Source organism: Schistocerca serialis, chromosome 4 (genome assembly GCF_023864345.2).
Source record: "Schistocerca serialis cubense isolate TAMUIC-IGC-003099 chromosome 4, iqSchSeri2.2, whole genome shotgun sequence".
In the NCBI taxonomy this organism is placed as follows: domain Eukaryota; kingdom Metazoa; phylum Arthropoda; class Insecta; order Orthoptera; family Acrididae; genus Schistocerca; species Schistocerca serialis.
Window position 1 is genome coordinate 177,483,434 of NC_064641.1, and position 72,089 is coordinate 177,555,522.

A 72,089-nucleotide genomic window follows, 5' to 3' on the forward strand; every position below is an offset into this window, starting at 1 on the left:
CAGAGATGTCATATCTCCAGGTAACAAAATAAGGAAAAAAATTTATAGTACAATAGATGGAAACAGGAGGATATGCATTTCCGGCGTTACACGTGCCCCACATTGTCTGAGGATATTCGTGTAACTTAAACAGACTCAGAAAATGTCCCAAAAAGGAAAAAAACACCGCGGAAATGCATATGCTCAAAACATCAACAAAATTTAGCATTAGGCTTATTTACCATAAACCAATTTTAACACAATAATAATTGAGTGGAGACACTCCTAACCTTATTCCACTCTGTCAACTTACACAAAAGAAAACAGGTTGACAATATATTAAAATTCATAGAAAACAGAAAATGGTTTAGCTATTCTAAATCAGCAAAATTCCTAACGGTATCAAGAAATGGAATACTATTTACAAAATTAACCAGAGTACATGGTCACAAAATACAGGCATATCAAAATATGCAAAGTAATAATTAATTACGTATAATACACATTTTATATAACCTTTTCATAATTAATATTCTCGTCATGAGAGTTCACTTAACGCTAAACAAGAAAATAGTATACAGCAGATCGAAAAAAAGTATTGACAGCAGAATTCTTTCACATCATCTGTCCGGGAAGAAAAACAATTCCGCCTTCCGTACTCGCAAGTACAAAGAATGCCGACAGCGGCACAAGAGCCGACAGCGGCACCGCCTCGCCAGTATTGTTGCGCCCGCATGTTCGGCACGCTTGATCTCACTCGCCTGTGTAGCGGTATTTCCAGAACGTCCGTTCCACTGAAATCTTCCGTAAAAACTCACTCCCGAGTAATCTCAAGCAGTCCATTAACACTATCACAGTGGATAACTCAACACTGTCCATCATCACACGCATGTACTAGCCTGAAACTTAAAACAGCGTCTGAGTACATCGGCAATGACTAGTAAATTACACATTCATGAAATCTTACAGCTAGTTACAAAATCATATTAACATTCCTTAATCTACCGTGACTCAGTTGAAAACTTAAACTAGCAGCTTGGATTTTTCAATCGATTAATAATCAGTTACTCTTAAATCATTTAATCAAAATTAATTACTTACTAATTACAACTTCTTTAATGACCTCTTGGTCAGGCAAAAGCATGGCAACCTAGCAAATCCTTAAATCTTACACTCTGTATTTATATAATTTACAAATTACCCATTCTGTGGTATTAATCAATCCTTGGTTGGTACAATTTCAAGTCTACAATGTTCCGTATACCTAATAGTTTTCCAGAGCTTGGATACTCTAAGCAATAAGCATTTGTCTGAGGTACACCAATCACTTTATGTGGTCCACTATAAAGAAACTTAAATTTAGAGATTTCATTGTCTATCTCGCTCGGTTTCTAATGAGCTTTTACAAGTACTAAGTCTCCGATTGCAAACTTAGCAAAACGCGCTTTAGCGTCATGACGACGTTTGCGAGTACCGTCTTTTAGCTTCATTTTTTCTCGAAAACAATCTTTTATGACACCAATACTAACGTCAGTCCGTGGAGGGAATTTGATTATCTCTTCCACTAAACTTTTACTTCTGTTATCTAACAGGATTTTTTCACGTTACAGTAGTACAAATTCATACCTACGTCAGTGGCATCCGCTCAGGTAACAATGTGTATAGACTGGTATTGCCTGTGCTCACCGTCTCCTCCCTCGTAAAAACTAACTACTATTGTTTTAGCTTGTGACGTACAAGTCAAAGTTTTGCTTTCGCAATTAATCACTGCATGGTACTTTAATAGCCAATCTAACCCGATAATTACTTCCGTAGTTAAGTCTGGCACGACGACAAACCCTTGTTCAAATCGTGCCCCACATATCTCGAAGTTGACAAAAATCTGTTTTGTGACCGGTTTACTGGCCTTCCCAGTAGCACCGATAATTTTCACCCCTGTTACTAGCATAACTACGATACCAGGTCTGTCTTTAAGTAACTGAAATATTTTCCCAGATACAGCACTCAATTCTGCACCGATGTGAATCAACACGTTTAGTTGTAGGCCGTGCATATTAACAGACACTACTATCTGTCTACCCTTATCGTCGACTGTTTCTTTATTTTCCCACAATAAATCCTCGTCTATATTCAGGTCATTCCAGAAAAAACCATCCAGCTTTGATCCTAAATCTGGCTTATCTGGTGGCTTTTTCAGCCTCTGTTCACATACAGTTTTACTTTCAACACATTTGTCCTGAGGCTTAGTCTGTAGCTTCGCCTCCAATATCGAAACCGTTTCCTGTAACTCGTCAGCTAGTGAGTGTTGCTTTGCTATCAATCCACCATTGTCACCTTCGTTGATTCCTCTTTGGTCAGATTGATCTCATCTGCCAATCTAACTGGAGGTATGTGCCCAGTAGTATCTGCAATTACTTCCTCTGGATCTGCACAATCCACACTGCTACCGTCCGACCGTATAACGTCAGCTCTAACCTCATACACGCTGTAATCTACGTGCTTTTCTACCAGTTGTGTCCGGCTATCACTAAAATTATCGTAATCTCTCTCCTTAATACTCTCGCAATGATTAAAGTGGAGTTTTGCGTCGGATGGGTTGGCTACTTCTACCACTATAATGTTCGGTAATATCTGCCGGTTAGGGCCAGAACTTTCCGTTACTACTTCAACATACAACTCCTGCGGGACGAAACAAAAAGAATCTTGCTCGTGCTCCCCATTAACATCAGCTATTTCTGGTAAAGTCTACTGGTTAGAGCCAGAACTTTCTATCACTTCGCAAATACTATCTTCCTGCGGGACGAGACGCGGCAAATCCTGCCCGCCCTCCCCATAAACACTTCTCCCGTACAGGCCCCTATAATCTCTTAATTCGTCGTATAAGCGTCCGAACTGTCTTAACCAGACTTCATCCCTCTCTGCATCCCCTCGCTCGATGACGGACGTTTTATCCGACATCTGATCTTCTTTCAACACTTGCGAATCATTCATAAACTCAATCTGCAGTTCCGCTATTAGTGTTACAGCTGCCACTTTACAATCGATTTCCGGGACACTGCTTAAATTGTTCTCACTGACAGTGAATGTATTTTCTACTGCCGTGTCTACAACTGATCTACTACTTGTGGACGCACTCCTTTCTCCTAACACTGGCACACTCTCCCGCCGTTGATTATCCCATACGGAATTTTCATAACGGCGACACCTCGGTTTACTACTGTATTTGGACCGCCAAAATTTCTCCACGCCCGGTCGGCCGCTCACAGGCGCGGCTAATGGGTTCCCTGTCTCGTCCCAGCAGATATGTTCACCGGATGCTGCTGAGGCGGCTGATCACACCCTCTGGCGTTATTACTATTCTGCGAAGCCCGTAACACGCTAGTATGATACTGGTTTGCGTCATTCCTATTATTATTTGCATTGTACCAATTGTCATTACGGTCCGAACCACAATTGTTATTGCTACCAAGGTTGCCGTATGCATTATTCCCATGGTTACCGTTGTTGTGGTTGTTGTGGTACCCGTTGTTGTTACCACGGCCTCTACCACTATCGCGATTATTGCGCCAATTGTCCTCGTCCTCAACTCTTTCCAGGAAATTATTGATTGTCTTGTAATTGTTTCCTACGTATCGTTTTGTATCATCTGGAAGCTTCTTGTAGAGTTCTCAGACTATTTCGGATTCTGTGCGGCGATCACGCAAATAATCCAACTTGCGGATCCAGCACTCACAAAATTCCTTCATCGAGCCGCGCGAATTCGCATCGAAAGGCCTCGATACAACAAATTCGCGCCAGACTCTTTGTTGTTTTTGCTCTGACTAGTATTCAGCCTGAAACAAATTTTTAAACTCGTCGAAATTCAGGTTCGTGATGTTGAGATTTAAGCCCAAACGCTTGGCATCACCAGCCAACACGTCAATAACGGCATTAATTTTTCTCTCATTAGTCCATGATCTGGGGAAAACTCTTTCACAATTTTTAATGAAATCCGTCGTGCGTATACCGCCTTTTTTCAAGGGGTCGAACCGCTCCTCTTTCGTTAACAATTCCGAACTATGTGCACAGACAGCACATAGCTCTGTTTTTCAAGTTTCTTTTCTAATTCCGACACTCTCGTAATTACTTCGCAAGTGGTTGTCGCAAGCGTTTCCACTTCCCTCTTTTTCTCTTCGCGGGTATTAGCCTGCTCCCTCACTTTGGTATCTACTTCGGACACTAAAGCCTCTGAAGTTTCCACCTTCTGTTGGTCCTCTTTTTTCACTAATTGAATTTGTTCCGTCACCTTATTCTCGATGATCGGAGCAACTGCTTCTCCTACATTTTTCTCGATTCTGATAATTTCGTAATCAAAACGAGTATTTATGCTCGCAATTTCCGCCTGAACGCCTATTATTTCCTGTTTAAGATTACCTATTTCGTTATTAATTACAAAAATATCTTCTTTGATTTTATCAACTTTTGTGCTAACAACTTCAACATTGTTGTTAACAACATTAATAGCTTTGTTCTGATTGTCTAGCTTCCTGTCGATTTTTTCATTCTTGCTTGGCAGACTGAGCTTCTTCCTTGCCAGACTGAGACTTGATTTCGGTAAACAAAACATTCAATAAATCAGTTAAATTCCCGGAAACTACCGGTTTTACTTCCATAGCGGGTTCGTCTTTATTTGTACCCCCGTATTCGTCATCAGTGGGTTCAGATTTGATTTTCGCTTCCGATTCCGAAACATTTTCTTAAGTTTGGAATTCCATTTCTGCTCTTTGTGGCGTCTCGGCGGTCGCGTCTTTCATGCTAGCCGCCCGCTTCTGAACAATGGGTTCGGCGGTGCACGTCTCCCACTGTTCGACCAATTGTGCCGTATCCAAGTCTACCAAATTCTGGTAATTGTTGCCTTCACTCATTTTAATAATTTCCAATATAAATGCCAAATCTCAAATCTAATTCGGATTAATCGCACTACTTGTTATCGCTGACGTAACGGCCTGTTCGTAACCAGTACTTTGTTGCGAGATTTGCACCATGCAAAATTCATGTCCAGAACAATCTCAGATACGAAGATTGTCCCGTCACCAAGTCGCCACATGTAACTTCCCCCTCAGTTATCGACCTTAATGACAGTAAAAATTAAACTGCGTGCACCTAATTGAAATTTGGGAAAAGCAGTCGTCACCAAAGCTAATTTGTCGGTAAAGAGGGAGGAAAGGAATACATCTAAATGAAAGGAAAAATGCAAATGAAATTGGCGGAAATTAATTTTGTGAAAAGAGTAAAATTAATAAAAAAAGTAAATGTGCGGTCGCTACGTTTACAAATAATTAGCGTTAATTGGATAGTTGAGATGTGGGGAAAATTACGGTCGCCAGTCCTACGGACAAGTACTATAATAACTGAAAATGAGAGATTAATCCACATGTAATTAGCACTAAAAGTGTGGCTACTGAAGGTTGACACGTGTTGTGTGAAAACTGAATGTTTGTCACAAGTAATAAATTTCGCTACACTCTAACTTAATTTAGCAAAAGAATTAATAAAACCGGAAAATTGAAATATAATTTAGTGACTGAAATTAATAGTGAGCTTTCTTTCTGAAGCACTACGAAAATCAGTAAAATAAGGTTATTCTTGGGCTACCTCAACAATCATTTCAAAAGCTACTTGAATCTACGCAATTTAGAAATAAGAAATTTAACTTTGAACCTGAATGAAATGATTCTGAACAATTAACAATAGTAAAATTTAGTACGTACCAAGCTGAGCTGCAGTCACAGGTAAGCTAAAATAAGGTAACAAAACCCGCACTCTCAATTTGTGCTTGTGTAATCGAAATATTGCGGCCAGCTATGAATACTTTAACTGAAATTTGAAATTAAAGCAGTGAAATGGAATGATATTACTTTAATTCTGGCGTTTGAATTTCAACGACACTCGGGTTCATTCTGGAAAAGGAAGGGACCCAGCTTGGCAATGCAATTGGGACAGTGACCAACAAAGGTTCATGATACGTTGCTGTAATTCAAAGAGGCAAATTGAGCAATTTGAAAAGCTGAGGGCTGCCATACAGTTCTAAAACTTTACGTGCTTTTAGTCTTCCATGTTGGTTGATTGAAGATTTGCAGTCGTCGATCGGGGAGGTGGCGACAGTCACTCAATGTCAGCCGTCGCTGTTGCAGAACGTGGATGTTGGCGCGCCTTCTTCTCGACACGGTCAACTGGCGAAACGGGCTCTTGATGTGCGCCAGATAATGCTTCCCGTCCGCGACAAGGTGTCAGAAACTATCATAGCAAGTCGAGCGCAATTACATGCTGCAAAACACCGAAAGCGCGGCAACTCGCGTCAGCATCACACAACACACCTGCTCCACCGCCCTACTCTAGACAAACTCTCCTTTGCCCGCGCTCCACGTGGCAGACTGAACACTACCAAAGATCGTAAACACTAAGGTTCTCCATACGACCTATCGATTTAATCCTTCGATAGCATAGTTTTCCCTATGCAAGACCCAGCGTAAAATTACAAATAGTATTTACAAAACAAACCAATTACAGTCGACACACACACACACACACACACACACACACACACACACACATATATATATATATATATATATATATATATATATATATATATATATATACAAATAGTAAAACAATTAAAATATACAAAGACACAGAAATGTCATATCTTCAGGTAAGAAAATAAGGAAAGTGTTTATAGTACAATGGATGGAAATAGGAGGATATGCATTTCCAGTATACAAAACTCTAGCCGTACGTCGGGTGTCATTATGTTACAGAAATGTAAGCCTAGGATGGCGTATCATGAGGGGCAACTAAACAAATGGTACGATATCGTCGACATACTACAGAAACATCATGGCGCGTGGATGACAACTAAAGGGAGCCTTTATGAAAATATGTGGTATCATGGGAGTAGGACTTGTTATGACTAGGGAGATAGGGCAGAGACTGAGTTACTATTATCAGTTCTCATCAGAATCGACAGCAAATCAACAGCGACAGCAAGAATTCAGGTTTAAATGCCAACGTTGCAACCAGAAGATGAAGAGATAGAGAATACGTAAAACGATTCTGAATGGGTATATCTACATCGGCATCTACATCCATACTCCGCAAGCCACCTGACGATGTGTCGTGGAGGGTACCTTGAGTACCTCTATCGCTTCTCCCTTGTATTCTAGTCTCGTATTGTTCGTGGAAAGAAGGATGGTCGCTATGCCTCTGTGTGGGCTCTAATCTCTCTGATTTTATCCTCATGGTCTCTTCGCGAGATATACGTAGGAGGGAGCAATATACTGCTTGACTCCTCGGTGAAGGTATGTTCTCGAAACTTCAACAAAAGCTAGTACCGAGCTACTGAGCGCCTCTCCTGCAAAGTCCTCAAATGGAGTTTATCTATCATTTCCGTAACGCTTTCGCGATTACTAAATGATCCTGTAACGAAGTGCGCTGCTCTCCGTTGCATCTTCTCTATCTCTTCTATCAACCCTATCTGGTATGGATCCTACACTGCTGAGTAGTATTCGAGGAGTGGGAGAACAAGCGTACAGTAACCTACTTCCTTTGTTTTCGGATTGCATTTCCTTAGGATTCTTCCAATGAATCTCAGTCTGGCATCTGCTTTACCGACGGTGAACTTTATATGATCATTCCATTTTAAATCACTCATATTGCGTACCCCCAAACAATTTATGGAATTAACTGCTTACAGTTGCTGACCTGCTATATTGTAGCTAAATGATAAGGGACCTTTCTTTCTATGTATTCGTAGCACATTACACTTGTCTACATAGAGATTCAATTGCCGTTCCCTGCAACATGCGTCAATTCGCTGCAGATCCTCCAGCATTTCAGTACAATTTCCCATTGTTACAACCTCTCGATATACCACAGCATCATCCGCAAAACCCCTCAGCGAACTTCCGATGTCATCCACAAGGTCATTAATGTATATTGTGAATAGCAACGGTCCTACGACACTCCCCTGCGGCACACCTGAAAGCACTCTTACTTCGGAAGACTTCTGTCCATTGAAAATGACATGCTGCTTTCTGTTATCAAGGAACTCTTCAATCCAATCCCCTGATAGTTCATATGCTCTTACTTTGTTTATTAAACGACTCTGGGGAACTGTATCGAACGCCTTGCGGAAGACAAGAAACACGGCATTTACCTGGGAACCCGTGTCTGTGGCCCCCTGAGTCTCATGGACGAATAGCATGAGCTGGGTTTCACACGATCGTCTTTTCCGAAACCCATGCTGATTCCAACAGAGTAGATTTCTAGTCTCTAGAAAAGTCATTATACTCGAACACAATACGTGTTCCAAAATTCTACAACTGATCGACTTTAGAGATATAGGTCTATAGTTCTGCACATCTGTTCGACGTCCATTCTTGAAAACGAGGATGACCTGCGCTTTTTCCAATCCTTTGGAACGCTACGCTCTTCTAGAGACGTACGCTACACCGCTGCGAGAAGGGGGGCAAGTTTCTTTGCGTACTCTGTGTAAAATCGAACTGATATCCCATCAGGTACAGCGGCCTTTCTTCTTTTGAGCGATTTTAATCGTTTCTCTATCCCTCTGTCGTCTATTTCTATATCTACCATTTTGTCACCTGTGCGACAATCTAGAGAAGGAACTACACTGCAGTCTTCCTCTGTGAAACAGCTTTGGAAAAAGACATTTAGTATTTCGGCCTTTAGTTTGTCATCCTCTGTGTCAGTACCATTTTGGTCACAGAGTGTTTGGACATTTTGTTTTGATCGACCTGCCACTTTGACGTAAGTCCAAAATTCCTTAGGATTTTCTACCAAGTCAGTACACAGAACTTTACTTTCGAATTCATTGAACGCCTCTCGCATAGCCCTCCTCACACATCATATCGCTTCAGGTAATTTTTGTTTCTCTGCAAGGCTTTGGCTATGTTTATGTTTGCTGTGAAGTTCCCTTTGCCTCCGCAGCAGTTTTCTAACTCGGTTGTTGTGTCACGGTGGCTCTTTTCCATCTCTTACGATCTTGCTTGGCACCTACTCATCTAACGCATATTGTACGATGGGTTTGAACTTTGTCCACTGATCCTCAACACTATCTGTAATTGAGACAAAACTTTTGTGTTGAGCCGTCAGGTACTCTGTAATCTGCTTTTTGTCACTTTTGCTTAACAGAAAATCTTCCCACCTTTTTTAATATTTCTATTTACGGCTGAAATCATCGATGCAGTAATTGAATACCAAAGACAAACGAAAATCTAATAGTCTCGGGGGACTGGATTTCTGGTTGTAGGTGAAGGAATAGAAGAAATGGTTGCCGCACTATAAGGGATTGGTACTAGGAATGAGAGGGGAGAAAGACTAATTGAATTCTGCAATATATATCTTGTTAGTTATAGGGAATAGTTTGTTCCAGAAAAATAAGAGGAGGAGGTATACTTGCAAAATGCGGAGAGAGACGGGGAGATTTCAGTAAGATTACATCATGGTCAGGGAGATATTGCGAAATCTGATACTAGATTGTAAGGCGCACTCAGGAGCAAATATTTATTCACGTCAGATCACAGTTACTTGTGATGACGAGTAGGCTGAAGTTTAAGTGACTAGTTAGGAAATTCAGTCCCCAAGTAAGTGCGGTATGGAAGTGCTAAGGAATGAGGAGATAAGCGTGAAGTTCTCTGAGGCTATAAATACCGTGATAAGGAATAGCTTAGTAAGCAGTTAGTTGAAGAGGAATGGACATCTCCAAAAATGACAATCACAGAACATGAAAAGAAAAGTATAGGAACAACTGCGAAGAAACCATAGCAAAAACAAGAAATACCTCAGGTGATCGATGAAAGAAGGAAGTACAAAAATGTTTAGAGAAATTCAGGAATATAGAAATAAAAGTCACTTTTGAATGAAATAAACGAGAAGCACAGGGAAACTATGGCGAAATGAGTGCAGGAAAAATATAAAGAAATCGAAAACGTCGGAACGACTGACTCAGCATATCGAAAAGTCAAAACAACCTTCAGTGATATTACAAGCAAGGGTGGTAACGTTAAGAGTGCAATGGGAACTCTGCAGTCAAATGAAGGGGAGGGAGCGGATAACTAGAAGGAGTACATTAATGGATTGTATGAGGAGGAAGACTTGTCTGATGACGTGACAGGAAAAGAAATGGTAGTAGATATAAAAGAGATAGGTAATCCATTATTTGCCTCAGAATTCAAAAAGCTTTGAAATACATACGATTGAATAAGATGGAATGGGTAAATAACATTCCATCAGAATTTCTGAAGTCACTGGGGAGCGGCAACGAAACGACAATTCACGTATGTGAGATATACCATCAGACTTTCGGAAAATTGTCCACACAATTCCGGAGAATGCAAGAGCCGACAAGTGCGAGAATTATAGCATATTCAGCTTAACAGCTCATACATCCATTTTGCTGGCAACAGTAATAAATAGAAAAACGCAAAAGAAAATTGAGAATGTGTTACAAGTCGTTTGGTTTTAGATATGGTAAAGCCAAAAGAGATTCAATTCTGAAGTTACGGTTTATAAAGGAAGCAAGACTGAAGAAAGATCAAGACACGTTCATAAATTTATCAACCTGGAAAAAATCATGCAAGACGTCTGAAAATTTAAGAAAAATAGTGGTGAGCTGTAGGGAAAGACGGATGATGCACAATCTTTGCAAGAACCAAGAGGTAGCAACAAGAGAGATAGTAGAAGAACGAAGTACTGTGACTAAAAATGTGCAATACAAGGATATAGTCTTTCGCAACTGCTGTTCAATCTACACATTGCAGAAGCAATGACGGAAACAAGAGAAAGGTTCGAAAGTGGAATTAAATTCGAAGATGAAATTATATCGACGATAAGGTTCGCTGACGACATTGTTATCCTCACTGAAAGAGAAGAAGAATTACTGGACCTACTGAGTGGAACGAACACTCTAATGAGTACAGAATAAGGAAGAGAAGTAGCAGAAAAGAGAATACAAAAAAGATGAAATTAGAGGGAAGTGGCAGAAATGACAACACCGAGAAACTTAACGCAAGAGTTCGTGATCAGGAAGTAGACGAAGTTAAGGAATTCTGCTGCCTAGGCAACAAAATACCCATGACAGTCGGAGCAAGGACATCAAAACCACACTAGCACTTTCAAAAAGGGCGGTCCTGGTCATGTAAACTCTACTAGTACCAGACATGTGCCTCAGTTTGAGGAAATAATTTCTGAGAATGTACGATACTAATGAAACAAGGTCTGTTGGAAAACCAGAAAAGAAGAGACTGAAACATTTAAGATGTGGTGTTTCAGAATAACGTTTAAAATTATGTGGACTGATAAGGTAAGGAATGAGGAGGTTCTTCAGAGAATCAATGAGGAAAGCAGTATATGGATAACTCGGACAGATATGAGGGACTGTCAGGAATTTACCATATGCGGTAAGACATCACAGAATAAATTCCGTGGCACTATAGATAACTGTAGAGGGCAAAAACTGTAGAGGAAAACAGAAATTGTAACACACACCCAGCAAAGAACTGGGAACGTAGGTTGGCTCTGGCCAGGAATTCGTGGCGGACCGCATTGAACCAATCAGAAGACTGATGACTGATGAACCTCCTAACCCCCCCCCCCCCCAGCAAAAAAGAATGCTCCCCCAGGCCATCACACCTGCGTGTCAGACCGTATTGTGGGAGACAGTAGAGTTGGTATCGCACCATTGTTTCGGGCGTCTCCAAACACGTCTTCGCTGGTCGTTTTGGTTCAGTTCCAAGTAGTACTCGTCACAGATGACAACTTTCCTCCACCTCCAATCGATGAGATTACAAGCCGCCTTTGTGAGACGGTATAATGAGCTTATGTTGTGATGGGGAGCGGAGTGACGTTGATATCCATAACACGCTGCTTAAAGTGTAACATTCCGAGAAGAGACGCCTGGATATTCAGTCCGAAGATAGTCATAACCAATGCCAAGTGCTTCAAATCAAAACTGGATCTTACGTGCTCAGGGATGAAAAGAAATTCGGGGACACAAAAGAGCTTACAGTGCTGCTTCCTAGTACGGTAAATGTTCATCGGTATGAGTAACCATTAGCTCTCCAGTGTCTGATAACAATATTACTTCTCGCCTTCCTCTTCTATCACTTATCTGCAGTGCAGTCCGGTGACTGTATTTACCGAAGTACATCCCAGGGTTCGCTTCTCAGAGGAAATAGAGCAGCAGACGGGGAACCTCTATTCAACAGGGAGGGAAACCATTCCCTAAAATGGGAATCAGCAATTACTAACGGCATGACGATGCAGAAGGAAATGTCAAACATTGCATCAAGGACACATAATGTGTATCCAAAGGGTATGTGGCCGGAAATTGAAGAAAAGTGTCATAATGATCTATGCTCGCTAATACTCCTAAGTAGCTCCCCGATGCACATCTCCGGGAGTGCTACGAGAAAAAGAAGTGAGGATTAATGGTCGGTGGCATAAAGGGTAATAGATCGCTGTAATAGCGACAGGAATAGAGGGAAGAGTAACGGGGGAATATGGGCTTAGTAGTAGAAATGAAAGAGTAATTATCTGCAACAAATTTCAACTAGTAACAGCAACCATGCTGTTAAAAAATCAGAAGTTATACAGCTGTAGAAAATGAAGTTCCAGGAACTGCGTTCTTTGTTTATAGGAAAGTAGAGCACAGAGTGAGTTACTGTGAACAATTCTGTGGTAGGGTTGCTCTCAGCCGAAATGACAGCAGACCAACTCTTAACATCATTAATAGAAAAACATACAAATGTCACAAGAATATAATGAATAGGTGGAGATAGAGTTTGAGGATATTGATCGGACAATTCCGCATGTAAAGGACGATGATAATCTAAAATAGTGGGCAATTAAAACTCTGTAATAGGATACGGAACAGAGGAAGGAGTAACTGAAGAATATGGGATTGATAGTAGAAATGAGAAAATAATAATCTGCAATCAATTTCAACTAGTATTAGCAAATACGGTTTTAAAAAAAATCACAATAACAGCATGTACAGTTGAAAAACGCCTGGAGAGACGGGAGGATTTCTACTAGATTCCATCATGGGAAGACAGAGATTCCGAAGTTAGGTACTAGATGGCAAGTAATACCCAGGAGCAGATATAGACACCGATGAAGAGCAGGTTGAAGTTTAAGAGACTCGTCCGGAATTACGGAATGCGTTTTAACATCTATAAGGCGATAGATACTGCGACAATGAGTACCACAACTTGCATCTTACTTGTGGAGGAATGGACATCGCTAAACATGGCAATCACGGAGGCGGGACGAACATAGTTTCAGGCATGGTAGATGGGAAAAATTGTGGGGACAAAATAAATATTTTAGTAGAACAACAAATGGACGAAGTACAAAAATGTTAAGGAAAGATAGAAACACATATAAGAGTCACTTAGGAATGAAAGAAGTAAGAAGTCCTGATGAGCCAATAGGGAATTGCAACAGAAAAAGAAACAGGAACCGTAAGGGGGAAAAGGGCAGCGAAGAACAGATTCAGAATATTTTAAAATCAAAACAGTGTTCAGTGAAACTGAAAGAGAGAGTGGCCACATTAAGTGTGCAACGGTAATTCCACAATTAAACTTAGAGGAGAGAGATGAGGTAGGTTGTAAAAGTACTGTGTGTGACGTGTTTGAAGATAAGAGTGCCAGTACGGAAGACATATGGGATCCAGTATGGCGGACCGGATTTACTAGAGATTTATTAATCTTGCGATGAAATAGGGCAGGAGGGATTTAGAACATTCTTTCGAAACACGTAAAATGATTGAAAGTGACAACCATACGACTATAAATACGGTATGTCGAATGTTAGAAACAGAATACATACCATCGAACGTTCCGCAAAATATCCTCCAAAAACTCTCGAGTACAGCGGGGCAGGTAAGTGCGACAACAGTAAACATTGTACCGTGAAGGACACGGCACGATTCCGCGGCTGTCACCTGCACAACTTTTTATTTCACGGCGGCGGCGCTTAGCGGTACTGGACATTAGAGGGCGCGAACGAGGGCACGTATGGAGCAGCGGGGACCCGCGAAGAGAACGGTTATTGGCACTGAGTTGATATGGTCACCTTTGCTTCGAAGGCTGTGTGTGATCGCTCCTGGCAGAGGGCAACGACTTCATCTCCGCTGAGAGTTGGAAGTCGTATCGACGGTAGCGGGGTCCTTCTGCGTGGCATGTAGACACGGGTCCTAAGGCAATCGTCAGCAAAGCGGGAGCAACCTGATCATGATTACATTTTTCTCTTTCATATCAGGTGTAGAATGCTTCCTCCATGTTTACATACACGTAAATAAAAATCCAGTTTGATAATATTGCTCTTATCGGGGTCAAACTTTGTACTTGTTGTTTTTGTAGGTGGCCTTTAGGCCTGAGATCTAAAATGTCGTCTACTACGGTTCCGATTATCAGGACTACCCACTGTACTTGTTGTTTTCTTGTAACTGTTGTGCTCAATCATTTAAACTCAAATAGGTAACATTATAATACTCGGGGGATAACTACTTGTGCCACTCTTCTTGTTAAAGTGGCAGTTGCATCTAATCAGTTCACTTAAGTTTTTAAATTTTTTTAGTAAATATTCGGTTAGCATTGAGCTTGCTCTTGCTTCTATTTGGACGTTGCGGATAATTACTGAATTATAAATAATTGTAATTGTAATCATCGGGGGTATAAAACATTGCCTTGCTGTTATGGTTGAAGTGACCATCGTGCCTGGCCAGTTAAATTCAAATTTTGACTTTTTTTAGCAAATAGGTGGTCAGCCCTGAGCTTGTTGTTGCTTCTAGGGGGACCGTTGCGTCTAACCATATTATTTTAAATAAGTGAAATTTTAATAATCGGGAGATAACCCATTGTGTTGCTATTCTTGTTGTAGTGGCCATCATGTTGACCACTTAAATTCATTTTTTAATTTTTTTTTTTTTTTGGTGTATAGGTGGTCAACCATGAGCTTATTGTTGCTTCATGTGGCCGTAGCGGCTAATCCTTCAACTTTAAATATTAGAAATTTTAATACTCAAGGGATAACCCCTTGTGTTGCTACTCTCCTTATATTGGTTGTAGTGGCTGGTACATTAAATTAAATTTTTATTGTTTTTAGTAAGTAGGCGATCATCCCCGAGCATGTTGTTGCTTCAAGCTAACCGTCGCGCCTAATCATTTGCTTTTAAATAATTGAAGTTTTACTTTTCGAGGGTAATTCGCTTTTGCTACTTTTCTTGTTAAAGTGGCTGATGTGCTTGGTAAGTTAAAATAAATTTTTAATTCTTTTTAATTAAATAGGTGGACAGCCCTGAGGTTGCTGTTGTGTTAAGGTCGACGCTGCATCTAATCACTTAATATGGAAGACTAAAATTTTAATAATCAGGGTACAGTCCCCTTTTGTTAGTTTCTTTTTATAGTGACTGTTGTGCCTAGTCATTTAAATTCTGTTTTAAATTTTTTGGTAAATAGGTGGCAGTTCTTGAGCTTCCTGTTGTTTTAAAGAGGCCGCTGCACGTAATTAATTAAACTTAAACTTTTGTTTTTATCTAAGGCACTGCTCCTGAGAATTATTGTGTTAGTTTATTTGATTTTAATAATAGTTGGTAATAATGTTACACATATTTAACCATGCCTTTGATTCTCACTACTCTCTGCTACAAACCTAACAGGCCATGTATCAAAGTACATGCCAAGAATAATATAAGAAGAACGAAAAAGTCAATTTAATTTCTGTATGTAACCAGACTTAAGAAAACTCAAGGCACTTTCACAGTATCTTTGGACGTACAAAAAGCGTTAGACAGTGTAAAATAGAGCAAATGTTCGAAGTACTTAGAAAAATACGAGTAAGTTACATGGAAAGGTTGGTAATATGCAATGTGAACAAGGAGCAGGAGAAAACAAGAAGCATGGAAGAAAAATAAATAACGTACATTCCTGGTCTCATGATGGCTATTGCTATCGAAAATTGATGTCAATGTGAAGAGGAATTTTCTGAGCAAGTAAGAACAACCGTTAACACATTATAAAATAACTTCCACTCTAATTTAGGGAGCTGTAGCGGACAGCAGATACTGCGATACATCAAACAAGTAATTGACGGCGTTTTGAGTAAGTGCTACTCCGAGTGATTTATTCCTGGCATGGTGAATGCGTTTTAAAAAAATCGAGTGTATGAACGCGTCAAATAAACTTGCCTTGATGAATTCTACCTGCAGTAACAACCAAAACCTTCCTACGTACATAATACATGAGTCGCTCAAACACCCAGAAACATTTCATTGGAATTTATTGTGGCAGCTAATAACCGACCACACGTGTCATACCAGAGTTCATCGCTCTCAGACACAGGGCTATATCAATGTACTTGTTTTCAAAGCCACTCATGTCAGTGACTTTTTCCATTCACATTCTTTAATGTTCGATCAATTTTTGCAATCAAGACGTTCATTTGCATTGCATTTCCTCATATGCCTTTGTGATGCAGTTTCATTCGAGCTTGCGACGGAAATACTGCGTGATGTTAGGTTAGGTTTTATGAATGTCTTGTAACAAATGGCTCTGAGCACTATGGGACTTAACACTGAGGTCATAAGTCCCCTAGAACTTAGAACTAATTAAACCTAACTAACCTAAGGACATCACACACATCCATGCCCGAGGCAGGACTCGAATCTGCGACCGTAGCGGTCACGCGGTTCCAGACTGAAGCGCGTAGCACCGCACGGCCACACCGGCCGGCTGTCTTGTAACAGGTAGATCTAAATACATTCTGCCGGCCGCTGTGGCCGAGCGGTTCTATGCGCGTCATTCCGGAACAGCGCTGCTGCTACAGCCGCTGGTTCGAATCCTGCCTCGGTCATGGATGTGTGTTACGTCCTTAGGTTAGTTAGGTTTAATTAGTTCTGAGTGTAGGGGACTGATGACCTGAGATGTTAAGTCCCACAGTGTTTGGAGTCATTTTTTAAATGCGTTCTGACATGGAAACATCGCTATACCTCCAACGACAGAGATATTGTGTTGGCAATAGGAACAGTTATATAGAATACTAGCCACCCGGCCTGGCTACTGCCAGACTATTTGGGTGGAGTACCATGTTTTGTTTGCAGGCTGGTGCGTAGAGTAATGAATAAATTCCAGAAAACAAAGTGAAGGAAACGAATGCCATCACTTTCATACGACTTGGGCAATGTAAGCAGCGAATGGCAGTAAAGTTATCTGGAGCCGCGAATGTTACGTGCTCCATATTCAGCTCGTGTTTCACGTAACGTCCGATGACAATGATGAGATCACTTCATTGTGTAAAAAATAGTTTAACCAAGTACGTAAATATTTTATGTAAATTTTGGGCGTATGTGCGTGCTTGAGTCATTAATTATGTATCGGAGGCTGGCTGAAACGGGACAAATAAATAAATAAAAATTTAGGAAAAGCCACCCATGATGCACACTGATAAGGCAAAAAATGATGAACGCCGCCCACCTCGACATTGGATGCTGCCTATCGGCGTTGCGACGCTCCAACAAAAGTATGTAAGCGGAGCAGACACGGACGGGTGTTCACCCTACCGAAGATATGGGCTGCAAATGAGAAAATGCATTGAGATAAGCTTCTTTGACAAAGGGCATATTATTATTAGGCTGAGCCTTTGAACGGGTATCTCTAAACGGCGAAGCCGGTGTAATGTTCACGTGCTACTGTCATGAGAATCTACGGAAAGAGGTAGGAGAACAGTGAAACTACCACTAGGCCCTATATGGCTGGACGTCCAGCTTCAAAGAGCGTGGGCCTCAGAGGCTTCTCTGCTCTGTAAAGTAGGGTAAATGGTGACCTTTGGCTTTTCTGCCGAAAGAGCACAATGATGGTCCACGCACAAGTTTTTCGAAGCACACCGTTCATCGTACGTTCTTGGACATGGAGCTCCGCAGCAGACCACCCCTACGTGTTCACATACTCACCCAACGACGACGTCAGCTAAGATTGCAGTGGGCTCGGGACCATCGAGATTGGACCGTCGATCAGTGGAAATGTGTTGGCTTTTCGGGTGACTCACATGTTAGCTACATTAAGTCGAATGTCGTCTCCACAAACACCGTCATAGTGGTGGGCGCCAGCTCGAAACGTGCAGCGCGCAACGGACGCAGACTGATAGAAGCGGTATTATGCTACGGGAAACACTTTACTGCGCTTGCGTGGGATCTGTGGTAGTAACCTAAGACACGCTAATAGCTACGAACCACCTGCATCCCTTCATGCCTGGTGTCTTCCCACACTGACATGTAATCTCTCTGTAATATAATTGTCCGTCTCTCGGAGCCACAAACGTGCTACAGTGGTTTGACGGACATTACGGTCAACTCACGTCAATGTCTCAGCGACAAAATTCACCTGTTGTATATCCTATGGAACCGACTTGGGTCGCTATCGGGTGCCATCATCACGTATGCAAATTCGTGAGTCTTTGTTTACGCGAACTGCATCGCATTTGCGTAGACTTCTAATGCTACATACCTTCACAAACTTACCACCAAACTGTCGGATCCCTGATACGGCAGAATCAGTGATGTATTTCGTTCCAGAGCCAGGCAAACAAGCTATTAAGCAGATGATCATAACGTTTTGGCTCATCAGTGTCTATGGTTCAAATGGCTCTAAGCACTACGGGAATTAATATCCGAGGTCATCAGTCCCCGCCGGCCGCGGTGGTCTCGTGGTTCTAGGCGCGCCGTCCGGAACCGTGTGACTGCTACGGTCGCAGGTTCGAATCCTGCCTCGGGCATGGATGTGTGTGATGTCCTTAGGTTAGTTAGGTTTAAGTAGTTCTAAGTTCTATGGGACTGATGACCACAGCAGTTGAGTCCCATAGTGCTCAGAGCCATTTGAACCGTTTTTTCATCAGTCCCCTAGACTTAGAACTACTTAAACCTAACCTAAGGACATCATACACATCCATGCCCGAAGCTTGATTCGAACCTGCGACCGTAGCAGCAGCGCGGTTCTGGACTGAAGCGTCTAGAATCGCTCGGCCACATCGGCCGGTGATCAGTGATTATATTTAGTTCGTGTTACAGAACTTCTGTTGTGATGGATAGTAGAATCTGTGATGCATTTTGAGTATCATTGCTTCAGTTCATTGTAGTGGGCTCTTCATTGCAGACTTTTTCGCGATATCAGACAAAGTGTCTAGATCTGATACAAGGATGGCAGAAAATTGAAAGTTAATACAACCGATGTGCTGCTGAAAGAACGTCTTGTATTGAAAGGAAGCGGAGTGGTTGAAGTTGTTTTCGGGAAACGTTTTATTTCTAGCATAAGAAATAAAACAGCAAATATTTTAAATTCATACGTTTCCCGCCGTGGATTTGTTCTGAAACTGTTGCAGGTAAACAACTGGTTGGAAGAATATGATTATTTCAAACTGTGAGTCTAGATCACATTCTGCTGACGTGTTAGTTCTCTATTCATTATTGCTCATATCTATCACGGAAAGCTGAGTAATTCACTGTCATTTGTTTGAAGAATCTGCAACAATTTAAGCGTGAGAATTCCAGTTGCTAATGTGAGGAAAGCCGAAACGGCAGTCTCAGATTGTCAACATATTACAAAACATGTACTTCCTCATTAGTATACGAGGTCTAGGGACAGCGCTTTTGACTAGTAATGAAAACGTTTTCGATTCCGTATTAGAAGTGCGTCATTGCTCACATTAACAAAAAACTTCACCAGTGGGGGCCGAGGACATTGAATAAAACGTCACTGTCCTTCTGTCAACGGTCTTGTCACACAGGGCGGAGGAGCGGACAGAGGTTCAGGACACTCTCTTCCACTTGGGGTGGGAAACAGTCCCTGGAAACCACTGCATTAAAATACATCATATGGAGACTGCCTATAATTAAAAAATTATAGTCATAACCCCACATCGCCAGAAGATTCTGGACTAGATCCCGATTCGGATCAGCGGAGGGGACAGTCAACTGGGAAGTGATAATGAGAAAAGATTGAATAACCAGAGAAAGGACAACGTTCTACGAGTCGGGGCATGGAATGTCAGAAGTTTGAACTTCGCAGGGAAAACAGAAATGATGAGGCTTAGTGGAGGTCAGTAAAGTGAAACAGAAAGATGACAAGGCTTTATGGTCAGATGAGTATATGGTAACATTAACAACAGCAGAAAGTGTTATAACAGGAGTAGGATTCGTTATAAGGGAGGTACGGCAGAGAGTGAGTTACTGCGGATAGTTCTGTGATAGCGTTGTTGTTATCACAATCGGAAACCAACTCTGCAAACTGTAATAAGTCTGTTTGCGTGACCATTATGCACAGCAAGCACAGAAATAGTTGTTTTGTAAATAAAAAACGCCATTTCTTAGTTCAGTTATACATGTCGATGACGCAAGCAAAAGATGAAGAGATCGAGGAAGTATACGAGCATACTGAACGGCTATCTGTACGTAAAGGGGGAGGAATGCTAACAGTCTGGGGGGATTGGGATGTCGTTGTAGGGAAAGTAGTAGAAGTAAGAATTACGAGCGAATATGAGATCGGCACTAGGAATAAGAGAGGAGAAAGATTGAGTTTTACAATAAATTTAAGCAAGTAATAGCGAATACTCTACTCAAGATTCACAAAAGCAGAAGGTGTACTTCGGAAAAGCCGTGAGATACATGAAATTTCAGTTAGACTACATCATGTCCAGGCAGAGATTCTGAAATCAGATATTGGATAGTAAGGTGTACGGAGATGGAGATATAGACACAGAACATAATATTTAGTAATGTCTAATAGTGCCCTGAAGTTTAAGAGACTAGCCATGACGAATCAGTGCGCAAGAAGTGGTGTACGGAAGTACAAAGGAATACATAAATATGTTTGATGTTCTCTGAGGCTACAATAGTGCCGTAAGGGATAGCTCAATAGGTATTTAGGTCGATAAGGAATGCACATATCAAGAAGGGCAATCACAGAAATTGGAAAGAAAAATATAGGTGTTCGGGGTCATTCTGGATTACAGAAATACAACTCATTTAGGAATGAAATAAACAGGAAGTGCACGGAAGATAAGATGAAACAGCTGCTCGAGAAGTGTGATGAATCGAAAAAGAAATGCCTATAGGAAGCACAGACTCTGCACACAGAAAAGTCAAAATAACGTTCGACGAAATTAAAGGTATTGGCGGTAACATTAAGAGTGCAATGGAAATTCGAGTGTTATATGCAGAAGAGAGAGCTGTAGGTGGAAAGAATATACTGAAAGGGAGAACTTGTCTGCTGACGTGACAGAAGAAGAATCAGGAGTCGACAGGGAAGAGGGAGGGTATCCAGTATTAGAGTTAGAAATTAATAGTTCTTTCCACGACTTAAGAGCAAACAAGGCAGAATTGACAAATAACGTTCGATCAGAATTTATAAAATCACTGGGAGGAAGTGGTAACAAAACGACTTTTCATGTCGGTGTGTAGAATGTACGAGACTGGTTATATATCATCAGAGTTTCGGAAGAGCGTCATTCATGCCAGAGTTCAAGGTTCAAGACTGGAAATAAAATTTAAGGTAAAGGTACATCAGTGGTAAGCTGATGACATTGCTGCCCTCAGTCAAAGTAAAGAAGAATTACAGGATGTGTTGGATGCAATCACCAGCCAAATGATTACAGCATACAGCACGAAAGTAATGAGAAGGAGCTGAAATGAGGGAAGTGACTAACTTAACATCAGAAATACACTCCTGGAAATGGAAAAAAGAACACATTGACACCGGTGTGTCAGACCCACCATACTTGCACCGGACACTGCGAGAGGGCTGTACAAGAAACGATCACACGCACGGCACAGCGGACACACCAGGAACCGCGGTGTTGGCCGTCGAATGGCGCTAGCTGCGCAGCATTTGTGCACCGCCGCCGTCAGTGTCAGCCAGTTTGCCGTGGCATACGGAGCTCCATCGCAGTCTTTAACACTGGTAGCATGCCGCGATAGCGTGGACGTGAACCGTATGTGCAGTTGACGGACTTTGAGCGAGGGCGTATAGTGGGCATGCGGGAGGCCGCGTGGACATACCGCCGAATTGCTCAACACGTGGGGCGTGAGGTCTCCACAGTACATCGATGTTATCGCCAGTGGTCGGCGGAAGGTGCACGTGCCCGTCGACCTGGGACCGGACCGCAGCGACGCACGGATGCACGCCAAAACCGTAGGATCCTACGCAGTGCCGTAGGGGACCGCACCGCCACTTCCCAGCAAATTAGGGACACTGTTGCTCCTGGGGTATCGGCGAGGACCATTCGCAACCGTCTCCATGAAGCTGGGCTACGGTCCCGCACACCGTTAGGCCGTCTTCCGCTCACGCCCCAACATCGTGCAGCCCGCCTTCAGTGGTGTCGCGACAGGCGTGAATGGAGGGACGAATGGAGACGTGTCGTCTTCAGCGATGAGAGTCGCTTCTGCCTTGGTGCCAATGATGGTCGTATGCGTGTTTGGCGCCGTGCAGATGAGCGCCACAATCAGGACTGCATACGACCGAGGCACACAGGGCCAACACCCGGCATCATGGTGTGGGGATCGATCTCCTACACTGGCCGTACACCACTGGTGATCGTCGAGGGGACACTGAATAGTGCGTAGTACATCCAAACCGTCATCGAACCCATCGTTCTACCATTCCTAGACCGGCAAGGGAACTTGCTGTTCCAACAGGACAATGCACGTCCGCATGTATCCCGTGCCACCCAACGTGCTCTAGAAGGTGTAAGTCAACTACCCTGGCCAGCAAGATCTCCGGATCTGTCCCCCATTGAGCATGTTTGGGACTGGATGAAGCGTCGTCTCACGCGGTCTGCACGTCCAGCACGAACGCTGGTCCAACTGAGGCGCCAGGTGGAAATGGCATGGCAAGCCGTTCCACAGGACTACATCCAGCATCTCTATGATCGTCTCCATGGGAGAATAGCAGCCTGCATTGCTGCGATAGGTGGATATACACTGTACTAGTGCCGACATTGTGCATGCTCTGTTGCCTGTGTCTATGTGCCTGTGGTTCTGTCAGTGTGATCATGTGATGTATCTGACTCCTGGAATGTGTCAATAAAGTTTCCCCTTCCTGGGACAATGAATTCACGGTGTTCTTATTTCAATTTCCAGGAGTGTAGTGATCATAAACTAGATGAAGGCATTCTGCTACCAACTGATCAAACATAGGCCTTAATTTGAGGAAAAAATTCTGGTAATGTAGGTTTGGAGCACAGCATCGTATGGTAGAGAAACATAGATGTGGGAAACCGGAACACAAGAGATTCTGGTAATGTAGGTTTGGAGCAGAGCATCGTATGGTAGAGAAACATAGATGTGGGAAACCGGAACACAAGAGAATCGAGGGAATGAGGAGGTTCTACATAGAATCGGCACGGAAAGGAAAATATGGAAAACGCTTTCAAGAAGAAGGGCCGGAAGATAGCATATGTGTCAATACATTAGGGAATAATTTCCATGAGGAAGACAGAGATTGGAATACACCCAGCTAGTGAGTACTGAGCTGTGCAGCGGCTCGCATTGGTGCTGTTTGTAGGCTTCCGCCCTCTGTTGGAGGCCAGGCCGTATCTTTTAGTTCACATGGCTGCGGTTGTTTGTCTTCTTCTCGTCTTGACTGGTGCCACATGGATTCGCAAAAGTTGCGTGTCCGCTAGTGGCAGCAGCGGCGGTTATCGATATGTAGTAACTGTGTCCCTATCTTTGCGGCGACATCGTGTGTCTTCTGGGTCGAGTCAGTGTGCAGTTCGTTTCGGGACAGACGAGGAGCCAAGCCCGTGCAGTGCGGGAACACGCTGGGACCGCTGGCGGCGCGCATAGACTGCCAGATCGAAGGCCTGTGGTCATGGGGGTGCACGACCTCGTCGTAAACCGGATCCTGCAAGCTTTAAGTTGGGTGCATTCCGATTCAGTCAGAGAAAGTTCCACCATTATGAGATCTTCCGATTCTCCAGTGACCTGCGTTCATGTTGCTGCTCGTTGTGTTGCTGAGGCGAAGAGCAGCGAGTGGAGTGCTTGGGGAAGGGGCAGATCTGATTAGCTTTCCTGGACATCTAATTACTGTTGATTGCGTTTAGTTTGTTACTATTTGTTAAGTTCAACGAGCGGTGTTTTTCGGGCCTCGTGGCTGCTAACACTGCAGTTACCTGCCCTGGGGATTAGTGTACGTAACGGCAGTGTACGTCTCCTCGAATTTCTTGATTGTAGGTTGGTTGGTGATACTTCTATTCTGGTGGTAGTGATTCCTTTCTCCTTCCGGGCACTCTAAGTACAGTATTCTGCCGAGGGAGTCCACACTGCCGGTTCCCTCTGGCGTATTTTTACATCATGGATTTGGTTTATTGGACATCAGGCAGTCTCAGCAAGATTGTCATTAGTCATTCATTACACTGTCACTAGTCTTGTCTACCATCGTGTGAAGTGAATTAAACTCGTGGCTGCCTATCTCATCACTCGTGAAAGCATTTTTGCCGGACCTACTCAAAGGTCGATTGCTGGTGCACCGTCTACGACTGGCCCTTGCGTTTTATTATTGTATTTGCTGTTTTATTGTATGTTTGTCAATTTTTTTATTTAATTGCCATTCTTAGCGTTACAGCAGCTTTAAATGGTTGTGCTACCAAATTTACCATCATTTGGTCTCACCCACATGATGATCAGTTGCCTGTCTTTGTAAATTAACCTTTGCTAGTGCATTGCAGTTTTACAAAGTGTTTGTTAAATTTTTTATAATTTCCGCACTTGGCATTAAGGGCCTTCAGCCGTGACTGTGGTTACTTGCCTTAAAATTCTAATCGGGATCACATTGGCTTGTTTTTAAAACATTATTTGCTGCGTCTGTATTTTATGCCCCTTTGGTAAATTGGAATGCACTGAAAGCACTTAATTACACAGTTGTTATTTTCTGTCATTAATAACATGTGACCTATTTATTTATTGCTGAGTCTGGAATTACCGTTTAAAAACATAAATGTGTAATTGAAAAAGGGAACCAATAGTAACTTATGACGACCCCATCCACAATGGTAATCGAATCCTGCCTTCCCTGACTACCAGGTTTAAATTCGTAGCAGAGCGTGGTTATGATTGTAATATCGCCATTTCAGTTACTGTTGGTTTCATTTGTTTAACTCTTTTAGTGCAGTATGATTTCTGTCTTTGGTGTTGTGTTCTGTTTTAGGTGATCAAAACTATAATGGCGGTCAGGCTATGCCGTGGGTTCGGCCTACTGAGGAAGGACCACCTCACTTATGGGCTGGCGATAAGGCGCCAGCCTGTTGAGGGTAGTGTTCCGGACTTAGCAGCCCGCTTGCATGCTACCGTTCATCAGCTGGTTGATTTCACGCTGGACGTTGTTGGTGAGACAAAGGCAGCCATAGAGTTTTTGTTTGTAGCTGTTAGGAGTCTTGAGGATAACATTGGCTTTTTAGAGGGCACTCAACCTAGTGGCAGTCAGCGTCAAAACTGATTACATATAAGATATCACCGCATCATAGGTGAATGCTTGTTTAAAAGAGAGGGTGAATATAAAATTACTGGACCGAGATTCGATCCCACAACCTAGAAGCAAAGTGGATTCCAATTGTTTCGTCAAAAGGCACTGCTGCTCTCGAGTAAGACGACTTTAAACTAGGAGGCAATGACATCGTTTTTGCGACTTTAATTCGTCGTAATTGAGGCAGTTTATAGGAAATGTTGGTATATAAATCCTTCCTCGTTACTCAGTGTATCTATTAGTCAAAACCGGATTAAAATTCTTGAGATTAATCTGCACAGACAGACTCACGTTAGGAAGCGACTTAATTTTATATACAGAGAGACACCCCTACTTTTGTTGTGGCCTTCAGTCCGAAGACAGGCGTCATGCGGCTCTCCATGCTGCTCTACCCAGTGCAAGACTCTTCATCGTCGAACATCAACGACAACCTACATCATTTATAATGATCATGTCTCAGCCTTCCTCTACACACTCCCAAAATCTGCCTCCAGTAATGAACTAGTGATGTATTGATGTCTCAGAATGTGTCCTCTCAATAGTTTCCTTCTTTTAGTCAAGTTATGCCACACGATTGTTTCTCCCATGTTCTATTCAGTATCTCATAATTGGTTACATGATCACCCATTTAATCACCAGAACTCATCTGTAGCGACACATTTCAAAGTCTTCTATTCTTCTTTGTCCTGAACTGTTTATAATCCAAACACATACCTTCAGTAGAGACGTCCTAACACTTTATATACGATGTTAGCAAATTTCTCTTCTTCTGAACCACTTTTCGTGACATAACCAATCCACATTTTTTGCCTCCCTGCGTCGGCGCTCATCACTGCCCAAATAAGAAAACTCATTTACTGCTTTCGATGTATTGTTTTCTTATCTAGTCCCTTCTGCACCGCCTGATTTAATTCGACTACATTTCATTACCTTTGTTTTGTTGATGTTCATCTTATATCCGCATTTCAAGACGCTGTCCACTCCGTTCAACTGCTGTTAGAACTCCTCTGCTGTCTCTGAGAGCACTACAGTGTCATCGGCAAACCTCCAAGTTTTATCTCTTGTCTCTGAATAACACCTACGTTTTTCTTCGGTTATCTCTACTGCTTGCGTAATGTACAGACTGAATAACAATGAGCATAGGCTAGAACACTGTCTCACTCCTTTCTCAACCACTGCTCCTCTTTCATGCCTCTCGGCTCTTGTAACTGTCATCTGGTTTCTATAAAAGCTGCATATACGCTTTCGTCCCCTGTGTTTACTCCTTCTACCTTCAGAATTTCAAAGAATGTATTATAGTTTAAGTTGTAAGAGCTTTCTCTAAATCTTCAAAAGCTTTAAATGAGGATTGTCATTCTTTAACCCATCTTTTAAAATACATCGTAGCGTCAATATTGCTTCAGGTATTCCTTCTTTACTCCAGAAACCAAAGTAATCTTTGCCAAGATCGGTTTCTACCGGTTTTTCCATTTTTCTGTGAACAATTGGTGTTAACATTTTGCATAACTTATTAAACTGATAGTTCGGTAACTTTCACATCTGTCAGCACCTAATACCTTTAGAATTGGAATTATAAGTTCTTTGCATTCTAACGGTATTTCTCCTGTGTCATGCATATCGTATAACATGTGGAACAATAGTACTGACGGAATTCCACATACTCCACGAGCCTTCTTTCGACTTAGATCGTTCAGTGCTCTGTTAGATTATTCTCGCAGTGTCATATCTGGCATCTCATCTTCATCTATGCCCATTTCTCATTCTGTAATATTTCTTTCAAGTACATTTCCCTTATATTGCCCTTCTATTCCTTTCACCTATAAGTTTTCCTTTCTTTGCTTCGAACTGGTTTTCCATCTGAGTTCTTGATACTCGTACATATGTTTCACTTTTATCGAAAGGTCTATTCAATTTTCCTATAGGCTGTATGAATCTTGCCCCTAGTTATAATGCTTCTACGAGCTTAAATTAGTCGCGTATCCATTCCTGATGAGCTACTTTGCGTTTCCTGTCGATCACATTATTTAGAAATTTGTACTTCCTTTCACCTGCTTCATTTTCTGCACATGTATATTTTTCTATTTTCATCATTTAAATCCAGTATCTCCTTCATTATACTAGGATTTCTACTAGGAATTGTCTTTCTACCTATTTAATCCTCTGCAGCCTTCACGATTTCACCTCTCAAAGTACTCATTCTTCTACTATAATACTTTCCCGTATTTAAGTCAATCTCTCAACAACCTCTGTGTCTTTCAACTTAACCTACTCCCATCACCTTAATTTACTTCTTTTCTTCAATTTCTTCAGTTTTAATCTACAGTTTATAATCAATAAACTGTAGTCAGAGTCCACATCTGCTCCAGAAATATGTCGCAGTTCCTAGCGTATGGTTGCTTCCGCTGGTGTTCTGTTTGTATCCCTTTATTATGAATTGGCCTCTGGAGTTTCTGCCAGACATCTCTGGTTATTATTTCTAGAAGTTCCACTGTTTCGGACGCCCACGCCTTAGCTAAACCCGAATTCCTGCAGAACAGTGTCTTAAAAGATCGAACAAACATTTGAGATGAAAAGCTTAGTTAAATCACCCTCTACGTACAATCTGCATGTGTGTTCGCCCGCATTGTGTGTGTGTGCGCGTGCGCGCTTGTGTGTGTGTGTGTGTCTGTGTCTGCGTATGTGTGTAACAAAAGTATGATGTGACTACAGTATATTTATATTGGAAAATGCATTGTAAGTTTTCTTCGCATGTCTGATATAATTTGATACAATAAGTATTAAAGAAACCAGTCTTCCATAATTAACTTTTCGCGGTTACTCAGGTTGACAGGAGTCATCGCTTTTACACTTAATGTTATCTGTGATTATCATTAATTTTGATTTTCAGGGTAATGAATGTTTAAACAGTTCTTACTAAATACCATATGCTGTGGATTAACTTCCATCTCGGATTACTTTATCTTTAACTTTCTCACATGTCGACTAGGAGTTATATTTCATTCGTTTCTTGACGCTCTTCCGCCTACCTTAATCAAAGAACCTAGAGTAATCAGATGCGTTTGCTCCACAGCAAATTAATAAGGAAAGCCACTCAGAAAAATTAGTGCACCCTTGCAGAGTGAAATTGTTTCCCAGTTTTAAAAGCTCGTCTAGCTGTTTCGTTTCTGTTATATCTAAAGCAACCAAGGTATCTCCATGAGATACGAATCTCCGAAACAGCATCTTTCTTAATGTACCTGTCGTTTTATGTTATTCTGCTGTTTAAATTTCTGTCTGTACATTAATGTATTGAACGGATATATTCTCTGTATGCCTTCTGCAGCAGTCTGACGATGTCGTTAGCACTCGGCATTCATAATTTCATTCCTCAAGCTACGTTCTATTAACTTTGATCCGAAGTTTGTGCACATTTGTGTGGGTATTTTTTTTCCTAGTTCAGAATCGTTCTTGCCTACGGCGATACTGTCATGAGGACGTTCATGTGCCTTGGTGTGTTATTTAGCATTGGGGTGTATTTGCTTATCGGGTAGTGAGGAAAACAACTAACCCCACTTTTGTTGTTACTCAGATAGCTTAAGAATGAAAACCCTTCCTGAACGCAATTGCCTTAGAATGGCGTATCGGTCAGCTACGCGCTTAATACATTATATTAACGATAACGAGTTATCGATCATTTTAATTAGTTGGAATTCTTTCGAAAGCCCAATTAAAATAGAAATGGAATTTAACCGGCAGCACGGCTGGCTCTCAAAATTATACATAACAGAAAATGTTCTTACCTGAGTACACTTCTTCCGGACACCAAAGTAGACCTAAACAATGTTGAACATGTTCCTTCGCACACATGCTTCTATCAACGCTATTAAGGCTGTATAAAATTTTAAGCATTTTTATAAAAGGTACTGTTAACATCCAATATTATGCCACACAAGTCTTAGACATTAATGACGCCAAAAACAAAATTGTAATTCACTGCTAACCAGATCTCACTAAATATCTGAGCGCTTACAGGGAAACGACGTTTTAATCCCAATCATTGCGATATGTATACTACCGCCAAGACAACAATGAATGATCAGTTACGGCCGTGGAGACGTAAGCGGGAAGTGTGGCAGGTCGCCGTTCTCCACAGCGAGCACCAATGGATGGCACTACATCAGGTGCTTGCATTTCCTCAACGACGCTTGGGCTGCCCTCGGCGCAATAAGCTGTTGTAATGGGACGCGGCTGTAATGCAGCTTCTGTGGATTTCTTGTTGGCATAAGTCCAGAATATGATTAACTATCAGCTATGTAGTTTTCTTGCCAATAGGCGTTAGATTTTTATTAAATTCAGCCCCTAACCCATCCAGTTTCCAAATAAAACTATTCACATTATCCTCCTATCAATTGCTGTACTGTTCTTGACAATTTCATCCATAGTTCTGATAAACCAAAAATTGTGTGTGAAAACTTGTGGGACCTAACTGCTAAGGTCATCAGTCTCTAAGCTTACACACTACTTAACCTTAATTATCCTAAGGACAAACACACACACACCCATGCCCATGGGAGGACTCTAACCTCCGCCAGGACCAGCCGCACAGTCCATGACAGCAAGGCCCGAGACCGTTCGGCTAATCCCGCGCGGCCTGAAAAAGCAAAGCAATTATCTGAAAACATAAAACATGAAGGTGTGATAAAGAAGAACATAGTAATTCCAGTTCCAAAGAAAGTAGGTGCTGACGGGTGAGAAAATTAACGAACTACCAGTTTAACAATTCACGGTTGCCAATTACTAACATCAATCCTTTACAGAAGAATGGAGAAACTGGTAGAACCCAACCTCCGACAAGATCAACATGGATTCCGGAGAATGTAGGAACATGTGAGGCAATACTGATACTACGACTTCTCAGAGACGGTAGTTTAACAAAGATAAACCTACGTTTATAGAAGTTGTAGACTTAGAGAAAGCTTTTGACAGTGTTTATTGGAATACTCTCGTTCAAATTCCAAAAGTGGTAGAGGTAAAATACAGGGAGCAAAAGGCTACTTACAGTTTGTACGCAATCCAGATGGCAGTTGTAAGAGTCAAGGGACACGACAAGGAAGCAGTGGTTTAGAAGGTGTGGGACAGGTTTGTAGCCTATCTCCGCATAATTCACTCTGTACATTGAGCAAGCAATAAAGGAAACAAAAGAAAAATTTGGAGGAGAAATTAAAGGCCAGGGCGAAGAAATAGAAACTTTGAGGTTTTCCAGTGACATTGTAATTCTGTCAGAGACACCCACGGACTTGGAAGAACAGTTGAATGGAATAGACAATGCCTTGAAAGGAGGATAAAAGATGAATATCAACAGAAGCCAAACGAAGGTAATGGAATGTAGTCGAATTAAGTCAGATGATGCTGAGGAAATTAGAGTAGGAAATGAGGCATGTTTGTTCTAAATAGAACGCGGCAGTAGATCGTCAACGTGGCGTCCTTTACGCCGGACTGTAATTTTAGTGCAGTTTTTATTCCACACGTGAGAAGGCTCCTGGAACTTTCCTGTAGTTGCTTACCCGTTTTATTTATTTACAAGTCAAGTTACGTAGGACCAAATTGAGGAGGAAATCTACATGTTCATGAAATGTGTCAGTACATGAAATTACAACGTAATTTTTATGAAACCGGAAATTCAAACCGTATGTTTAAGTAAATGCAGTCAACAATGCAACAACAATCAGCTTACTTTTTCAAAGAAATCCTCGACAGAACAGAAATTGGATGCAGCAGTATACTACATACCTTACTGCACAAGACTTAAGTAAGTCTGAACGAAATGCAGGATTGATTTCTGCCCAGTATTAACTGAGTTAAAGCTGCTTATTTTTGGGAATAAGCTAATATTGTTAAAAACAAATGACAGTAAGGAATATATATACTGAGAGGCCAATGTCAAAATACCCAGACTCGTAAACAGGGATCTACAAGAGTATCGTCGACCTACACTACTTATTGCCCGAACCGCCCGTTTTGAGCCAAAATTATCCTTTTAGAATGAGAAGAGTTACCCTATAATATATACCATACTATATAAGAGAATGAAAATAAGCAAAGTAGACTAATTTTCATGTCGGACGATCACTAACTTCAGATACTGTACGAATAGTACAAATGGCAGGATTAATTCTTTGAACAATATTCTGAACGTGAACATTCCACAAAAGTTTTCTATACATCTGAACACCTAGAAATTAGAATTTTTGTTTCACTAACCACATGCCCATTCTGTGAAATTAAAACACCAGGTTTTGTTGAATTGTGTTATAAACTGTAAAAACTGAGTCTTACTGTGATTTACATTTACATCTACATTTATACTCCGCAAGCCACCCAACGGTGTGTGGCGGAGGGCACTTTACGTGCCACTGTCATTATCTCCCTTTCCTGTTCCAGTCACGCATGGTTCGCGGGAAGAACGATTGCTGTAAAGCCTCCATGCGCGCTCGAATCTCTCTAATTTTACATTCGTGATCTCCTCGGGAGGTATAAGTAGGGGGAAGCAATATACTCGATACCTCATCCAGAAACGCACCCTCTCGAAACCTGGACAGGAAGCTACACCGTGATGCAGAGCACCTCTCTTGCAGAGTCTGCCACTTGAGTTTGCTAAACATCTCTGTAACGCTATCACGCTTACCAAATAACCCTGCGTTAGTTTATTTTCCACAAGCCTTGAGCTTAGGCCATGGACTGCACTATTTGGAACCCAGCCAATGTTGCACACAACATCCTTTATTACCAAGCTATTGTCGTCAGCAAACAGAAATATTTTACAGTTAAATACTACAGGGCATATCATTTACATAAATAAGGAACAGGAGTGGCTCCAACACTGATCCCTGGGGTACCCCCCACTTGACTATATCCCACTCAGATCCCACATTACAGCCATTCTCAACATTGTGAATAATGACCTTTTGCTGCTTGTTTCTGAAGTAAGAGGTGAACCATTTGTGAGCTCTCTGAAGTCAGAGTTAGGGGACCTATGAACAACAACAGTTAGAAGTTTAGTTTCACTAAATTCAACTGTCCCTGCACAAAATTCAAATATCTCTTCAGTGCAGTGCCGTGTTAAGTCTATGAACTCAAATGGAATAATGTTTTCCACGTATGTATCCATTCCCGTACCCCATAAGGAACTCCTTGACAAACAGCCAGCTAATCTGTATCCTGGTAAAGGAAGCCTCTGAATTGTTAAATTATTTAAGTGGTGCTCTGACATACCAATAATTTCAGAGTCAACATCTGTAAGCAGTTTACTAACTTTATCTCTAATACCTCCTATATGTTGATAGAATATGCTAATTACTTCTCTGCTTGGAAGCATGACATCCTCTGAACGTTATCCCTTAGTTACTGGGCTTCTTTTAAGCAGATATAACTATCAGCTGATTTCAGTCTAATAAAGGTGCACATACAACACCAACTACTACAGGAATTTTTCCACTTTACTGTCAACTATAAGTTTTGCTAGCCTACCCTTCCCATACCTATTGAGATACAGGCCTCGTCTAGTGGAATCTCATCTGCTGATGATAGACCCAATTGGCGCCAATGAAATGTGACTCATGCCCTCTGCCATCACCGCCCTCTCCAGCTCCGTTTAACGCATCTAACAGCCGCATTACGATGAGGCCGATCAGGACGCTGAAACAGTTGCACGAAATTAATATTCGTGCTACCAGTTTGAGTTGCTATACCAGCTCACCACCCACATCATATTTCTCGTCCCTATCAAGACTGTTCCCTACTCCACTCACTATCACTACCTGATCCCCCTTCGTAAAATTCCTACATAACTCCCCTATGCTGTCATTCACCTGAGCCAGCACTGCACTACGCTTCACAATGCTGGTGACCTGGTACTCACTCCCCAACACTTCCTGCAGCTGCTGGCCCACACCTCTACCATGCGAACTACCTAGCAGCAGAACCTTCTTTTTTCTGTTTGACATGGCAACTAACCTAGGCCTCCTAACTGCATCTACAGCTACAAGAGGCTCCTCTCCACTCAACTCTGACGTCTTGTTCTATTATTTCAGCGTTCTTTGCTTATTTTGGTTGGTACTTTCTTACAAGAGACTGCAGAAGTCTAAAACAGGTGCCATTTCTTACGATAGTCACTCTGTCCACACCATGGTCGCTATATCAAGTGGGTATAATTAATTTTCCTGAATGCCAAATAATGGGGGAAACTAGTGCAGTAAGCTTGGATACCACTGTAGTATGCCTAAATACAGCTTTTCACTAACACAGATGGAATGCCCAGTGGACTGTTGTCACTGTCAATAAATAAAAATCGAAATGCTACCTCCAGGCCTACTACTGTTCTACATCTACATCTACAATTATACTCCGCAAGCCACCCAACGGTGAGTGGCGGAGGGCATTTTACGTGCCACTGTCATTACCTTCCTTTCCTGTTCCAGTCGCGTATGGTTCGCGGGAAGAACGACTGTCTGAAAGCCTCCGTGCGCGCTCTAATCTCTCTAATTTTACATTCGTTATCTCCTCGGGAGGTATAAGTATGGGGAAGCAATATATTCGATACCTCATCCAGAAACGCACCCTCTCGAAACCTGGCGAGCAAGCTACACCGCGATGCAGAGCGCCTCTCTTGCAGAGTCTGACCCTTGAGTTTGTTAAACATCTCCGTAACGCTATCACGGTTACCAAATAACCCTGTGACGAAACGCGCCGCTCTTCTTTGGATCTTCTCAATCTCCTCCGTCAACCCGATCTCGTACGGATCCCACACTCATGAGCAATACTCAAGTATAGGTCGAAAGAGTGTTTTCTAAGCCACCTCCTTTGTTGATGGTACATTTTCTAAGGACTCTCCCAATGAATCTTAACCTGGTACCCGCCTTACCAACAATTAATTTTAAATGATCATTCCACTTCAAATCGTTCCGCACCCATACTCCTAGATATTCTACAGAAGTAACTGCTACCAGTGTGTGTTCCGCTACCATATAATCATACAATAAAGGATCCTTCTTTCTATGTATTCGCAATACATTACATTTGTCAATGTTAAAGGTCAGTTGCCACTCCCTGCACCAAATGCCTCTCCGCTGCAGATCTTCCTGCATTTCGCAACGATTTCCTAATGCTGCAACCTCTCTGTATACTACAGCATCATCCGCGAAAAGCCGCATGGAACTTCCGACACTATCTACTAGGTCATTTATATATATTGTGAAAAGCAATGGTCCCATAACACTCCCCTGTGGCACGACAGAGGTTACTTTAACGTCTGTAGACGTCTCTCCATTGACAACAACGTGCTGTGTTCTGTTTGCTAAAAACTTTTCAGTCCAGCCACACAGCTGGTCTGATATTCCGTAGGCTCTTACTTTGTTTATCGGGCGACAGTGCGGAACTGTATCGAACGCCTTCCGGAAGTCAAGAAAAATAGCATCTACCTGGGAGCCTGTATCTAATATTTTCTGGGTCTCATGAATAAGTAAAGCGAGTTGGGTTTCACACGATCGCTGTTTCCGGAATCCATGTTGAATCCTACATAGTAGATTCTGGGTTTCCAAAAACGACATGATACTCGAGCAAAAAACATGTTCTAAAATTCTACAACAGATCGACGTCAGAGATATAGGTCTATAGTTTTGCGCATCTGCTCGACGACCCTTCTTGAAGACTGGGACTACCTGTGCTCTTTTCCGATCATTTGGAACTTTCCGTTCCTCTAGAGACTTCCGGTACACGGCTGTTAGAAGGGGGGCAAGTTCTTTCGCGTACTCTGTGTAGAATCGAAATGGTATCCCGTCAGGTCCAATGGACTTTCCTCTGTTGAGTGATTCCAGTTGCTTTTCTATTCCTTGGACACTTATTTCGATGTCAGCCATATTTTCGTTTGTGCGAGGATTTAGAGAAGTAACTGCAGTGCGGTCTTCCTCTGTAAAACAGCTTTGGAAAAAGGTGTTTAGTATTTCAGCTTTACGCGTGTCATCCTCTGTTTTAATGCCATCATCATCCCGGAGTGTCTGGATATGCTGTTTCGAGCCACTTACTGATTTAACGTAAGACCAGAACTTCCGAGGATTTTCTGTCAAGTCGGTACAGAATTTTACTTTCGAATTCACTGAAAGCTTCATGCATAGCCGTCCTTACGCTAACTTTGACATCGTTTAGCTTCTGATTGTCTGAGAGGTTTTGGCTCCGTTTAAACTTGGAGTGAAGCTCTCTTTGCTTTCGCAGTAGTTTCCTAACTTTGTTGTTGAACCACGATGGGTTTTTCCCGTCCCTCACAGTTTTACTCGGCACATACCTGTCTAAAACGCATTTTACGATTGCCTTGAACTTTTTCCTAAACACTCAACACTGTCAGTGTCGGAACAGAAATTTTCGTTTTGATCTGTTAGGTAGTCTGGAATCTGCCTTCTATTACTCTTGCTAAACAGATAAATCTTCCTCCCTTTTTTATATTCCTATTAACTTCCATATTCAGGGATGCTGCAACGGCCTTATGATCACTGATTCCCAGAGTCGAAAATTTCGGGTCTGTTTGTTATCAGTAGGTCCAAGATGTTATCTCCACGAGTCGGTTGTCTGTTTAATTGCTCGAGGTAATTTTCGGATAGTGCACTCAGTATAATGTCACTCGATGCTCTGTCCCTGCCACCCGTCCTAAACATCGGAGTGTCCCAGTCTATATCTGGTAAACGGAAATCATCACCTAAGACTATAATTGCTGAGAAACTTTATGTGAAATGTATTCCAAATTTTCTCTCAGTTGTTCTGCCACTAATGCCGCTGAGTCGGGAGGTCGGTAAAAGGAGCCAATTATTAACCTAGCTCGGTTGCTGAGTGTAACTTCCACCCATAATAATTCACAGGAACTATCCACTTCTACTTCACTACAGGATAAACTACTACTAACAGCGACGAACACTCCACCACCGGTTGCATGCAATCTATCCTCTCTAAACACCGTCTGTACCTTTGTAAAAATTGCGGCAGAATTTATCTTTCTGTACCTATAACGATTTCAGCTTCGGTGCTTTCTATCAGCGCTTGGAGTTCCGGTACTTTACCAACGCAGCTTCGTCAGTTTACAATTACAATACCGATTGCTGCCTGGTCACCGCATGTCCTGACTTTGCCGCGCACTCGTTGAGGCTGTAGCCCCTTCTATACTTGCCCTAGGCCATCTAACCTAAAAAAAACCGCCCAGCCCACGCCTCACAACCCCTGCTACCCGCGTAGCCGCTTGTTGCGTGTAGTGGACTCCTGAACTATCCAGCGGAACCATAAACCCCACCACCCTATGGCGCAAGTCGAGGAATCTGCAGCCCACACGGTCGCAGAACCGTCTCAGCCTCTGATTCAGATCCTCCACTCGGCTCTGTACCAAAGGTCAGCAGTTAGTCCTGTCGACGATGCTGCAGATGGTGAGCTCTGCTTTCATCCCGCTAGCGAGACTGGCAGTCTTCACCAAATCAGATAGCCGCCGGAAGCCAGAGAGGATTTTTTCCGATCCATAGCGACACACATCAATGGTGCCGACATGAGCCACCACCTGCAGATGGGTGCACCCTGTACCCTTCATGGCATCCGGAAGGACCCTTTCCTCATCTGGAATGGCTCCCCCCGGTATGCACACGGAGTGCACATTGGTTTTCTTCCCCTCTCTTGCTGCCATATCCCTAAGGGGCCCCATTACGCGCCTGACGTTGGAGCTCCCAACTACCAGTAAGCCCACCCTCTGCGACCGCCCGGATCTTGCAGACTGAGGGGCAACCTCTGGAACTGGACAAGCAGACATGTCAGGCCGAAGATCAATATCAGCCTGAGACAGAGCCTGAAACCGGTTCGTCAGACAAACTGGAGAGGCCTTCCGTTCAGCCCTCCAGAATGTCTTTCGCCCCCTGCCACACCTTGAGACGATCTCCCACTCTATCACAGGTGAGGGATCAGCCTCAATGCGGGCAGTATCCCGGGCAACCACAGTCGTAGTCCGATCGGGGGATGCGTGGGACGAGCTGGCCGTCCCCGACAAACCCCCATCCGGACCCCACAGTGATGCCCATTGGCAACAGCCTCAAGCTGTGTGACCGAAACCAACACTGCCTGAAGCTGGGCGCGAAGGGATGCCAACTCAGAACACATCCGAACACAGCAGTTGCAGTCCCTATCCATGCTAAAAACTGTTGCGCAAAGAACGTCTGAACTAATCTACAGAGAGCGCAAACAAATCGACACAAAATTTAAACGGTTATTAAAATACAAGATTGCATAGTAAATGCAGTAATGCTGCTACTTGCGCACTGCTGACACACTGCTCGGCGGCGGAAGGAGACTACGCGATTTTACACTGTTCAGGTACTAAAACGCGATGCTACAACTCTCAAATACTATAATGCGCCCTACATTTATGAATTAAACAATGCAAGTACCAAAAACACGCGAAGAAATTAAGACTTAAACTATGTAACAAATGAGTGAGCTAGGAGTATGAGTATGAGTGAGCTGCTGCTGCAGCTGCTTATCCAAAGGCGGCAGGGAGTAGATCAGTACTAAACAAATATTTGAACAAGCATATTCTTGAACTACATCTATATGTGGCTGAGTCTAACTTCTGCATTAGCTGATTAAAAATCACTTCTTCACACATGCACATAATCATAGTTACTCAAAATTAATACGAATATAAAATTACGAAAATATTTGTACAAATATTTAGATAGGTAATATGTGTCTCGGTTTTGACGGAATTAATTATGATTAAACTGTTAGGGATATGCTGGATCTATTCAAAAATCCGAACGTAAAGGTGATTACCAGACAGAACCATAACACGAAATGGCTCTTGCAAGGTTACTACAGCCGTGTATTGGTGCGTATACAGTGAAGCGATGAAAGTCATGGGATAGTGATATAACTCTTATACAGGTGGGGGTAGTATCGCGTACATAAGGTATAAAAGGGCAGTGCGCTAGCGGAGCGGTCATCTGTACTCGTGATTTAAGTGAAAAGGATTCCGATGTGATTATGGCTGCACGACGGGAATTGACACTTTTGAATGCGCAGCGGTAGTTGGAACTAGATGCATGGGACATTTGGCATCTGAAATCGTAAGGGAATTCAATATTCGCAGATCCCCACTGTCAAGAGGCATTACCTCTCATCACAAAGCAGTGGCTGACGGTCTTCACTTAACGACCGAAAGCACAGGCGTGTGCCTGGAGTTGTCAATGTTAAGAGACAAGCAACACTGCTTGAAATAACCGCAAAAATCAATGTGGGACGAAGCTATCCGTTACGAAAGTCAGGCAAAATTTAGCGTTAACGGGCTACGGCAGCAGACGATCGACGCGAGTACTTTTGATAACATTTCGGCGTCGCCTGCAGCGCCTCTCCTGGGCTCGTGACCACACCGGTGGGCCCCAAGGTCACTGAATGACCAGGCCTCGTTAGGCGAATCCCGAGATCACTTAGTAACAGCTGATGATAGGGTACGTGTGTGGTGAAGTCCCCACGAAGCCATAGAACCATGTTGTCATAAAGATACTGTACAAGCTGATGGTGGCTCGATTATGATGTGGGCTATGTTTACACCGAATGGACTAGGCTCTCTGTTCCAACTGAACTGATGATTGACTCGAAATTATTACAGTCGGCTACTCTGAGGTCGTTTGAGGCCATTCATGGACTTCATGTTCCCAAAAACGAGTGAGTTCTTATGGATGACAATGCGCTGTGTCACCAGGCCGCAGTTGTTTAAGATTGGTTTGAAGAACATTCTGTACGATTCGAGTCACTGATATGACCACCGAGATTGCCCGATATGAATCCCACAGAACATTTATGGGATATAATTGAAAGGTCAGTTCGTGTGCCAGTCTATGCACCGGTGACGCTTTTGCAGTCGTGGACAGCTATAGAGCGATGGCATAATTATTTATGCAGGGGACTTGCAACGACTTGTGAGTCAATGCTACGTCGAATTTCTGCTCTACACCGGGTAAAAGGAAGCTCGACACGACGTTAGGAGGTATCCTATGACTTTTGTCACATTAGTGTACATCGTGTGCCGATTTCTGTAATATTTGGATTGATGTTCATGTCACTCTTAAGCTGGTATCCAAATACAAAGTTATATTAGAAATCCTGTCGATATTTTCACACAATTCACACTTATTCAGCAAGACGACTGGATTCCTTTACTTCAGTTAAATGGCACTGCCAATAGTCCGCCTGTGACTGTGTCTGTATGTTTGAATGTGAAGTTAGATGTTGACACACACAGTGGTTACGGTTACTACAAGCCACACCACAAGTTGGGAAACGGGGCCAAATTTCTAGTAGTTTACTGTCGAGTTGAGATTATCATGCACAAATGTTTTATTCATATCTTACAGATACTAGCAGTACGGCAATAAACAGCCATTTAAACACGCCGCTAACGGCAATCAAATCATTTATAGCAATACAACAATTTCAAAAAAAAATCTTTTTTTTTTAAAGAGAAGTAACAGTACGGCAATCAACAACCTTTCAAAACACGCCGCTAACGGCAATTAACTAATTTACAGCAATGCAACAGTTTAAAAATATCTTTTAAAAACGGCAATCAAGTCATTTATAGCAATACCACAATTTAAAAAATTTCTTTTTTAAAAAAAAAAAACACAGAAGCTAGCAGTACAGCAAGAAACAGCCTTTTAAACACGCCGCTAACGGCAATCAACTAATTTATAGCAATACAACAGTTTAAAAAATTTAAAGAACATTAGTAAACAGGCTACTAAAGTAAACACAGACCTTATTTTAATAAAGTATGGTGAGGTAGTGAAGCTACCAACACCGCCATTAAAAAAAATCAAAGATCTCAGCAAACACACGATTAATGGCAATGAAGGAATGGAGGAATTTAAAAAAGTTTTTAAACAAAAGTGTTCTGGAATATCATTAGAACATAACAGATAGCCGGCCGCGGTGGCCATGCGGTTCTGGCGCTGCAGTCCGGAACCGCAGGGCTGCTACGGTCGCAGGTTCGAATCCTGCCTCGGGCATGGGTGTGTGTGATGTCCTTAGGTTTTAGTAGTTCTAAATTCTAGGGGACTTATGACCTAAGATGTTGAGTCCCATAGTGCTCAGAGCCATTTGAACCATTTGAACCATAACAGATATGACGGACCCGTGTAAGGCGGCCACATATCACCCACTCAGTGATGCTCAGGCTAGGCAGAATACTGACCAATTTAAATACGCCCGTAAACACTGTAAGAGGTCCGAGCAGATGTAATTTCGATGAACTACTCATGCGCTGCCTGCGATATGCAAGGTCTCTGAGCAGAGAGCAGTGTTGACTGCAGTAGGAACTGTGTAGCTGTAGCAGTAAGTTGTTGCTAGTCTGGTCTGCAGTCTGCTCTGGTCTGGTATGGTGTATCGTGTTGGCTGGCCCGGTCGCCGTGCAGCGATGCCGGGGCCTGAGTATTATTGTATAAGGTAAAAAGCAGCCTCGTGCATATGTAGTAATGATATGTCAAGTCGCACGTAAATGTTTTAAAACACTCGTAATAATAATCTTCCTCATAAAAAGTAACTTTTAACAACCATTCATTTCAATTTAAAGAATTTACTAATTTCTCCCATCCATGATCATCCCGATTATTGCAATAGAAAAATCAGTTGCTCCCTTTCATAAATGACAGATAGGTCAGCCAGCATTGCACAGAGCAGTGGCGGAAAAATTTATTATAAGAGCAGATATATCACGCGACTTCATTGAGGTAAGAATTTTTCCCTTTTTTATTCAGCATGATCTTTCAGGGCCATGACGCAGCACTGCTGTCGTCCAAAATTTACCAGGTTAAATTCACAGTGAATTATTGAAAAGTCATAAGTGAGCGACAATTTATGTCCACAGTAAATGTAACAATTGATGACGCAGCACGTTCCGATACAATGAACGCTGCCCAGTTTGACACACCCGGTTTGCAAAATTTGAATTGTGTTCAGATAAATTTTTCTCACGAAGATGAACAATGTAGTCAAAATACCTCAGATTTATTTGATTCCGAGGTAGTGACTAACAATGCACATCCAATTGGCGAACCTGTTCTAGAATCAGAGAATGACCAAATGATTACACAAAACGTGACAAATGTAGATACACCAACACACAACATAGAAAATAGAGTCGCTAATTTTGGGTTGGATCAAGTTGTAGCATTTTACTACAATTCAATGAAAAACAAGATGACAATTAAAAACAAATCAATGAAAATCTCAAACAGTAACGTGCCGCAGAGCGCCGGGAAATACAGGTTTGTACACGCCGTGACTTTCACATTGGACAGAAGATATTAGTACGTGCACACTATTTATCCAACAGAAGAAAGAGTAGATGCAGTAAATTTGAGCTTCTATACGCAGGTCCATATCGAATTCTCAGCATTCCTCACCCCAATGTAGTACACGTCGAAACTCTGAGAACCAGTAAAAGTAAAGGCAATCACCATGTCTCCAATATTAAACCCTTTATTGAATGAACATACTTTATGATTAATCACACTGTAATGCCATTTCCTGGTTTTTATAGGACCACTTATGCAATTATATTTATATGACTACTTACTGATGATTATCATTTTTTCTTGGCAAGTGCCCAGCAAGGTAAGGTTAGCAGGTCGCTTTTCTTGTCGTTATATATCAGACTGTGCATATTTTCCATTTTTCGTGTTTGTATGATTGTTTTCCTGTTTTGTTTGTATGCACTATGAAATCTTTAGGGTATAACAAACACCAGTTGACTTTGACATTTTTCCTTATGATATCTCAATATCTTGACTATTTTACATTTTTTTTGCTACTACATTATGATACTCTGTGTACATTTTTTTTCCACTTGAAAACTATCTATGTTTTTGACATAATACGTTTTCTGTCATGCTATGCTGTATGCTTAATTATATCACTAGAAACAAGTTTTTATTTAATGGTTATATGATTTAAATGCAAGATATTAATCCTTATTCATCATTTTCAGAAAGCAATAACGTGTAAAAGAAATAAATTAAACACACCACAGTGGATTACTATGAAATGTGAATTTCACCTTCGGAATGAACGAAAGAAAATGGAATACCTTGTGATGAAGAGTGAATGGATCAGAATTAACAAGAATTAACAAGAATATACTATACACATCGTATGATAGCAGTTTAACTTATTTTTTCTTTCAGAAAACGAGGCGATTGATGCAGGCTGTCAGACAGAACTACACATCTTAGTTTTAGTAATGAAATATGCTAGAAATAAGGAACTCTATACTATGAGTAGTGGTATTAGTAAATGGTAATATGAATAATGAATAATAAAGTGTCTTTTTGCAGATGATAATGAATGATGATGAATAGTTATATGAAAAATATGATAATATGAATAATGAAGTTATTTTGCAGCTGATGATAGTGATGAAGTTATGGTAATATGAATTGTGAAGTTTTTCTTTGCAGATGAGGATAATGATGAAGTTTTTATATTTACTGTTAGTAGTTATTTAAGTATTTGTTGCAGTTCGTTTTGACAGTATATCTTATATCGCATGGTATAATGACTGAATGTTTTGGAAGGGACAGCTAGAGTACATACATATTGAGTACACATTTCATTACCTGTTAATTCAGAGTTCACTACTTTTCAACGTAATATGCATTTCTTCTTTCAGCTGAATAATCCATTTTGTATTTTTTACAGGAGAAGCTATTTATGAAATTAATGTGCCATAAGCAGTTAGTCATTAAACCTGTACTAGTACTTGCATTTTATTCTTTACCCATTTGTGTGTGTCATTCATGAATGTGGTCACATATACTCTCCTTTACATAACCTTGCTACAGCTGACTCATGACGAATGACGTTATTAATCGTTATTTGCAGCAATAAGTCAAAAGCAAATATTTTCATGCCCTAGCAAATAATCATCGATCCCCACGCAATGCATTGCTAGCATAAAAAAATGTATTACCAGTCCCAAATAATGCTACTAGTTTACAAGATATTTCTAGTACTAAATATAATGCAAATTTATCAGATGTATTCAATCCATTATATCTATGTATTATTGGACCACAGACGTTGAGTAATAGTTATAGTGTGTTACATTTTAAATATGTCTTATGTCACTTGAATGATGAGTTCTGAGTAATACTGAATGATGTGTTGTAATAATGCATAAATGCTATGCCAATAATTTCAGTACATAATATTTTTGTTATTCTCTATAAATGCTATGCCAATAAGTAACTCTCATTTTCAATGATGACTTCTGAATAATACTGAATAATGTTTTATAAAACTGTATGAATACTTTGTAACTGGTGAATGAATGCCACTGTTTCTTATATTTTAAATTTGTCTTATGTCACTTACATGCTATTATATATGAATACCAGTAGCTTGATGCTACACTCATTAACTCTTGATTTGAATGATGACTTCTGAACAATGCATAAAAATGATTTGTAACTGGCCGATGAGTGCCAATGATTACTATAATTAGATGAATTGTGTTAATGCTATGCCATTAATTAACTCTTGCTTTGAATGTTCACTGCTGAATAATGCATAAAAATGGTTTGTAACTGGCCAATGAGTGTCAATATTTAGTGTAATCAGATGACTTATGAATAATGTTCTGTAATACTCCACACATAGTACAGAAATGTTTAGTAACTAGGCAATGAGTGCCAACAATTACTCAAATTGGTTAACAGATTAGTGTAATTCTCTATGATGATTAGCATAAGACATAATGTCCTTCACCTTCTGACCTAATTACCAGAAATTACTGCAATATCCATATGTCCTGTCTATCCTCATGATCATGGAACACTATATTTGGTTTTTGCACTAATTCTACATTGGTGAACCTTACAAGGATGTGGTGTTGGCACATCATGCTGTCCACCACTGTGAACGATGGAGATGTTATTATGGTCCCACTGTTTGGTGTACCTAATGTACTACCAAAATGATAACATTGAATATTAATACGACATTTCAGTGTCTTGGCTACACTGATTAATACTTCAGGGAAGAGAACTTCAGATTGTCTCACTTGGTGTTGTGCTTCTGTAGAAAGATATGGACTTTCAGTGCAGCTACGTCCAACCTACTGTGCTACAACCATGATGCAATCCTTCCCTTTACTTTCCTAGTTCTTATAAAATGGTAAATATATATGCTGTGCGTGTGCACTTTATATCATTTATTAATATGTTTTGTACTCATTGCATATCCTAGTTCTTGTAAAATGGTAAGAAAATATATGCAGTGTGTGTGCACTTTACGTCATTTATTAATAGGTTTTGTACTCATTGCGTATCCTAGTTCTTGTAAAATTGTAAAAAATATATACAGTGCATGTGTATTTTATGTCATTTGTTAATGTGTTTTGTACTCATTGCGTATACATTTTGTCATGGCTTGATATGTTCTGTACTCAGTGCATGTGCACTCAATTTTATTTCATGTTCTGCATATATATATATATATATATATTTGTTGCTCATGGCAAGTCCAATTGACTCACCATCGCTGCCAAATTTTTGCCCCCCCCCCCCCCAACCCAGTGGAGGGTTACGTAAGAGGTCCAAGCAGATGTAATTTCGATGTATTGCTCATGCGCTGCCTGCGATATGCAAGGTCTCTGAGCAGAGAGCAGTGTTGACTGCAGTAGGAACTGTGTTGCTAGTCTGGAGTGTGCTCTGGTCTGGTATGGTGTATCGTGTTGGCTGACCCGGCCACGGTGCAGCGATGCTGGAGCCTGAGTATTATTGTATAAGGTAAAAAGCAGCCTCGCGCATATGTAGTAATGTTATCTCAAGTCGCATGTAAATGTTTTAAAACTTTCGTAATAATAATCTTCCTCATAAAAAGTAGCTTTTAACAACCATTCATTTCAATTTAAAGAATTTACTAATTTCTCCAATCCATGATCATCCCGATTATTGCAATAGAAAAATCAGTTGCTCCCTTTCATAAATGACAGATAGGTCGGCCAGCATTGCAGTTGTGCCGCAAAAATTTATTATAAAAGCAGATATATCAGGCGAATTCATTGAGGTAAGAATTTTTCCTTTTTTTATTCAGAATGATCTTTCAGGGCCATGACGCAGCACTGCTGTCATCCAAAATTTACCAGGTTAAATTCACAGTGAATTATTGAAAAGTCATATGTGAGCGACAATTTAATTGAGAGGTTAGTTACATTGTATTGTTACCAGGTTACTGAATTTATTTTTTTATTGGGCCGTCACACTGAATGTGAACGACATAATTATAATTTTTTACTGTTGAGAGGTTTAGGAATTTTTCTGTTGTGAGGTTACGGTAAATGTGAATGAATTTTGAGCTTAGATTAAATCAGAAAGAATTTTGTGTTGAGGTTAATGTGAAAAGAATTTTGTAGGGAGGTTATAAATGTAAATGAATTTTGTGGGGAGGTTACACTGTGAAAGAATTTTGTTTTGAGGTTACACTAAATCACAATCATTATCCATAATATTTATTTTATTTTGTGGGGAGGTTACAACACAATTTCCACTCTCAGGCTGGTCACTGCACCGACTTTTAGCCAGCGAAAACTTGTAATAAGATGGCTTAACGTGCCGACAGAATTAGAGCTAAAATCGTGCAAGGAAACATTACACCCCACAGTCCTGAATGAGCGACCACATGATCAACCTACAAGGAGCATGAAATTACTCATAACACACGACAGAATAGCGAAGCAACTAAACTGCCAAAACTACACCTCCCATTGGGCAGTAACGAGAGGAGGAGGAAAGATCACTGTCTTCAATTACACCGGATAGGAAACCCGATCGCCGGAGGCCACAAGACAGAAGACACACAGGTTACGCAAGCTTATTAACTTATGATTAAACCTTCCACTAACTAAACTTGCAATTATGCTCGAACAGGCAGTGCACGACCCCCGATGGCAAGGATCCACACATCCGACCGCGCACGCGTCGCCAGCGTACCCAACACGCCTCGGTCACGCGACAACACACTCTGTCACCGGAGTTAAGGTCTTTTCTGCAACGTTGATGGGTTTTGACCGCTCCTCCGTGTTAGGTGTCCTCTTTTTAAACTTCAGTGTTAAACGGAGGACTTAAAGAAGCTTGTTAACGTCCCACCAAGGTGAAATGAACATCAACTACTCAAGGGGCGATTCTGAATACAACCAACCCGCGGGGAGCTCTTCCCTCAACTCCACCCGCTCGTTACATACAACCGACATACATCACGTGGCGACTCGGTACAACCGACCACGCCTGCTTCGCGCTGGAGAGCCACACTGCCCTCCCGTGTCCACCAGACTCACTGCGCGCAACCCCCTACTTCCGCGCCACCACACCAGGTTACAACCGGTCAGAGATCTCACTTCCTCCATAGCAGTTTCCCGGACGTAAAAAACGCAGATATCGATAGCAGAGGGAAAAGACATCCAAGCAGCAACTTAATGATAGACAACATATGAAACAATCATGCCAGAGGAAGAAAAGGAAAACCAATGCAATTTAAACACAATGTGTAGCTAGAGTCGATGCACGGCCCAGATGTATTTAGATTTATTATTGTAATAAATAGTTTTACAGTGTAAGTAGGCTGTATAGGTTTTTTAATTGGTAACGCCACATAGCGCTCTGTATGAAAGTCACTGACTGCGCTGCGTGCCGTCTGTGGCTGGTTTGCATTGTTGGCTATTGTAGTATTGGGCAGTTGGCTGTTAACAGCGCGTAGCATTGCGCAGTTGGAGGGGAGCCGCCGGCAGTGGTGAATGTAGGGAGAGAGATGGCGGAGTTTTGAAATTTGTAAGACTGGATGTCAGGAACTGCTATGTATATTATGACTTCTCAACACCATTAAGGTAAATACGTTGCTTGTTCTCTATCAAAATCTTCCATTTGCTAACTATGCCTATCAGTAGTTAGTGCCTTCAGTAGTTTGAATCTTTTGTTTAACTGGCAGTAGTGGCGCTCGCTATATTGCAGTAGTTCGAATAACGAAGATTTTTGTGAGGTAAGTGATTTGTGAAAGGTATAGGTTAATGTTAGTCAGGGCCATTCTTTCTAGTGATTACTGAAAGTCAGGTTACGTTCCGCTAAAAGTATTGTGTGTCACTTTAGTGAATGTTTGAGTACGTTCAGTTTTGCTCAGCTGTTTGAAAAGCAAATAATGTAAGAGGTTTATCAGCACAGTAATTCAGAAATTTTTCTAAGGGGACGTTTCATATGTCGACCCTTAGCCGAGGATACCTCACTGGAATCTTCTGATTTTTTCTTGTAGTTTGTGTAATTAGTGTGGCTATTGTTTATTGCTAGCGCATAATTGTAGAGAGAATCTCCTTTGTAGTTGCAGTCTTCCATTGTTGTACAGTAAAACAGTTGTGGCATGCATGTAGATTCGCACCAAGTATTTCGCAGCTGCGCTTGCAATTAACTAGATATAAATTTCAGTGCAATATTAATTTGTTTTCTTATTTTGCTCTTCAAATTGTGCTTTTCTGTGTCGTCGTGTGAAATATTGTGACAATAATGGCGTGTGAAAAACGTAATACTAGGCTCCAAAGTAAACTGGGGAATGACAGTGAAGACGAAAGCAGTGTGTTAGCGCCACCGTGTAATGAATTAACTAATGTTCAGCATAGTAATTTGGTAATTGTGCGTAACGAAATGGAGCGGGCTGGAAATAATGGTATAGGCAGTGAAACAATTAGTGAACAGGGAAACATTATCGATCGATTGGTCGGCAACAGCTCGCCCCAGGAATCCGAAATGACAGGACACAATCTTGCAAATACTGTAGATTCAGGTTCTGGGTCCTCACAGTTTTCTCAAGTAAATCAAAACACATTTTCTGCTTGTCAAAATGCAAATGTTGCCGGTGCAAATTCACTGCCGAAAAGCACTAAGGAACATGTTTCAGACACCAGTGCATTGTTATTACAGGTAATGCAACAAATGGGACAAAGGCTACAAAAGTTAGACACAATGGAACAAAATCTTCAAAAGTTAGACACAATGGAACAAAATCATAAAAAGTTAGACACAATGGAAGAAAATCTTCAGAAATTAGACACAATGGAACAACACCAGAGACAAACACAGCAACAGTTAGACGGAGTGGAACAAAAGCTTCAAAAGTTAGACTCAGTGGAACATAAGCTCGAACAAACACGTGAAGATTTAACTACTGAGTTACATAACATTGAATTGAAATGCCAAAAAGTCTGTAATAACGTAAAAACACAAATTTGTGAGCATTTTCAACCTATTTTTTGGCGGCATGAAAATGCATTACAGAATCACGAAGCAGCCATAAAAGAACTGCAAACCATTGTTCATGAAAGTCATGAGACCTTGCAAGCTAAAATTGACTCAGTTGCATATACCGATTCGTTTACGCAACTTGCAAAAAACTCAGGAAAACTTAAAGGACACAATAGATACTCTGAAAATTGGTTCAGAAATACACATGGAGGAAATTAGTTCATTGTCAGAGAAAGTAGTTCATCTTTCGGATCAGCTAAATAATTTATCTACGAAGGTAGATGATAATCTGAATGACACAAAACTGGTAGTCTTTAATGACACAGAAGAGTGCGAACAAATTAGGAAATTCAAACAAAATCAGAATCAAATTAATACGCAACACCAAAGAGAAATCCGGGAAGTACAAGATCAGCTGACACAGGTAATACAAGAATTACGTATTTCAGAGGACACTCGCGCTCAATACAGGAAGAGGGACATAGAAATACGACACAGCCGCAAAATAATAACACAGCGCATTTCGGAAATTATGAAAGATATTGGAAAGGTGCAACTAATTTTGAAATGGAACCGCCGAAACGACGTAACAATGACAGATATGCGACTCGCCGGCATGATGATTTTGACTATAAGCTGTTCATTACCACACGTAAATTTAAAACATTTAAGTATTCTGGCTCTATCAATTCTCTCATTGTTTTCCTCCAAACTGGTCATTAGAGCACAGATTAGAATTTATGTGTGGCTATTTAGTGAATGAACCAGCTGTAAGAATGCAATCGGTCATTCACGATCGTCACAGTGAAGGAGAATTTTACCATGCCTTCCTCTCAGCATATTGGTCTCAAACTACACAAGACCGAGTAAAGCATAGCATCATAATGATGAAACATTTCGAACAATCTGAATTTTCCAGTCTTGTGAAATATTATGAAGACATGCTGAACAAGAATCAGCACCTGTCAAACCCATACAGCCCCTCAGAACTCATCCGCATTTGCTTAATCAAATTACCTGAACATTTACGACATATTATTTTGACAGGACGTTGCAAAGACGACATTGAAGCTTTTCAGGGACTCTTACAAGAATTAGAAATTGACACTGACTATCGCGGAACGCGAAAACAGGAACACTACAATAACAGGTCACATCCGTTGCAATTCCGCGAAGAAAGAAATAATAACTGGACACGACAAGGCTATTCTCATAACACAAATCGTGACCAAAACAGACACCAGCCATATGACAACCGTTGGCAGAGTAGTAATATTTACAGGGAAAGGTCATCTCTCCGTGGTAGTGCCTACCACAGAGACAATCTGAGAAACAGACAATATTGGAACCAAAATAATTATTATCAAGGGAGACAGAATAACTTTTGACGCAACGGTCCAGCGTGCAGTTACAATTCAGGGAGAAATTCTCCACCACGTGACCGACAAGAAAGAAACTATGGAATCTACCGACATGACGACAGACGATATGATCGTAACGACAGTGCTGAATTGCATCAGAATTGGCAGGATTCAAACAGAGCAGGGCCCTCTCGACAAGGTGAATTTGTAGAAGTCAGGTCTCCAAATCCCAATAACGATGCGCGCCAACAAAGACACAATAGGCAATGACTCATACCGCTGGCAGCCACAAGGTGTACTTCTGAAATTGACGACGCAGCTGCCGTAGCTAGTAATTACGTAAAAAATGGAAGACATTAGGGACATCTTACTCCAGGAGCACAACGTAAAACATAACAACATTGCATATCATGTGATTCACATTACTGTAAATGACGTAAAATTTACGGCAGTACTTGACTCTAGCAGTTCCATTTCAGTAATTAGTGAAATAGCCTTTAGCAAATGCAACAAATCGAACGATTGTCCCACACTTCCGTTACGTAAGATTAAATTACAAGGTGCAATCTTTGGAAAAAGTGTAGATGTACGCCAACAAACCAACTTAGAATTCTTTTGTCAAAGCCACAGCTTCTCTATGAACTTTCTTATTGTTCCATTATTATCGACGGAAATTATATTGGGAGTAGACTTTTTGAATGAATACAAAGTAATCTTAAACTTTCAGGATGCTGAAATAAGTTTAGAGAAAGAAGGTAGGTCAATAGCTTTGAAATTTGAAGATTGGCTCTCAAACCATGACGAAGAAATTAATCGGCTTTACTTCCTGTTACACAACAGTTCGGAATTTTCGACGGAACTTGACACTAACAATCACTCTGCAAGTACTGACAGGGATGACATCGACAGCGCATTTGATACTAATGAGTTAATTCAGAATAAAATTCAAACAATTGAGAATTGTAATGACAGTGATAGGCAAGACCTTTTTGAGATTGTACAAGCACATTCCACAGTTTTTACTCACAAAACAGGAACATACAAGGGATTTCAATACTAATTTCGTGTTCGTGAGCATACTAAATTTTGTGTTAGACCATACGTAATTCCAGCACATTATAGGGACCGTGTTAGAACAGAAATACAATCTATGCTTGACGAGGGCATTATTGAGCCTGCAGTAAGCTCATACAACAATCCATTACATGTTGTCGAGAAGAAGAATGGATCGATCAGGTTTGTCTTAGATTCGATACAAATCAATACTATCATCATTCCTGAAACAGACAGGCCGCAAACGTTAGAAGAACTTCTTCAAAATTTTAATGGTGTAAAAGTGTTGTCTTCCATTGGTCTCAGATCCAGCTTTTATCAGATCGAACTTCATCCAGAATGTAAAAAATACACAGCTTTCCTTTGTTTCGGCGTTTGTTATCAGTTTCGGAAACTTCCTTTTGGTTTGAACATTTCTTCGGCAGCATTCATTCGCGGGCTAAATTCCATATTACCTGAGTTCTTAAAACGTAACATCACCTTATATGTGGACGATATTCAGATAGCGGAAGTCTCATGGGAACAACACAATCGCATCCTCAACAGCGTGTTTCATATTTTTGCAGAATCTGCAATTACAGTTAACTTGGAAAAGTCTCAATTCGGTAGGACAAAGGTGAAGTTTTTGGGACATATTATTTCTTATGAAGGCATTCAGCCGGATCCTGAAAAGTTAGAAGCAATCAGAGCCATTCCAGTTCCATCGACAAAAAAACAAGTACGCAGTTTTCTAGGTCTCGTAAATTTTTATCGTCGTTTTCTGAATGTGCAAATTCTAGTTACACCAAAACTTTGTTCTCTCACTGGAAAAAATACTATTTGGAACTGGGACGAACAAGCACAGTTGGAATTCAATTCTTTGAAAGAATCGCTACTTAACGCGCCAATACTAGCTCATCCAGATCTGTCACAAGATTTCTGCCTTAGCACGGATTCTTCTAAAGTCGGTCTTGGTGCCCATTTATTTCAAGAAGCCACAGAAAATGACACTACTGTTCAGAAAAGCATTGCTTTTGCTAGCCGAGTGTTAAAAAGTCTGAAAAAAATTATTCCGTTACTGAATTAGAAGCTTTAGCTATCGTTTGGGCATTTAACAAATTCCGTTTCTTTCTTTCTGGTAAGCACGTAAAAGTATACAGTGATCATCGTGTATTGCAATTTCTTATGTCTTCAAAATTAAATCATGACAGGTTAAAACGTTGGGCATTGTTTAAGCAAGAATTCCACTTCACAATAGTCTACATTCCCGGCAAGGACAACGTTGTTGCGTTGTTGCGAACGCACTGTCACGCGCACAGGCAGGGCTTGAAAAAAGTAACACAGAAGGCAACCTCGAGAAAAATTTCAGTATTCCTTACATTGAGAAAGTCGCCTTTGAAAACTTCATCACCACATCTTTAAAGGACATTGCTCACGAACAAGATAAAGATCCGATTTGGAAAGACATCAAAAGCAAATGGCATGAAAAGACACACACTCAGATTCGGCATTATTACCTGGTTGGAAACAACATACTCTTCAAACGCTGCACTGTTGATGACAAGCTATGGGTACTTTGCATTCCTGACGATTTTGTTAATAAGCTCATTTGGTACATTCGTTTGAACTACGCACATTTTGGTCCACGAAAATGTTATCATATTTAACAATATGGAAAAGAGAATTCGAAGAGTCTTGTCTATTTGTAAACTTTGTCAAAAGGCGAAACCATCTACTATCTCACATCGTGCTCCGTTGTTTCCTATTATTCCTTCTAAATTAAAAGAATTTGCTGCTGTTGATCTCTTGCGACCCCTAGTCAGAACATGGAATGGATTTTCGTACGTTCTAGTCGCTGTTGAACTTACTTCAAAATTTGTTTCTTTCACTCCGTTACATAAAGCCACTGGACGGTCTGTATCCAACGCCTTTGTTAAAAATTTCTTACATGAAGTTTGCCACGTTGCTAAAGTAATTTCGGCTAATGGACCGCAATTCAGATCTGCTGTTTGGTCACACATGCTTCGGAATCATAAAATCAAACCTGTTTTTATTTCATTGTAGTAATCATATTGTAACCCATCTCAACGGATTATGAAAGAAATCAATAAGCTTTGCAGACTTTATTGTCACAGGAAGCATCAGCATTTGGACCGATATTTACACTTATTTCAAAATGTGCTGAATGAAATGCCTCGTGATTCCACTGCTTTACCACCTACTCTTGTACTGAAGAATGAAGAACCACCGAAAGGGATCAGAGAGCTTGTAACTTTCCCGAATACACGTAAATTTCGTCACAAAGACATAATTGATTTGGCTCTTAAAAATATAAAATCTGCAGCAGACAAAAGGAGAAAACTACACGGTAAAGCAAATGCAAAGAAATTATATATTGGTCAGAAAGTTCTCATTAAAGCTCATTCATTTTCACATAAAAAGAAACACTTGAGTCACAAATTCTTTCTAGTTTACAATGGAACTTACAGGATCCGACGTATACCACATGATAATTGCATTGAAGTTGAAACTCCGCGTACTAGGAAGAGTAAATGTTTACACCACACTTCACACGTAAAACCGTTTATTGAAAGATAATCTGCTTTTTAACTTTGTCTTTGCCATAAAACTCTTCCCTTCACATTTCTAGTATGCATTGTCAGACTTAGAAACTGTTACCATGCAACAATGTTTGAAGTTTAATATCCAATCAAGAAAACTTATTTAAACAGAAATTACGAATGCATTGTTATAGTGAACAGATGTCACAGTGTTATTGTGTGTGTACATTCTTGCTTGTTAGTTGCACGATTACGTAACGACTATAAGGCTTACATACTTAGAACATATACTGGTACTGCTAATGAGAATTTAATGCAACATTTTGGTTTACTTGAAAATATATTCTGGATTTAAAGTACTTTCAGTGAGATACCAGATGACACAGTGGTAAGTTTATGTGACAGCTACACGATTTTATCACGATGCTACTAATGAGTGACAGTTTACAATGTTGCTTTTGCAGTGTTTCTGTTTTATATCTGCACAGTTTTTTCTGTATTATTCTGGATAGTAAAACATGTTTTAGTAGTAACTTTTGTGGTATAGCTGCAATGAGACTGCCTTTTCCGTAGCACCACAATATGTTACAGCACACTACTTTCTTCATCACGGCAATAAGCGTAATAACTAAGATATCTATACGCAAAGCATTTCACTTTTGTTTATCATGACGTAAATACATTGGCTTCTGCAGAACTTAGCTTTTGGAGGACGATAACTACGACACTTCCACAGAGATTATCTTACAACAAGACGCACAGTTTAGCGCTACAGTACACGTATTTGAGTGATTCATTTTGTACTTAAATCATTTGTTTTTAAAGATATTTGAAGTACAATGATACAAAGGTTTTCTGTGATACATTTTATTCCATTGCTGTAATCTGTAACACCTGAGGGTATAATTACATGAATCCTCAGGTGGGTACACGCCTACTTTGTGTACCATGTGTTTGGCAAGCACAAGGAGCCCTAGCTAACATGGTATTTGCTTATACAACTTAACACATCGGTACCATATTCCACATATCTGATCATTTAACTGAGAGATAAACTTTTTTTACTACATCAGTGACACGTGCTTACACAATTACACAGTTGGATAACTTCACACTTCTGAAACTGTATTTTGTCTGTACTGTGTGAACTGTTCATATTTTTTTGGAACCATTGTGATACTACGAGAGCTTTGAATGATATATTTGGTATGAGATCATGATTTTTAAAGTACGTTTGAGGTAGATGACATTATTGAAACGAGCAGAGAATTTTCTTTAGGTTTTGAAATTATTGCAGAAAGCTATGACGTTTTTGAGGTTTGACTGAGGTGTTATGATGTTATTATTATGATGATGATGTGTATTATGCTGCTGAGGTACGTTTATGATTAATAAGTCGATGCTATATGAGTTATTTGATTATGCTATGTATCTGTTATGATGAAATATTGAAGAAGTGTCGACGAATGTGTATATGTGTAAAAAGGTAAGGAATAATGAGTAGTGGTTAGGGACTCTGGTTTGTGAAAAAGGTAGTTGGAAACCAAGAATCGTACTTTAAGAGTTATGAAATGTATGTAAATGTGTGAATGTATTACAATGCCGACGAATATATTTTGGATACTGTTATATCAATAAGATTTTGTTTCTACACGTTTGTAACACAAATTCTCAACTTGTGGAATTTATTTATATGAGACTGCCACTGTAGCAGAAACTGCTGTCGTAAATATTTCAGTAAGAAAGGTAAGTGACCTCGACATAAGGCGTTTTGGGCGCCCAGCTGAGAGGTAGTCGTCTGACAAAAGAAAGCCATTAGGTGGAAAGAGAAAGAGGTCATTATCCTCGCCATTGACATTCCTTTAGAGAAAGCATCGCAAATACGACACGCTCATTACTTGGAAAGATACTTACATCTGCACACCTGATTATGACAAGCGTCTTTCTACGAGAGTTGAGAGAATTTCTACTAACTTATGAAATGTCACATGACTATTGAATGATATTTTTATGCTTTGCTTTTCATAGTTGCTTATTGCATTTGATATCGAGTTTCCAGCTATGTTGCAGCATTGGTTTTATAAAATAAAATGAAATGCATTTGCTAATGTGAACACTTTCTGTCAACAGATCTATTAAATAATTATTTTATGATCCACATTCTTCGAAAAAGGAGCACTTGGAAAGGAAAGGACAATAAGAAGGGGTTAATAACATTTACTGCATACATAATTTTCTTTTCAACTTCTTGGTAATTTTTTGGTAGAATAACTTCTTGTGGTGCACCACTTTAATGACATAGGTATTAAGATGTGAATAGACATTTCCCTTATCTGCATTGTTGTCTTTTGTCTACTATTTTTTGCGCTTGAGCTCTGTCATGATTAGATATAAGTTATTGCATTTGCTGCTGCTGTTTGCCAGGCATAGTGCTTCTGAATTTCACTTTGTTTTACTCTGTTAAGCCAGTTTTACTACTGATTTATTTTTCTTGTTGCTGCACATTGGCTCATAATAGTTGTAATGTTGCATTTTCTCTGTTAATTTAGATTTACAGCTGTTTTGTTTGGCAATTTGCATTTTTTGTTATTGCTGTTTGTGTTAATCGTTTTGTGCTGCTGCATTGCCTCGTCCCTTAGTTTATGCATCTGAGCTCAGTAGATTTAAGTTAGCTTAGGAGGGGGTAGACTATATAAGAAACTGACTATGGACAATAGGGAAAGAATGCATTGAGAAGTTATATGAAAAAGATTTGGGCCAAAATGAGTATTGTACATAGAGAAAGAATTATTTTGAAAGAAATATGAATAGAATACAGAAAGCAGGTATAGATAGGACTTTTTGGGAATAATGATGAATGAAGGGAGATCTCCAAGAAGCAAAGAAAGTTTTGTTTACAAAATACTGCAGTAAAACAAACCCTGTTCTTTCCTTTTGTATTATTCCGCTATATGTTTGTGTACCCTTGAGTATTTGTGTTCATCCTGTCTTTATGTGTTTATCTGATACGATTTATGTTGTAGAATTTATCTAATACTCAGCTACATTCACTATGATGAGGAATACTGTTATCTTCAAATATAATTTGCATTAGTAATATGTTATTTACTTTGTAAAGATGTTTAGACATTATTTATTCTGTTCTGTTTTGTTGCTCATGTGTGAAGTTGATGTTTCAAAAGTTATTCTGATCTTTTATGTAGGTACTTATAATTCCTGTAACACTGATGTATATGTTATTTTCATTCCTTTGTAAAGCCTGTATTACTACAAATGTTATCTGTATTATTATGTTTTAATGTTGTTTTCTGTATCTTTGTAATTGTATTCTCATGTTATAAAATTGTAATTGTCACCAGTTCATCATATTATTAACTTGTAAGTTACATTTCACTGCACACGTTTCTGTTGGTCATAGTATCTGGACAATATGTGAGAAGTAGGGACTGTTAGTGTTTGCACGTGTGTTAATAATTCAGCAAGGGACTGGATAACAGCATTGCTGGTTCTAAGGACAATTCCAAAAACTTTGTGAATGCACAAATGGTGGTTAAGGACTTGCTGTATTATCCGCAAGACTCCTCAGTGGTGATTGTGCACCTGGACAGTCACAACAGATGGCTGCTGGCCATCTCTACAAGGACTACAGTGGGTCTGCATCTTTGATGACCCACCGATACCATTATTTCTACAAGGACTACAGTGGGTCTACACCTTTGCTGACTCACCAGTACCATTATTTCTACAAGGACTGCAGTGGGTCTGCACCTGTGGTGACCCACCAATACCACAATCTCTACCAGGACTACAGTGGGTCTGCACCTCTGGTGGCCCACCAATACCGTAATCTCTACCAGGACTACATTGGGTCTACTCTGTGATGACCTACCTACCAATATTCTTCAAAACTTCGACTGACTCTGCTGTGGGTTTGCTCTGTTGTGGCCCATTACCTGTCTGCATGTCAAGAGTCAGCACTGTCTTTCCATTGGAAGGACAACACTACGTCTTCAAGACTGCATGGAAATCCACTACGTCCGTGTGCATTTTCTTTTACTGCTCAGACTTTGATAAAAACACTGCAATTTTACTGTGAAGAACGATCAGGACTGTCTTTATGGACTGTGAGAATATGTTAGCTTTTGACCAACATTGTGTCAATAAGTGTGTGCATTTTATTTCTTTGTTATTGTAATTATGAAAATTTTTTTCAAATCTGTATTGGCCACTGCCCAAAACAATTTGTAAAATTTTTTGTGGGGAGCATGGGGGCTATGTAAGTAAACTGTATAGGTTCTTTTATTGGTAACGCCACATAGCGCTCTGTACGAAAGTCACTGGTTGTGCTGCGTGCAGTCTGTGGCTGGTTTGCATTGTTGTTGGCTATTGTAGTCTTGGGCAGTTGGCTGTTAACAGCGCGTAGCGTTGCGCAGTTGGAGGTGAGCCGCCAGCAGTGGTGGATGTGGGGAGAGAGATGGCGGAGTTTTGAAATTTGTAAGACTGGATGTCAGGAACTGCTATGTATATTATAACTTTTCAACACTATTAAGGTAAATACATTGTTTGCTCTGTATCAAAATCTTTCATTTGCCAACTATGCCTGTCAGTAGTTAGTGCCTTCAGTAGTTTGAATCTTTTATTTAGCTGGCAGTAGTGGCGCTCGCTGTATTGCAGTAGTTCGAGTAACGAAGATTCTTGTGGGGTAAGTGATTTGTGAAAGGTATAGGTTAATGTTAGTCAGGGCCATTCTTTGTAGCGATTACTGAAAGTCAGATTACGTTTCGCTAAAAGTATTGTGTGTCACTTTAGTGAATGTTTGAGTACGTTCAGTTTTGCTCAGCTGTTTGAAAAGCAAATAATGTAAGAGGTTTATCAGCACAGTAATTCAGAAATTTTTCTAAGGGGCCTTTTCAACAGCAATTAGTCTTTCCACATTCCACCTTCTCAGACAAGAAAGACAAGAGAGAGTCACTTTCCATAACAGAGTCCGCCCCACTGCTGTAAATGAAAGTGTCTCTTCTTCTCACAGTCAAAATAAGGCCTTTATCTGTTTCGTAGACAGTCTCTGCTAGCGCGGCTTACACTCGCGCTGCAACAAAATTTTACTAACCTTCATTCTTGAGTCTTGACTGTTCCACACATTACTCTGCGTCTTCTCCACGGACAATTTAAAATAAAATCTTTGTCCCTTCGTTACAAAAATTTTTAATTCTTTCCAACAATGTTGTTATGACAAGCTTCTTGTAACCTCATCGTTCTGCGCGTCTTTGAACTCCAGAAGACTGCTTCCATTGTCTGAGTATTTTAACTCTCTTCTCAACATTACTGTGTCCAACAACAAAGAGCACGACTAACGAATTCTTTTTAGAAAACACCAAATTGTTACCATTAATAAAGTAACAGATGTTTTCCATCCGCCTTTTCACCCCGGCCTCCTCGGCTCAACCGTTTCCATCAGTTGTTCCTATCCCCATAATGAAAACTACAAAGAAGAACTTCCAACGTACTGGACCAAAGCTTTATTTTTTACATATACACTACATAGAAGTCATTTAATACATGTCATACATACTTTCACATTGCTTTTTCTTTACATGTGTGTCGATACATACATAAAAGTGATTAAAAAAGAAAATCAGTAATATTCAACTTACATCAACGTTACATCAACGTTACATCCATCGTCGGTAATAAACGCTTGTCAATTAGCAGTGGTGAAAATCACCGTCGTAAGAGACCTTGGTATATCTACTTCTTCAGCGAGAAGTGTCGTCAAGTGGCTACGATGGCCTCAGTGCCTTGCATCCTATGTGTCTTTCTCTATACAAATCGAACTCTCTGTATCGCTTAATAGTGAGGTAACCAGAATTACCCAACAAAAACATACTACTGAATTACCGTACGTTTTCGTAATTTGTATGTTAATGTGGATATTACACGTTAAGTAGGGCATAGATGGAATGAGTCAGAATGGAGCGTGGACTCCAACACACTGCCGCAATATATTTTGATGTCTTACTGAACTACAGTAAGATGACCGTCTCCCAGTAACAACAGGTCTACTTTGTCAGAGAGGGTTTCAGGTGGTTTGATTGTTTATTGTAGTTGGAAGAACATGGTTATGATTGACTTAAGAACTTCAATACACCAGGACCGTATACATAGTGCACAGCTGCACGAAGAGTTACAGTTAATATTTTATAGCGACTGAGTATGAGCTGTTGTATTAGCGTTGACCACCCGATGAAAAATGTCTTGGGTAAAATGTTTTACGAGTGACGTACAATTTCACTGCCGGTTCAAAAATTAGCTGCCAGACATTTTGTAGCTGGCTGTGATGAGCGAAAGAATTAATGGAAGGATATTAAACAATTTAAGACATTATCTTATGAACTGTAAATGTAGAACGATACATTTACTTTACAACATACACGAAACTTCTCCAGTGATTGTGGCTTGCGAGTCCAGCCCACACTAAGTTTAACAAGTTATTGAAGGTACTGGAGTGAGATGGCCACTGGATTGCAGTGGTTGGGAAGGGCGCTGCAGAAGATCAGGGTAGCACACATTGTGGCTACAGGTACGTGGGTCAGAGGCACCCCGTCTGTCAATTAATCATCCTTGTTCTTGTATAGGGGTCGCCACGTTCATCAATAGAGGTGAGGTCCCATAATTCAACTTGTTATGGCAGCAAGACTCTGTTAATATTCTGCTCCCCACCCCCCACCCCTCCAAATTCTGAGCAAACGCACACATACACATACACACCCTAGTACAATATGGCTATTCACACCCTTGCCGTTTTGAAACAAGTATCAGGCTCTCAATGTCAGTGTTAAAACAGTTTCCTCTCTGTGTGTGAAGTTATTTCTTCCTACTCTTTGTATCTTTTATCAGTTTTAAGATTGTACAAATGCCTTGTATTCGCAAACGAATGATAAAAAGCATGTAAAATAATTTCATGTTCTTATATGCAACGTACATTGCTGCGCACGGGAAAAAGTAAGCACAGTTACAATAGGTGTTAATGTTGCAGTATAGGTTTCACAGAGATCTAACGTTTGCATTGTTCCCTAAGACATACAAACATTAGTACAATCCATCAGTGAATCATAGTGTTTCAGTTTGATCGTCAGACCATTCAGATGAACAAAGATGACCACAAGTTTATACATCTAGATCTCCCAAGTGTCAGGAGCATTGCTCCATGGATATATACTTCCCCACTGCTGACGGTAACTACACAGACGTAATTTACTAGTTGTTTAGCAGCTCGTGATTAGGGTTTGATCAACTGACTTGAAAACCAATTTCACTACTGCACAATAGCCATCGAGAAGGATTTGCGTCGTCCTTGAGAAGTCAAATCCTAACAATCTTTCTTCATACTATGTGGCGAAGCTTTCTATTTGTTACCTCGTAATGAAGAATATCAAAAGATGTCGGACTTCATTTCTAAGAACGTAGCAAGGAAACTTAACAGAAATGTTGCATGGAGGCCTAATTAAATAACATTGAAAATACTTTTTTAAATTTTTTGTAGCTGTATGTCCGATTACGCTGTTTCGTAAACGGTTGGCCCTGACTAGAATTATTACGCAATCTGACTGCAACAAACAATGAAAGAAAATTTTCGTAAACACAGTTAATTAATTAAGTCCCCAGCAACTATAAAACCTACAAAACCAATAAGCACAAGAGTAACTGTTCTGTATGTGGGAGTGTGACTCAACGTACACATCTGGCACGGTTCTTCTCCAACAAGACAAGAATTTTTAAATACCAGTTATACTGACGTGATAAAAGAAAATTAGAAAAACTATAATTACGCAAGAAAACCAGAATTCACTCTAATACAAGAACACAAGCCAGATGCTTTGTTGACTGAACCTGTAATGATGCATTATTTGAGACACACAAATAATAAAAGAACATTGTGGTTTTTACCTTCATATATATTGACGAAATGCACTCTGATCATTACAATAATATCTGCTATCTCTCCCATCAAATAACTGGATAAAACATGGAACAAACACTCCTTACTACAACCTCTCGACAAGCCTTGCCCACTCGCACATCTCAACACTGACTGCCACGAGACCTCGACAGGCACTCTACTACGAGCTCTCGACAAGCACTCACTACTACGAGCTCTGCCCACACACTCTCTACTACGAGCTCTGCCCACACAGTTACTACTACGAGCTCTTAACAAGCACTGACTACTACGAGCTCTGCCCACACACTGACTGCTACGAGCTCTTAACAGGCACTGTGGAGGCGGCTTAATAATACTCTTTGGCGCAATCTCTGGCGCAGTGGCTCAGTGTAGCCACCTTTCAATGTTAGGGAATCTTAATGATGATATTTGCAACAAACGGCTCTCTAAACGATAATCGAGCTAGACTGCTGCTACCTTCGTATACCTAGCGTGGTCGTCATGAGATGAGCATAGTGGCAAGCATGCATCCATTTCCCTCCCTACAATTTTGCGAATGGAATAGCACAGACACATACTGGTATTGAAGTCCTCTCTCTCTCTCTCTCTCTCTCTCTCTCTCTCTCTCTCTCTCTCTCTGTGTGTGTGTGTCTCTCAGAGCACTAATTCAATTACTAAACATGTTTCAGGTGAGGAAGTATGGTTTAAATCACGTAATGGTGATGTCATGGAAGATGGATATTTTGGAATGTCGATCGAAAGGACTGAAGTTGTATCGTAGTTTCGTGCACCCGTCCAATAATAAAAACGTACTCAGCCATCATCTCCTTCTGCATTTCGGTCGTTGGCCATATTCAGAAGGGTGTACAGCAGCCATATATAAATGTGCAGCACTACTGTGCAATTTACACTGATTTCCTGGCAGAGGGTTTATCTAACCACCCTCAGGCTACTTCTCTACCGCTACACTCTCTTAAGAGCGCGTGGGAAAAACAAACCCTTTAAAATCTTAGTACAGCCTTTAACTTCTCTTATTTTAGTACGATGATCATTTGTTCCCATGTAGGTTTGTGACAGCAAACATTTTCACAATCAGAGGAGAAAGACGTTGATAGAAATTTCGTGAAAATTCTTTAAGGCAACGAAAGCCAAATTTGTATTAATAAGTAGATCAGAGTACGTTTAATAGATATACTTTTTATTCGTTTAAATGTGGTGAATATTCATACTAGACTATATATTCTCTCCTACGTACTGTAGAATCTGGTCGTAAGCACGATGGTCCATAGTTTTAAAAGATTTGAATTGCAAAACAAGTCTTGCTGCTCTATCAGAGATGCTTTCAATTTGTCTTTTGTAGAGTAAAACCTATATCGAAATAATGACCCATTGTCTTATGAAAGTAAACAAGAGTTAAGAGTTCCTTCTGTTGTTTTCTGTTTCTAATATTAATATCGTTATTAATTTCCTCGTCGTTATTTGACGTAACTGACAACGGTTTAGGGAATCAAGGCTCTTATTAATGTCCGTCGTTCGTTCCAGAGAGGGTCGTGGGAGTTTCAAGTATCGCTCACTGTAGAGCACAATCGCCGCGCAAACAGTGTCGTCACACTGATGTGTTTCTTTTTTTTTTTTTTTTTTTCTATGCACGAAGAAAGCAAACTTCGCTGTCTGCGTCATCTCCCCGACATACCTAGCTTGCTACTCAAGAAAACAATGTTATCACCATAAGTAACGTAGACTACAACTGTTGTCGGTGGATTGTCGCAAATATAGATAGAGTAAATAATGGCTGATGGTGATTAATTAGTGCACAGATTTAGGCAAAACTGCGCTCCAAATAGACTGTGAAGTGCCCCACTGATAATTAATCCTTTGATGGACGTTAAAATATGCCAGTAAATTAGTTTATTGCCACATTTCTATACATTTGCATCCAGCCGTGATTACATGTGAGGCTTTTTTTGAGAAATACACAGTTGCAGCGTTTTGCACTGAAGAGTACTGAAGTGTAGCGGTCGTAGCTTTCATAATAGTTATTGTCAATAATCGTAACAACATTACATATTAAAAAATATGAAAGTTTATTCGTAAATAACGCCAAACACAATCTGTTGCAACATTTAAATACATGTCATTTTTCTTGCGATACGACACAACAGTTCTATCGCGGTATACAATAATTAATCAAAATGAAGGCAAATATTTATTAAAACATGACACCAAATTCTTTTTGTTACAGGTTTTGTATTTAATTTCACTACTCATATAAATTCGAGTCACATATACCGGTAGTTTCTCTTGCAGTTTATCAGCAAATTTTGGTTGGAGCGCTTAGGTTTGTAAACATTCTTCTGGACGGATATTTGTTATGGATTAGGTACCTTTAGCCAACTGTGATTAGAACATCCAGTTGTCATCGCTCGGAGTCAGTGGGGTTTGGATATATTCCTGGTGAGCTTCGTTTCCATGCTGTTAATTCGAACCAACAAACTAACGACATTCCCAGCGGAAGGTAACAAAAGAATTTCAACTGGCCGTATCCGAGACATGTTTGATGGGAAATATTAAGATGGTACATAAGTGTGTACCATTCTCCCGTAAGTTCAATATATATTCTCCTTCACTAGTTACAACAATCTTCCAACGCTGGGATAACTTCTCGATTCCGCTGCCTAAGAAATAACGTGATTTTGAGGCGAAGCTCTCGTCGATCTATGTTCGGAGCGCATTTTCATTCGGCAAGAAAGATCCTTGAAGTTTGTTGGATAGTGTGTGGGAAAGGTGAAACCTGAAGGCTCAAAATCAGGTGAATAAGGAGAGTGTGGAATGAATTTCAGCTCAACTACTGTATTTTGTTTTTTTCTAGGTCTAGCAGAATGCATATGAGAATAACCTTTGAGTATCTCCACGTCTTGCAGTCTTCCTAGTCATTGTTCTTGAACTGTGTCTGCAAGACGTCTTACTTGTCGACAAAAATTTCAGCAGTGATGGTTGCACCTCGACGAACCACCACACCGTCGGTGTTCCTCTAGATTCGTAAGATTATCTTTCGTTGGTGAGTGCAGGTCTTTGTCCAGGAAGTTGCTACTCCCTATGTTAGCATAAAGATAACATTGCTCGTCACCAGTATCGGTACAGGATGTGAATGGTCAATGGAGTTAGCAACCCAACTGATGACGAGCAAACAGAGATGAGATTTTAGTCACCCACTAATTTTTATGATTGTGGCTTACAGCAAGCGGTACCCATACTTGCAATTTTTGAAAATTCCCCACTGCGTGCAAATATAGCACGATGTCACATTTTCCAGTTCTCGAGTACACTGAAGTAGATCATTGCGGATTAACGCTGTAAGACGTGTATATTTCTATCGTCTATTGTCAAATCACAATTTATTATAGATGCTTATATTTTATTAATAGGATTAAGTAGGAATAATTAATATTTGTCATGTTGGAAATAATTGTGGTAGCAGGGAATGTCTGCACCAAAGTATTGGTGGCAAGAGAGACTGCACTCTGATATATTTTTAAAAAGGGCGGGAGATACCGTGTATGGATACATTTTAAGAAACGAGCGGGAAAGACCGCGCATTGATACATTTTGTAATTTTAGCAGGGATTGTCTGCACCAGAAAGCATTGTTGGCAGGAGAGACCGCACTTTAGCGTTTGTAGGAAGTGAGTAGTAAGCGAGATGTGAAGCGAGTCGGTAGCAGCTCTGAAGCGAGAAGTTGAGAGGAGCAGTGTGCCTGCCAGCCATCAGCTATGATTTACGAGAGATTATAAACGGATGTACAGAGACATCAGCTAACTATTATCATAAGAGGAACTAATATTATTGAATTATTTTCTTTGCGAAACTCAAGACTACTGAGGCTATGTTTGAGCAATGCTAGTTGTAAGATTATCGTAAAAAGTAAGTCCCATTTGAATGTTTGTAAAGTCATTTCATTACCAGCAGTAACGTTTTCAGAATATAATTAATCTTTGCCAGCAAAGTAGCATTACTGATTATGATCCGTCCCAAAAACCAAAAACGTAAAACTTTGCAAAAATTTTATTTTTGTCAAGAAAAAGTGTCACTATGAAGTATGTAACTTCATTGAAACTAATTAAAGAATAACGTCAGCATTGTTATTAAAGAATAACTTCGGCTTTGATAATAAATACCGCCACTTATTGTGACAGCTCAGCAGCAGTTAATAGAGTATAGTAAACCAGAGTAAGTATAATCATGTCGCAGTTCGATGTAGCAGTCAGATGGCGATCCAGTAACAGTAAAGAAGGTAAGGAACAGTTTTTGGTTATTGCAGATAACGACTGAGGGCCACGACGACGTCACATTCTATGTTTCGTCGAAATAATCAGAAAATCAGTTTTAATAAGCAGCAATTAAATTTGTATGCGAAGATTGAGAAAGAGAATAAATTTCAAAGGGAAGATTTCATTTGTTATTATTAAGTAAGAGATAGAAATCCTAAGGAAAGGTTTCATAGGTTATTATAGAAGGGAGGGTTGCGTAACAAAATAGATATAGAGGAGACGGGAAGGTTTCACTTGGCGACATTCAATCAGTAAGACTCTTTAGTGAATCTACTGTGAAAAGGAATATACTGACTCTGACAATTGTATGAATAAGTTAGTGTTAAGTGGCACAATGCTTATCCTAAACTGTATACCTTTAATTCACAGCCCATCGGCCATTCTGTTTGCTCTAGTGATTCTGCGTTGAAAATTGTTTGTACAGTGTTCAATCCTCTTTAAACAACGATATATTTTGTTGTGTGTGCTAATTATAGACAATGTCCCGCAGGATAATTACTCGTTCTCAAAGTGATATAAGTGTAAAAAATACTGACGACAAATTCTTTTCAGGAATAGACAGAAATAACATGTGTGAAAAACTCCATAGTGAAACGTAAGGTGAACAGACATTCGAGAGTAGTAATAATATGGAATCTTTTGACGAACAATCAACTTCAGAAATGCCAATTGATAATGAGACATTAGTGCAAAATCATTAGTTTTTAAATACAACAGACGCTACACAGCCACAAATTACGCGTAGAAGACATAATAGTTTCAGTAACGAAACCACTATAATGCAGTCAAACAGTGTGACTCCACTATGTGCCGAAACAGATTCAAACGGTACACAGCTACACAATCTGCGTAGCAGATGCCACAGTTTTATTGACAAAAATTCCAAAACCACGGAATAGGTGACACGATTAGAATCGTCTGAGGATGTTCAAATGAACACAGATGTAAAACCTGTAACAACCAATACAAATACAAACAGAAGTCAATCCGAAATGGATCATATAATGGCATTTTTGCTACAAATGGGACAAGACATGAATCAAAACTTTAACAGAAGGGCACAAGAATCAGCAGACTTAAAAAACGAAATCAAGGTATTCACTGAAAAATGGTCACAATCAAACCAAGAATTACACGGCAAGATTCAAGAAATAACAGATAAACAAGAAGCATTCGCGGTTAGCATACGAGAAACAATGACAGAGACCTTTTATAAACAAAACGGTTACATTGATGAACGTGTTAACAATCACACAGGAAACAGTTTGATACGTCACCGCAAACCTGTGCTATCGCAGGATAAAGAACGAAAAGAACTATTACAAGCAATTAATAAACACCGACAGGACGACAAAAAGAAAGAGTTTGCTCAGGGAAAACTTACGTGGATAATCACATACACTCGATTTAGGATGAAATCGAAACGGTTAAGGAGACAAATATTCAAATACTAGAGAGGCTCACCGAAATCCAATCACACACAACTGAGGCGAAAATTTCTATAGACACTGAAATCCAGAATATTAGAGATAAATTAACAGAAGAAGTCCAGACACTAACTTACAAAATAGAACACATAGAAATCAATCAAGACCCAGAAAATTTGAAAGCAGATTTTAAGACAGTAACCAAAAGTAATCGTAAATTACGAAACGAATTGACAGAAAAGATTAACGAACTCACTACAAGAATAGACGTGTTAGATACTAACAATGACAGTCAATCAGATGACACTACACCAGTCTCAGTTCAACAGATTCCTAATAGTAAAGATACACAAATTACAAATGTGCAACAAACAATCGCAGACCTAGAATCACGTAATAATTTGTTACATCAGAAAATCAATGCTTTACAGCAGGGGATAGCTGACACACAAGAAACAACTGTAAACAATCAATTCCAACGGAACACACACCATTACGACATGCCTCAGATGCACAATACATATAAAGTCGGTATAGTTCAGAGAGTAAAAGATCTTAACCTGGCAGAAAGACACATAAATTCATATTCACAACATTAAGAAAATAATTACACACATAGACATTACGGTTTCGGCCACAAGCATTTCCTTTCAGTGAGAAAGTTTAAAACATTTAAAAACGACAGGACGCAAATACATCCACTGGACTGGACCCAACAATTCAATGCGGCACTCCTACCATGATGGCCAGTTCAACATAAGCTAGAATTTATTATTAGTTTTCTTGAAGGGGAACCAGCAAGAAGAATCCGACCAATTGCTAGACAGTGTTTTCCAGTAGAAGCATTTCAGGAAGCATTTCTAGCAGCATATTGGTCAGATACCCCACAGAGTAGCATTAAAGATCGGCTAATTAGGCTGCCAGATTTAGAGAATTCTACTTTCCCAACAATGACACAATTATTCGAGTATATGGTTGAACAAAACCTATACCTCAATGCGCCATACAGTCAATCCGCATTAATACAGCTGTGTATTTCAAAACTCCCCAGAGCATTAAAAGTGTCATTATTAACAGGCCAGCAAAAGGACAGCATCTACGCATTTAGAGACATCCTGCAATTGCTAGAGGTACACCAGGCAGATTATACGTTTGTTAAGAATAACTCTTCACGACATAACGCAAACTAGACAAACAATGCTAATTTTGAGCAAATACGATTTGGCAATAACAATCATAATAAACGCTTTCGCAGCGAAAATGCAACCTTTAATGGAGAATACACAGAGGGAGTTAATGAACAGCAGTATAACAACAATGTACATTACAATTCAAGACAGTAACAAAGCCATCCAAATAACACAACACATACACGAAACGAAATGCCAAACCGGTCAAACTTTCACATGACTCATTGCCTAGAAAATGCGTCAGGTGCAAGCCATTACACAGGTCAGCCGCAAAATACTCAAAACGAACAAAGACAGCCTTTCAGAGAAACACGCGTGCCTCGCCGTATAACCACAGTTATAATGACAGAAGGAGAGAAAACGAACACCGACCGCTAAGGACATTCTACAATGATAATTTTCATAGAAATTCAAGCAGTGCACAACAACCAAGTTATCGTATGAATGTACCAGACACAAGATTTCATCCGCCACCTACCGCTAATAACCAAAACGGTAGAACAGTACAGCTCATAGAAAACACACAACACTCCCCGACGGAAAATGAAATGTCTGAACATTTATGACTAGAGATAGCCTGTGATGAATCTCTAAATGACGACAGTATGGATAAGGACAGAGAAAAGATAACGATAGAGAATGCCATTATATTCGGCGACGTGCGAGACATATTGTTACACGAAAAGCCGATCATGCAGAAAACTATATGCCACCGAATAATCCAGATAAATTTAAAGTCACAAAATATTTTAGTAGTAATTGATTCAGGCTCACCAATGTGCGTAATTAACGAAGACACATTGAACAGATGCAATAGCTATAATGATTACCCAGTATTCCCGTCACACAAAACTAAAGTTAGGGGAGCATTTCTAGGAAAAAGCATTGAAGTCAAAAGACAGACACAATTAACGTTTGTTCTTGCAAGGCAAACTTTCCACAGCAATTGTTGGATAGTTCCACATTTAATAACCGATATAATATTAGGAATGAATTTTCTCGTACAGTACGACGCAAAGATTGACTTTAAATCGTCATACCTAACATTACAGAAGTAAGACAGTGAAGTGGTAGTGAGATTTAAAAACACACTATCCTCAGAAGAACAAAATATGCACAGGATCGAGATTATTGCAGATTCTAAAGCTAACGATTGTTATCTCACACTATACACGAATACACAAAATAACGACATGGCAGAGGAACAGGAGTATAATGTAGTAGAGACAACTACACGAAAGGCTGGAGACAGTATAGCAAAAGACGACACAGAACGCACAGAATTAGAGAGTATTCTTGTGCAACATAAAACAGTTTTTAACAACGTTCCAGGAATGCAGAAAGGATTTATGTATGAATTTCAGGTGAAAACACTATCCAATCCCGCATATATACACAGAAGCAGTTAGAAAGAGTTAGAGCAATGATTGATCAGGGTATAATTGAACCAGCAGCAAGCCAATATATAAATCCATTACACATCGTTGAAAAGAAGGATGGATCACTCCGTTTAGTTTTAGATTCACGTCAGGTTAATAAAATAATCATTACAGAAACTGACCGACCACAGACGTTAGAAGAGTTACTGCAAAAGTTTCGATCTCAAATCAGGATTTTGGCAAATCCAGTTGTATCCAAATTGCCGAAAGTATACGGCATTCCTTTACTTTGGTGAATGTTACCAATTTTGTAAACTTTTTTTGGACTAACGATTTCGCCTGCAGTTTTTATACGAGGCATGAATACAATTTTCCCACAGGATCTTAAAAACAAAATTACTACATATGTAGATGACATTCTAATCGCAGCAGAAAACTGGGAACAGCACAATCACACCCTTCAACAATTACGGAATACATTCGATCAGAACGGTGTAACTATAAACCTTCGTAAATCTGAATTTGGAAAAGACTCGATAAAATTTCTAGGTCATAACATTTCACAAACAGGTATTGCACCAGACTCAGACAAATTGCAAGCATTGAAAGATATCGACGTGCCAACAAGTAAGAAGGAACTTCGGAGCCTTTTAGGCCTTATTAATTATTTTAGAAAATTCATTCATTATAAAGCATTAGACACACCCCTGGTATACCAGCTCACAAGTAAAAACACAATTTGGTCATGGAGTGAAGACGCTGAAGCTGAATTCGAGAATCTGAAAGAAGGGTTACTAAGAGTACCTTTGTTATCACATCCTGACCCAACACAAAACTTTTCCATTGCAACAGACAGTTCAACTACAGCACTAGGAGTACATATTTTCCAGGTAGTAGAGGAGGACGGTAAGACAATCGTTAAACATACTGAGTTTGCAAGCAGTATACTTTCTCCAGCAGAGCGCAATTATTCTGTAACAGAATTAGAGACGCTATGCGTAGTATGGGCATTTATGAAATTCCGTCATTATCTATATGGAAGACACACCACAGTATATACCGATCACCGAGCAATCCAGTTCTTATTATCAGCAAAACTTACGCATGATAGATTAAGCCGTTGGAAATTATATCTACAAGAGTTCGACTTTACTATTGTACACATTCCAGGCACGCAGAATATTGTTGCCGACGCACTATCGAGATCTGTTCACCATAAACGACTAGAGAAAGAAAATACGTTCTGCCACAACAACCATAGTATTACGTATATCAAAGAGGTAGCTTTCGAAAACTTTATATCATCAGCATTACAGGACATAGAGAGAGAACAGCAGAAAGATGAAACACTAAAAGAGATTGTAACGAAACTTCCTGGCAGATTAAAACTGTGTGCCCGACCGAGACTCGAACTCGGGACCTTTGCCTTTCGCGAGCAAGTGCTCTACCATCTGAGCTACCGAAGCACGACTCACGCCCGGTACTCACAGCTTTACTTCTGCCAGTTTCATATCAGCGTACACTCCGCTGCAGAGTGAAAATCTCATTCTGGAGAGATTGTAACGCTTTGGCGAGACAAGAGCAACGCAAAAATCAGACATAATTACACTATACATCAAACTATTCTGTTTATTCGCTCATACCAATGCTTTTATGCATTCCAGAAGGGATCAGAAACAAATTGATATGGTATACGTACGTAAGCTATGCACATTACAGAGCTAGATAATGCTTTCTAATTCTTCGACAAAATTGTCACTTCAACAATATGGAAAAACACATTCGTAAAGTTATAGCATCCTGCAAGGTATGTCAGAATGCTAAATCAACAGTATCACATACTCCACCACTGTATCCCATCATATCGTTTAAGTTAAGACACATGGCAGCAGTAGATATTTTCGGTCAAAACCCAGAACAAGTAAAGGTTATAGTTATATTCTAGTAGCCGTAGAACTGACATCCAAATTTGTAACATTTTATCCAC